Here is a 72,089-nt window from a genome sequence, read left to right as displayed (position 1 = left end):
CTTTAGGAAATTCTACTAATTCCCACACATCATTTTTAATTATAGAATCTAATTTTTCCTTAATAGCTTCTTTCCCTTTCAATGAATCTGAGGAAGACAAAGTGCTTGCTCACTCCCAAGTGCAGGAGATCGTATCAATATAATTCTCGGAGTACCAAGGTAGAACCATAAGGAGTAGGGTAAATTCAAAGACAATATAATTAAACAACAATTCAAGGTGCAGCAAAATTCAAGTATAAAGGGAAGAAGTTATTCAAATTTTTTTTTGAAATTTCATTCACACCTGCAAATGTTAGCTAAAAAAAAAAACAAAAAAACAAAACAAAACAAAAAAACAAAAACAAAAACAAAAGGCAAAAGGCAAAAAGAAAAAGGAAACAAAAAAGAAAAGAAAACTAAAACAAAGATGGCACTACTTCAAAAGGCTCAATGAGAGTTTACTTTGCATCCCAATAGGCGGGGATCTCAAGTGACATAGTCTCCTCCTCTGATATAACTCCCCCTAAGTATGGTTTTAACCATTGTTCATTTACTTTCGAAATCTTACAATCCCTAGGGTCCTCAACTACTACAGCTCCATGTCTAAACACTTCCCTTATAATGAAAGGGCCATCCCACCTAGGTTTTAACTTACCTAGGCCCAAATTTGCATATTTAAGACCATCGGGCGGCGGCTTAAGCTCCAGCTGTGGTGCCTCTTCACTTGAATGCACAAGCTTTTTTTCATTCTTTAGTAGCTCCTCAAAGCAAGGCTTCCATCCTTCATTAATTGCCATCATCTGTTATTCTTCCAAAACTTGTGAGGAATCCAACAAAGAAAAAGTTTAGATACATGAATATCACATTGTAAATCATAAGAACCAACAGAATTATTAAGAAGAGTTTCAAGAGGATTAGAAAAACAATTTTTATTAAACTCTTCTTAAACCACTGCCCCAATGAGGTTAACAAAAGCACAGTCATCATCCTCATGTGGTTGTTTAGCCACATGAAATATGTTTAGCTCCAAAGTCATGGAACCAAAAGTGAGTTGCATCCTTGCATTCCTACAATTAATTAAAGCATTAGTTGTGGCAAGAAAAGGTCTACCCAAAATAATAGGGGTATAAACACTAGGATGTAAAACAAGTTAGTAATCTAGAACAATAAAATCAACTGGATAATAAAATTGTTCAATTTTCACCAACACATCCTCAACAATCCCTCTAGGCTCTCTTACAGAGCGGTCAACCAACTGTAAAGTTACTGAAGTAGGTTTTAACTCACCAAGTCCAAGTTTTTGATATACATTGAAAGGGATCAAATTACCACTTGCCCCAAGATCTTGCAATGCATGCTCCATAATGTAATCTCCAATAGTACAAGAGATCGTAGGACAACCTAGATCCTTATACTTTGTGGGGTCATATGTTGGATAATTGCACTTACTTGTTCTATTAGGAATGCGGTCCTCTTTACATGATGCTTTCTCTTGATGGTGCATAGGTGCTCAATTACCTTGGCATATGCAGGCACTTGCTTGATAACATGCAATAATGGCAAATTTATCTTGACTTGATGCAAATGCTCTAATATCTCAGATGCGGTGTCCTTCCTAAGTAATTTTAAGGCTTGTGGAAATGGTGGAGGGATTGGGCATTGTTCAATATCATTAAGCCCAAGTGACTCAATTTCATCCCTCTCTTTTTCAACTACGGTCTCCTTAGATTTCTTAGTTACTAAAGGAGAACTTTTGTCAGTTTCTTTACCACTCCTCAAAATGGTCACAGCTTTTACTTCCTCATATTTATCCTTAGAGCCAATTTTTTAGATTTTGATTAATGGGATTGGATTGAGTTTGGGAAGGAAGCTCCCCTCTCTTTGTCCCACTCAATGAATTTGTAAGCCTAGTTATATGACTCTTGATCTCTCTTAGCTCTTCATCTAGCCTAGTGAGCATGGATTCAAACTTTTGATTTTGCTCACTTTGCCTTTGAATGAAAGTACTAAGTGCATCCTCCAAGGAAGGTCTAGATGATGATGATGCATGTGGTGGATGAAAATTCCTTGGAGCAGGAGGATTCAACACATTGTCACTCTTATAGCTCAAATATGGATGGTTTAACATATTTGGGTTATAATTGTTAGAATATGAAGAATTATTTGGCCTGTATGAATTAAATGCATGTACTTGTTCTTTTGGCACAATTAAGAATGATGAAAGTGATGCACTAACACTCTTACATACCTCCATTGGGTCCTCTCTAAAGGTAGCACTAACACTCTTACTTCCTTTCATTTTGAGTGCCTCTATTTCTTTAGTTAACATGCTGATATTTGCACTAATGTTATCATCTTCCCTCAACTTGAAAACACTTCCACTAGAAGTGGTAGTGTTAGTTCTAGTCCTATCAGTGGAGTCCATTGGGCTATGTCCAATCCATGTGCTAGACTTCTCAGCTATCTCCCCCTAATTACCTATAGACCTAGGTTTCAAGGTGTGAAGCCAACTTCTTGCCTTATCCCTAAGAGAAAAAGGAAAGAAACGTAACTTAGTAGTCTTAATAACTTTTTGTGCATAGAAACTACTAATTACCTCTTCAAAAGCTCTAACATGGACATAAGGATTTTCATTTTCTTGTCCCCTAAAGTCAGGAAGTATTGCTAATAAACCTTGTTTCACTTCTACATATGGTGCATTAGGTGGAAACATGATGCATGAAGGAACAAAATTTTGTGTGGGATGCAACAATTCATACATAGTTCTTCTATTCTCCTCATAATTATTACATGTTTCATCACCCATGATTGATGAAGAAGGTGAAGGTGATGGTGTGTTAAAAAGATTACCAAAATAAGCTTCAAAAATTTCTAATTTGCCTTTCTTGTTTCTAACCTAAGTGCTCATGCAACAATCAATGCACAATCAAATAAAATAAATTAAAAACAAACAAAAAAAAGTAAAAAATAAAAAATAAAAAAAAATGAGGGAAAAAAATGGAATGAAGTTATCAGTAGAAGAATTTCCACCAGTTGTACTTTGCTCCCAAAAATTGCCTCTGAACACACAGCAGCTCCCCGACAATGGCGCCAAAATTGCTTGCTCACTCCCAAGTGTAGGAGATCGTAGCAATATAATTCTCGGAGTACCGAGGTTGAACCACAAGAAGCAGGGTAAATTCAAAGACAATATAATTAAACAACAATTTGGGTGAAGAAGAAAAGTATTTTTTTTTCTTGGTGATTTTTAACAAGAATAATAATAACTGATTTAAATCAATAATGTAAATACCAGGGCATCAGGGTGTTTCTCTATATTGATATGAAATTCTTTGTGATCTAAGAAAATATATATTTCATAATTGATTGTTCTTATTCAATTAAAAACTTATAATTTGGTTGAACTGAGACAATTCAAGAATGCATGATAACCTAGATTAATAATTCAGTTAGAATAGTTTTCAGAAAAACTCATTCACTTTAAAATGTGATTTCTATTTGAAACTATTAGAAATTCATCTAAACAATAAGAAAAACATGATTGAACTTATTGAAAGCATGGAAGAACTAATACATCAAAAGAAATCTAATTAAACAATCAAATATGTTATTGTCTAAAATCTTAGAAAGAATCACATTGAATATTCATACTGTATAGAAGAAATATAACCCCTACCCCTAAAAAAGAGTTTAGGATGCCATTAGAGAAAGGAAAATACAAGGTTATTCTCCCCAAAATTCGTTCTCCACAGCATTCATTCCCAACCCTAACATCAAAGTGTGTAAAGAAAATAAAACTTTTACTATTTTAATTTTCGTCCAGATTTACAGTAGTAACTTGTGAGTTAATTTCGGCCTTCAAAAATTGTGAATTTCGAAAAGCTTAAAACTGAAAAGTTGTAGATATTTAAGTCTCGGTTCCAACCCATCTAGCCTTGTGTCAATTGGATTTTTGAGAAGAGAGATAAATCCAAAATACTGATCTGTACTCAAATCTGATTTTTCCTTTTCAGATTCTGCCACTTTAATTTCTTTCCTTATTTGAAGCTTCCAAACATGGTAGATGACCCAAGCACTCCAGTTGCACCTCCTTAGACATTTAAGCATGGTCCTTTAGCTTCTCTTCAATTCTAGTTTGGCCTCCATTCTCTCACAAACTCCTGTAAACTCATCTTTTTCACATGATTTCCTGAAAGTAGAAAATTACAGGCAATGAATGACATCTTATTCAAGAAATTATATAAAAATAAATAATAGAGACTAATGCAAATCATGGTTTAATTATACAAATTAAGCATAGTAATAAAGAGATAACGCCCACATAAATATATAACAAGTATACATTTTAAGGCATTATCACAAAATTTCTTCATTTGTTAATGGGTCTTTAACATCCCATTCACTTTAAAAAGTGAAATAATCTTTTAATTTAGTAGGGGGATTTCTTTCTCTTTGAATCTTACTAAGTGTATCATGAGAATTTTCACTACTAGGAACAATAACATACTCATTATTAACCACTTCCTTCTCCTTAGAAATTTCAAATAATTCTACTAATTTATTGGGATCTCTCGTATCAATTTCTTCTTCTAAAAATATTGCATCTCTACTTTTAGTTACACTAATAGTTCCATCACTATGGTGAATAACAAATCTATACCCCTTAGAATTTTCAGGATATCCAAAAAATGTACCATTGATAGTTTTACTATCTAACTTACTTCTTAAATGTGATGGGATTAATCTATGAGTTGAAGAACCCCAAACCTTTAAATTTTGTAGATTGAGTTTTCTTCCAGTCCATAATTCATGTGGTATTCTATTATGAATTTTTGTAGGAACTAGATTAAGCAAGTACAGAGCGATTACAATAGTTTCTCCCCAAAAAATAGATCCTAATGAAGAATGGCTTAACATAGATCTTACTATGTCCAACAAGGTTCTATTACGTCTTTCAGCAATACCATTTTGTTGTAGTGTATAGCTCATAGTAAGTTGATGTATTATTCCATTTTCTTTTTAAAAAAATAACTAAATGGATCTGACATATACTTTCCCCCACGATCTTATTGTAGTATCTTAATATTCCTTCCTAATTGATTTTCAACTTCCTTTTTGTACTCTTGAAATTTTTCAAAAATTTCAGATTTTTGATGCATTAAGTATATGTGTCCATATCGAGAAAAATCATCTATGAATGTGAAAAATATACCATACCCCTATAAGTTTTAATATTTAATGGACCACATACATCATAATGTACAATAGCTAATAATTCATTGGATCTTTGTTCCTTAGGAAAAGGAAGTCTTGCTATTTGACTAGATATGCAAGGTTCACAAGTAGTAAAAACAATATTCATGTTTGGAATTAATCCCATACTAATCATCCTTTTCATTTTAATTTTATTATTGTGTCCTAATCTCATATGCGATATGTAAGCATCATCCATACATAAACAAGCATCATCATAAGCATAAGAATGATTAATAAACATATCAAAGTAAGTAAAAGAACCAACTATTGCATTATTATTAGCAAAGGAAATGTCATTAAGACGATACAAACCATCCATCTTAATTCCCCACATTAAGATTCTACCATGTTTTCCAATTGACACTTTTCCAAAATGAAAACGAATCTCAAAGCCTTTTTCATCCAAGCAAGGGATAGAAATGAGATTACGTCTCATGGTGGGTGCAAAAAGTACATCTGACAAATAGAGGTTTCTTTCTCTAGGTATCATGATTTTCACAGTTCCAATGTCTAACACATCACAATATGTGTTATTGCCCACGTATACATGATGATCACTGGCTTTAACCTTTTTCATGTCAACAAAGAAATCTCTTGTCTTTGCCACATGGTGTGACGATGCAGAGTCTACTTGTAGGCGCAAGCGCTCGCTACTAGTCGTCCTCGCATTTTGTAGGGGGTACACCTTGGCCTAGGGTGGACCATGGCGGAGGGTGTAAATGGAGTCTCCACCAAGTTTAGGTCCAGGAACCATAAATATAGTACCCTTGTGGAAAGACTGATCTTTTACCAAAGCACATGTCTGAAGTTTAGGTATGGGGATTGGAAGGTGTTAGACACCTAACCTATGGGTCGGCTTCCACTCATTGTGTTCTAGGTCTTAATCTCATTAAAGGCATATTTAACACATTATTTATTCCCACACACACACTAGCTTGCATCTAAAGCAAATAATATTGCATAATCATCCCAAGCCTAAACATTCATCTATCATAGCATTAAAAGAGCATATGCAAGGGTAGAAAAATCGTAAGGTAGAACCAAATGAACATATTATAACATCTAAATGTCAAAGATATGACATTCAACCAAGCATATTCATGTCCATCCATCACATCATGCTTATCATTCAAGTTTCATGCATGTTCATGTGAATGCATAACTTACCTCACTAACCTCACTGCTTCACAACACCTATATATCAATGTGTGTTCATGGTATCCATACAATCTAGAACCCTAATGTAACAATCAAAAGGATAGAGCAAAACAAAACTAGATAGAACGAGAAACAGAGACTAAAAGAAAGGCTAAACAAGTTAAACATTTGGTAAAACAAGTGGATAAAACAAAAGGGAAACAAATAGAAATGAAATTAGGGTTTTTGGGCAAGCATATGTGTGTGCATACATAGGACATGCGTACGCATCCCAGTTGTAAGTGTACACAACCCAGTTGTAAGTGTACACAACCCAGTTGTAAGCAAACGCATACTACAAGTATGCATACGCATGCAAGCTGCATGCGCATGCATACACACTTGAAACCCAAAAAATTAGAACAGAAAGCAAAGAAAATACAACAAAAAGAAGAAAACTAACAACCTACAATGCCTTAAACAAAAACACAAAGTAAACCTAAGCTAAACAGACATATTAGAGCCAAAAAAAAAAAAAAAAAAAAAAAAAAACACATATATAAACTCAAAAGAAAAGTAAAGAGAAGCAAAGAGTCAAAGTTAGAAACTTTACCTCAACACTAGAACTCTCTAAAGCTTGATTTTGACCGTTCCCTTTAGTCAATCTATTCACAACCAAATTAAAGACAGATTAGTAAATTTAGAACTCAAAGATCAAGACAAGAAAAAGGTCCTAATCAAACAAAATTTATTTGAGGATGTTTTGTGAAAAAACTCCCTCTTTAGTTCACTATTTTCTAATGAATCTTGTGTGTTTCACCACTAGAATCCGTTCTCTTGAAAAAGTACCTTTTATGGCTTTATATAGTCAAAAAATATGGGTTTGGGGCGACTTTCAGACGATGTGGGATTCGTTCCAAACCTAGTTTAAATGTAGAAAACTTGTCTTACATAGTTTTTGGAACCCTAGCATGCGCACACATGCATGTGTATGCGTACGCTTGCGTGAAGCATGCGTATACATGCCTTAGGGTTTTTGAGGCATTTCTTTTCCAAAAATAGTTTATTTGGTCCAAATATAAGTTATATTTTTCATAAACACTTTCCTCAAGCCAAATTTCATCTGATTGGGCCCTAAACCAACCTTGGGTTTTAGAATTCTAACATCATTGGGGAACAGAAGCCAAAGTCGTAAGGGGTACAAAATGTAGTGTCTACATTATCTACCATACTCCATAGTCAACATCAGTTAATAGAGATTCAGATACCACACAAATTATATCCTTGGAACCTCCATAATTTGGTTTGTTATTGTTTTTATTTTCATGGCAATCAACTTGATAATTGCCATTTTTTCCACACTTAAAACACTTTCCCTTACCTCTTTATTCTTATCATTGTTCTTGAAATTCTTTCCTTTGCCTTTGAAATTTTTAGAATAGTTTTTCTTGTCATTTTTAGGGGTTTCATTCTTTAGGGGTTGACTAGTAGAAGCAATTGGTAGAAGAGATTTAGATGTGTTCTTTTTATTTCTTCTTTCTGCTTCTATCCCCAAAAGAGTTGGTAAGTTTTTCATGTTCACAGGGGTTGCAAAATAGTTTAGAGCTACCACTACAGAATCCCGTAAGTTAGGTAAACTATGCAAAATAGTAGACGCATTTTATCGGGAATTGGATTTCCTAAAATAGCTAACTCTTTTGCAATTATTGACATGTTCAATGACATTATCACTTTCATTCATCATGGTTCCATTAAATCTCTCAATTAAAAGTTGAATGTATGTTTTAGAAGATGCACAATATGTTTAAGTAATAGAATCAAACATGGTCTTAGCATATGTATATTCTTCAAATAGGATTTTAATGTCATGTTCCATGAATGTAAGCAAAATATTTCTAGCAGTTTTATCATCTTCTAAATGTTTTTCATACATTCTTTTTGCAACAACATTAGCATTTTCAGGTGGTGGAGTTGGAATGCCGATATCAGTAGCATACTCAACCTTGTCTTGAAAGAGCATGTGACAGATCCGACGTTTCCAAACAGAATGATTAGCCCCATTTAATTTGTCAATTTTGCTTAATTCTTGACTTACTGCTTTACTAGCCATGAACAATCAGTAAGAATTAAAAGGATTTTAGTTTAGAAAGCTGATCGTGATGGAGAAACCCAAAAAATAAATTTGTGTGTACCAATTCTGCACAAATGTCTTCTCCAACATTGCTTCTTTAGCCCAGCTAAGCTCTCACATTAAATTAAAAAATCCTCTGTATGATGGAGTAAATGGAATGGCCTTCCACCACACAGCAAGAGCCCCTCCCAATCACAAAAGCCACTCTTCCAAAGCAATGCAACCTTTCTCTAACAAACATCTTCTCCACAAGCATTTAATGTAAAGTCAACGACTCCAAAAGTAGTAGCAATACTCCAGCAAAACAGAAAACGTTGATGAAATTTTCTTTTTTTTTGTAGGCCTGTGGAGTGGAGTAGATCAAATGTCCAATGGAAAAGAGGTTGTTGGATTCCCAAAAAAAAAAAAGTTACTTACACGGATTTACTAGGAAAATAAACTTGCTTCAAAGCTCTTATACCAATAAAGCAAAATTGAAATAAAACTCTTTTTTTACTAAAACAATGAATATTGAAAACGTATATTTAAATGAAGAGATAAGAGTGAAATAGTGATTGGGTTGCAATGAGTTTTTTACTCTACAAGAATTTTGTATGGTTATCTTATCTAGAGAGCTTAAGTGAGATATTTAAGAACCCACAAAAGTTGTCAATGTTCATTTTAGTTCCTACAAATTAGAACATTAACATTAAAGTCTCTAACGTTTATTTAAACGTTAAAATCAAATTTCTTATCTATTTCACTATCCCCACTCACAACTCATTATCCTAAGAAATCTCAACTGCATGTATGACCATATCAAACCCCACACAGCCAATCATGGCCAAAACATGCAATTCCATTATTCAAATAATTTATTAATAATAATTATTTCATGTACAATATTATGTAAGATAATTTCTTTTGAGAATTACACTTATACACATTGTGGGTTATTTGTCAACATCCATATTATGGGCTATTTGGCCACACAATCCAATAACTCTCTGCCCCTTTCTCTCTCCTCCCCACCCTCCAATTTTTCTCTTCTCTATTATCATTTTAGACTTTCTCTTATTTTATTATTTTCATCTCAATATTATTAGTTCTTACTTTATCTCTTATTAGTCTATTTTTCTTTTTGTTAGTAGAAGGAAATTTTAAAACTTCATGTATTACATTTTTTTTTTTTTTTTGGTAATGTCAATATATTCAAAATTTTTTAATTTAATCTTTATATAATTTAAGTTTCTTAACAACTAGCTTAAAAGAAATACCTTAAAAGAAATTCATAAAGTGGCCATTGGATACATAGTTTCATCATTGTTTGGCCAATGTCAAAGTTCTTGTTGCGGTTTGGTCTCTTCTTTTGCACCCACCTATATATATATAAAATTTTAACCCTAATGGTTGTTCAATGATACCTTTTCACCTGCTTGGTATTGCTAATCTGGGTAAAGAAATGCTTAATTTCTATTTCAAGCATTGGTTATTTGGTTTGATCAGCCTCATCCACGTGGTCATATGCCAAGAATTATACGTTTGGGGGGCGTATCTCTCAAATAAAAGCTGCAAATCAATGTTGGTGACTTCTGACTTGGTGTAGGCCTATGCAATGAGAAAATTATGAACGTGCTTGCCACGCTGTTATACATTTTTCCGACTCTGCTTGTAAAGAAAATTTTGACAAATATGTAATATTATTATTTACCCAAATTTTAACAAATAGTTCTTTTCCATCGTAAGGCCCATTTTGATATAATTTCCAAATAATAGTATTACACTCATAATTTCAATAACTTAATAAGGGTACCCTTATATATATAATTTCTTTAAACTGTTTTAAATTTTTAATAGAAAACCTTAACCCATGTGTGTGGGTGTTTTTTTAGTAGATAATAAAATATTAAACCACAATCTAACTCTTAAAAATCAAATTTTATTTCACCTATCATTTTCAATTTCAAACACCAAGTTAAACGCCGCCCTTACTCTAAAAAAAAAAAGTTAAACGCCGCCCAGTGCCCATGTGACACCTTTGCGTATTTCTCCATATTACCCGATGGACTAATTTCATAAAATGGAATGGGCACGCAAATCACAAAATTCCACCTTCTCCAACATAGATTAAAAAGAAAAAAGTAGTAGTAGAAGAAGCAAGAAAAGAAAAAGAAAGAATGGGTAATTCAGTCATTTCACATCCGCCACAATATCATACCCTGTCCGAATAAAAGAAAGCCAAATTCATCCTAAAGAAATGAAGCCCCGGATTTCTCCTTCCGGAGAGATAACATAAAAAAGAGTGAGAAAACAAAAGGGAAACAGAAACCGAGGTAAAAACTCTATCAAAACCCACCTCTCCTATCCTCTCTTCATAGAGCAGAAATGAAGAGCCGCCTTTGATTTAACATTAACATATCTTCTTCAATCTCCGTTCGTAGTGGTGTTTTAATTTGGTGGTATTCTTTGCCATCATTTCATTTCTTCCACTCAACACCAACCCCTTTTTTTTTTTTTTTTTCTTTTTTTTTATATTATCTTTTTCTCCATGCGGCGAAGAGCACCAACAACCGCAGATCCAACCAAACCAACAACATTCAACCAATTCATTAGAACATCGACCGATAACAACAACAACAACAACAACGTTAAATACAGAGGTGTAAGGAAACGACCGTGGGGTCGTTTCGCGGCCGAGATCCGAGATCCATGGAAGAAGACACGTGTGTGGCTCGGCACCTTCGATTCCGCGGAGGATGCTGCTCGTGCCTACGACACCGCAGCGTTGTCGTTGCGTGGTCCAAAAGCGAAGATTAATTTCCCTCTCACCGCTCCTCAGCTAGCAACTCTTCCAGCAATCAGAGACGAACAACCCAGATTTTCCTCTTCTGCCAGTACTAAGTTCAATCCGATTCAACCCAACAGGCCAACGACAAGTAGTATGAGCAGTACGGTGGAGTCGTTTAGTGGCCCCAGGGTCGTTTCGAATCCGGTCTCAAGGGTCAAGATCGTGAACCCTGTTGCACCCGATGATTGCCGTAGCGACTGCGACTCGTCGTCTTCGGTGGTTGATGATGACAACGACGACTACTGTGTTCTCACCTCCTCGTTTCGTAAGATCCAGCCGTTCGATCTGAATCTACCTCCTCCGATGGATGAAGATTTCGGCATCGCTGATGATCTTCAAGCCACCGCTTTGTGTCTCTGATTGTGGATCTAATGGTCAACTTTTTTCTTTTTGTCTTTTTTTACTTTCTGTTTTTTCTATCTTATTTTCTCGGGAAAATGATTAAAAAAAAAAAAATCGTTCCAATGGTTGAACGTTGAAGAGAAATTGGTTTTTTGGTTTTTTTTTTTTTTTTCTTAAATCCTTCTCTGTGTTAGATTATAACTCCTATGGTGTAGAATAGTAGGGTATTTGAGTTGTTATGCGATCTTGTAGTTTCTTCAACTTTCATGGGCTATGAATTATTTTGTCTCTGTATTGTTGAAGATAATTAGATCGTATTACAAAGCAGTGTATGAGATCTGACTTTTGAGAGTCTCTCATTGTCTGAATTTTTTTTTTTCTTTTTGTCTGTACAAAATTATCCTATTAAAAATAAGTTAATTTATTATTATTATTTTTTTGCGTGAAACTGGTGTTTGATTTTAGAAATTATTGGAAGAATTGGAATTAGGGGTTGGTGCCTTGGTGGGTTTTCATGTGGACGGTGTTAATTTATTTTTTATTTTTCCTTCTTTTTTGGATAAGAATAAAGGTGACTTGGAGGATGGGTATAATGAGAAAAAAAAACATATTTATGGTAATGGAGGAAGTGGAGAGGTGGAGGATGATGTTTTGTTAAGTACTAGTAGGGCATGGAATGGGAATGGCATTTGAGATAGATAGGTTTTTTTTTTTTTTTTTTTTTTTTTTTTGGGCAAGAACCAGTTATTACACATGTGATGTGATGCAGTTCTTGTATTGTACACTAGTGGTTTTGAGTATAATATGCCCCAGAGGCCAAGGCCTGCACTGCACATCACTACACCTTTCTCTACCTTCTCAATCCAACAGAGAGGGCTGGCTAACCAATGTTTCCATGTGCACTTCCCATTGAGAATGGGAAATTCCGTGTACCTATTTACCTGGCATATGCAATGTATGTTTTCAATTTTATCACATTCACTACTTTCCCGTCCAAAACAAAAGAAGAATTACTAACCTTTTGCTCAACAAAAGACAAAAGAAGAATTAGGAATATGTTTTTCCATTATGACTTGATTTGATCTTGCATTAACCTCATTCCTTGGATTCTCCTAAGCATATTCATTATGTGTACTTGCCTCCTCTTTCCTGGGTTATTGTAATTTTTGTGGTAGACAAGAAGCAATTTTGTTAGATTTGCTTTATGACAAAGTAATTACGGTTGTATTCAATTCGTGACCATTTCTGCCATGTTCTCTTCCATTGTACTAAAATCCTTAAATCACGAATGGCTTTGTTTGCCCAACTCATCCTCTTGGATAATTTCCCTCATCTAGAGGACAACGTTAGCTGCTTTTGTTATCTCACTCAAAGTTTAAGCTGTCGTCCTCAAACTTGATACAGATTCCGAGGTTTAAATTTTTGCTTTGTAGAGATAATCCGGGCATGTGAAGAGTGAAGAGTTGCTGGGGCATCCCCAATTGGAATTTCTATCCTATCCTATCCTATCCTATTTTATAATCTAAAAAATTTAATTTATCAATTATACCATACTATTTTACAATACTCCTAACATCTCAATTTAATATAAATTATACAATAAAAAAATAATATAAAATTATCTCTCTCTTTCCTTTATCCCTAATTTTTGTCACTTTTCCTCATTGCCTCTCTCTCTCTCTCTCTCTCTCTCTCTCTCTCTCTTAGCCACACCGCCACCAACAATAGGTACCACCACACCAAAACCCATTATTTAACCACCAACAACCCAGCCAAAATTTTTCTCAAAGAAAAAAAAAAAGCAGCAAATCCACCAAATCACCCAAAAATAATCACTGCCACTGTCACTGCCACTGCCATCAATCCAAACATAAACACTACTTAATGGGTCTGGCCATGGGTGGCTCTGGTGATGGTGTTCATGTGCATAGGTTTTGGGTTTGAAGAGAAGAGAGAGCAACACGAGAGAGAAGGAAGAGAAATGCTTGGTCTGAGATGAGCTATGGAGAGAGAGAGAAAGGCTTGCATGCGGCGGCGGCCTATGTTGGTGGTGGCCACCGTTACCCATCATCAGAACACAACACCACCACCTCAGTTACCTAGCCACGATCTCCACAGTTCCACCACAGTTCTACCACGGCTTACGACCTCCATACCTCCACAACAGAAGCTGATCGAGCCTCCAACACCGTTGCCTCCATGTCGATCTGAGAGAGAGGAAGGCAAAGTGTTAGGTTCTAAATGTTTAGAACAATTGGCAAACCGTGAACACAAACTTGTCTAGATATAAATCTTAGAGTTTATAGGTATTATTAGACAATACTCAAGGTGATTCAAGTTAAGATTCAAGAACATATAAGCTGTAGGAAGAAGATTTTATAATTTGCCTGGTTTGATCGATCGAAAGACAGGCTCGACTGATTGAAAGTCATATCTGCCAAATTTTAATTAAGCCCAAATAGTAGTTCAAGCCTATTAAGGATTAGGGTTTTTAATCTACTTCTCCCAGTATATAAAGGAAACCCTAAGCACGTTTTTATAGGCTTTTTTAGAGAGAGAAGAGTGTGCCTCTTTTGTATTTAGGGTTTTGTTCCTAAAAAGCTCTCTCATATCTTCTACCAGTGTTATTACTTGAAGAAATCTCAAGATCCGGTGTTGTAGAAATTGCTGCCTTCTCTAGTCATCAAAGGTGCTAATGATCTAAACTTTCAAGGATGGTCTTGGAGTCACAAATAGGAGAGTTTGTGTTGCTAAACCATTGAGTGGGATCTCAAAGTTCCAAATGTGGGTGTTTGTGTTTTGTAAAGGCCAAAGAAAGAAGTAGTCCGTGGACTCGAAGCTATCATGGGGTCATGGTAGTAAGTTTTCTACTCGAGGTAGCAATAGGATGTTAGTGGTCTAAGTCGCTATTGTATAAACTTCAATTCTTTCTAGTGGATTTGCTTTTTACCTTGAGGATAACTAGGTTAAATCCTCCCTAGGTTTTTTACCGGTTTGGTTTTCCTGGATTATCATATCGTGTGTTCTTTATATTTCCGTTACTTTACATGATATGATTGTTATTGTTTTAACCTAGATCTGAATAATGAACCTAAGTATTCACTTGGTTAATTAATTAGGTTAAACAATCTAGTTTTAAAGGGGTCTAAAAACAAACACAAAGTTTTCGAGTTTGAAGAAGAGAGAGCAGGAAGAAGAGAGAGCAAAAAGAAAGAGAGAAAAGGAAGAGAGAGAAAGATAATGAAATAATGAGAGAGGAAAGAGAAGAACCAAACATTAAAAAACAATATTTTGTTATACCATTGTGCTACAGTGTCGTCCTACCTTTAGGACGGTATTGTAGCACTATGGCAAAAAAATTTGCATTTTTACATGTTTCCATGTTCAACTGTTGAGCTACTTTGGGCCTCACGTGCTAAATTTTCCTTACATTTGCCATATCCCAAGCCTATTGTGAATGCTCTTAGAAGATATTATGACTAACATTTTGAGCCCAGGTGTTGCTCGTTCTTTACTTAAAAACTAAGAGCACTAGCATCTGGGAACATATGTCAGTTTATATTTTACACCTTAAAAACCCACTTTATCTATTTTACCATATTATTTTACAACTCAACCAACATCCCAGTTTCTATTTTTACATATAACACAATAAAATAATATAAACCAACACAATAAAATAATATAACTATACTAAAAAATATTATAAATCTTTCCTCTCTCTCTAAACACCATAAGATATTTGCTAATAAAATAATAATATATTTTTGCATCCTGAGCTACAGTTAGTTCTCATATATGAGAATTAACTATTCATGGATGGTAAAAGAAAATAGGGATAATTATAGTAAACCCACCTGTGGTTAGACCCGTTTTCACTTTGCCTATTCGTGGTTTAAAACTTTACACTTTGCCCACTTGAACTTCAATCCGTTACCCATCTGTTACCCACCTCTCCCTTTACCGTTAGAAAAACATATTTTTAAGGAAAAACAAACATAACAAAAATAAAAAAGTTAGGTTTTTTATTGCTTAAAAACTGAGTTCACAGTAACAACCTCGGCTGGATGCCAATAGTTTCGGCCAATTGCGTCAACTTCAAACCCACTTGTTGTAAAGCATCGGTGTTATTTGATTGAGATGGGCCAATTCCGGTTAATCGAAAAACCGGTGGCCCATCAGGCCTTAATGCAAGCGCTTGTATCAGTGCTGGCCATTGCATCCCTTGCTTCAACCTAAAATCGATAACATGTACGCTGCTAGCAGTAGTGAATGCCTGGAGTATCGCTTGGTTAGCTGTGAAATGAGGGAATTTGAGGTGAGGACAGGTGTCGTAAAAGTGCATCTGCAACATATCAAGCATGGAAGCATCGAGGCAATCTTGTGGGTAAAGTCTGTAAATTCGAAAAGCTAGAGCTTCGGCAAAATAAGTAGCGACTTTTCTCATAGCACTAGCTTGAGACGCCGCGAGTAAATTGATGATCTTGACGAGAGCACCCGCGAGCTCCAAGTTTTCATTTTGGATTGCTTTGGCACAAGCCATGAGTGTGTGCACGAGTCGAACACCGGTCTCTTGCGAATCCACAAGAACCACTGGCATGGTCTTCTCACACACATTCGACGAGGACAAAAATGAAGAAGACGGTAACAGCGAACAAGACCCAGTTGAGGATTTGAATCGCTTTCGACTTCCTTCACTGATATCCGCTTATGGGTACACAGCAGAACCGGGAACAACTAAGAGTACCCCACTCTGTTCTCATAGAAGTTCTTAAGCAATAAGAAACCCTAATTTTTTGATCTTTGTTATGTTTGTTTTTCCCTAAAAATATGTTTTTCTAACGGCAAAGGGAAAGGTGGGTAACAGATGGGTAACAGATTGAAATTTAGGTGGGCAAAGTGTAAAGTTTTAAACCACGGGTAGGCAAAGTGAAAACGGGCCTAACCACAGATGGATTTACTGTAATTATCCCAAGAAAATAAAAACCCACCCTGGAATGTAGCTTCTTTTTACCTTGTTACTTGCTAAAAATAGTAATTGGTGGGTTTTTACTCCCTAATGCTAGTGCTCCAAGAACTTCCCCAGTAAGGTTGAGCTTTGCAAATTTAAGAAATAAAACTAATCATTACCAATTTCGAAGATAGATTGAGCTTTTGTAAAATTTAAGTAATCAAACTAGTTATCATCCTACATATCTTTTTATATCAGGTGATGCTTCTTTCGAAACTGACAATTTTGGTTCTTATTTTGTATAGGTGTAAGGATTGGGAGGGTTAAGATTCTTCTGTCAATTTTTATTTTTTTGGAGAATCGATTCTTCTGTCATTTATTAATAATAGGAACCGCAATGAACCCAAAGCCAGAACAGAGTAATTTTTTAATTTTCCTACTTCAAAGTCCAGAACCGGAATAATATAGCTTCAAGTTATCAATATATTGTTGTCAAAAGTACCAATGTTAGCTAAAACTTCGTATTGCGTATAAAAATGAACTTAATTATTATTGATGGATGCTTTCAAGTTTCAATCACATGTAAAAAAAATTTGCTTAAAGCAGAAGGAAAGTGTGGGTGGTGATTCGTTCATAAATAATATTTCACCAAATTTGCTTTCTTATATTTCTTTTGTTATAGCCAAAAGAGCCCATTTCATTAACGCATAGGAATATCCTTTCACATCTATGGATTCCCACCATTTAATTTTTAAGAATGTGAATACATGGTTGTGAAGCCATTTGCCATAATGCCACGTCTTTAAAAAAAAAAAAAAAAAAACACTAGAAGATGGCATCACTATTAAATAACATTTTTTTCCTCTTACCATACAACTAAAATGCTTATATTAAATTTGATAAACTCTAGTACGGTCTTGATGCAACCTTGAGTAGATTCCAATTTGCAACTGCCCCGAAGATAATTTGAGTGGGTTTTTTAATTTATGACTGGTTAGATCAGAGTCACACGGATTTTCTACTCTTTGAAGGGGGTAAACAGGATAGGGATGAATTTTACTTACACCATCCCGCCTTATCTCACCTTCACTATATATATTTAACTTGTAACTCTATGCTATACACATAAAAGTTAGAAAAAAAATTATATTTCTTATATATCTCATTGCTAAGAGTTAATGAATAAATAATAGTTACTCTGGATTAAGCACGCTTCCTTCGTATTCGTATTGAAATCCCACTGGATAAATCCCTTCGTAGAGGTGGCCCAGTTGTGAACCCTGAAGGAGAGAGAGCCTTTGTGGATTTCAAATATGAACAATTGGATGGTCTGTGTTTTTGTTGTAAAATAGATGAAGCTCAAATTACCAAAATTGATTATGAAAATATTTTAGGCTTGAGAAAGATCTCCAAACAAACAATAGGAACGAAGAAAATTAATCCAAAAGAAAATAGATACAAAACACCAAGAATTACGCGGTTCGACAATAACTTACATCCACGGGTGATGATGAACAAATTTCATTATATCAAATTTGGGATAATACAAATTGGTGTAGAGGTACTCTCATAAACCCAAATCTCAAATACACCCAAATAACTCTCTCTCACAAATACAAAACCAAAGAACCAAATACGAATCAAAGAACCATATGTTCACAAATAACAAATATGAATACTAAATACTAACTACCAATTGCGCACAAACCAAAGAGAGAGCTATAAAGCAAATCTAAAAGTTGCAACGCACCAAGAGAGAGCAAATCACCAAACCGCATAACCAAAAACCAAGCGGCAACAAACCTCTCTCACTATTCCAAATTGCAACCCACAAATATCAAAGAACCAAACAAGAGGGAGCCGATTTTTCTCACACCACTCTCATCTCTTTTTCTTTTATTTTCTGTAGCAATACTATGCTTATATAGGAGACTTGAGTCGGCTAGAATATCCAAAAACAAGAAGAACTAGACTTCTTTTCCACACACAAAAGGAGAATCACTCCTATTCCAAATAGAACTCAAAATCAAGTGGTAGATAAGACTTCCAATAAAGCTTGATAACTTCAAACAACAGTAATCCAAAAGGAATAAAATTCCTTCCTTATCCAAATCCAACAAGGAGTTGAACTCCTAATTCAAGCCATATTCTACAGTTTTAACTGAGGACACTTTGGTCACAAGGCACCGGACTGCATGCTCCCTTGGAACAACGTGGATGGTGAGAACCCTTATGGTGAGTGGATGAGAGCAAATACCAAACGGAAGAGTGAGCCCGTGAGGAAGAAGTCCCAAGCCACTCCATAGTCACGTCAAGAGGATGAGGATGCCGGCGTTAGTATGGACCCGACGTGAACAAAAAATAATCCGACTAGGAATGGCAATAACGTAGAAGGCAACCTTGTGAATCCAGAGATGCCTACTAGTTTCGCTTTGGTAGTGTTCGACCAAGACTTTTCAGAAGTTGAATTCAATGTTAGGGAATTAGCCTTGAATGCCCGTGAAACAGATATTGAGCACTTGTTAGTCTGTGTGTCCCATTTCTTATGACTTAGGCAATTCCCTTGTTTCTGAGGACGGACCCACATACTAACCTTTGGTTTTAGGATTATCACAAGATTAGGAGAAAACTCTGTTTCAGAGCAACCAGAATAGGGGAGTTGGTAAAACCGCGAATTGGAAAAGGGTAGAACGGGGAATGGTGATGGATATGCATAGGGATCCAGCTATTAGATAGATTCGGGTTGGGCAGAAAATGGGACCTTCTGCTCATAGAATGGAGGATGGGGTAGTAGATACAAAGTGTAAACAGATTAAGACTTTGGTCGTTCAAGCAAAGTCATCTCTCTCAATGGTGAGGTTGTGGATCAGCCCAGCCAATCACAATGATTGCCATAAGTTGAAACTGTCGGGGGCTTAGGAACCTCCGTGTAGAAAATGCAATCTCTCACCTTGTGAGGGAAAAAGATCTTGGGGCTTTGTTTCTTGTGGAAACAAAGCAATTTGTAGATGAGATGAAAAAATTACAAGATGACCTTAGGTATCAATCCATGCTAGCTGTTCCTAGCATACAAAGAAGTGGGGGTTTGGCAATGTTGTGGAAAGAAGAGGTGAATTTACACATCCAAACTTATGATCAGAGGGGGAGATGCTTTTGCATTGTTGGTTAATTGATCTTGGCTTCCATGAGAACATATTCACATGGAATAATGGTAGAGGAGGAGATGCTTTTGTCCAAGCTAGGCTAGATTGTGCTTGCGCCAATGTGAGATGGAGAGAAATATTCCCACATAGTAGGGTAATGCATGTCCAATCTTCTTATTTAAACCATGTACCCTTGGTGATTACCACTCATAACCCAAATCAACCTAGCCGAAGGAAGAAAATACCAAGAAGGTTTGAAGAGAAGTGTTTATCCCACCCTGAATGTGGGGACATTATGCGGAATTCATGGGCTAACTGCTTAGTGGTGGGCAATCCAATGTTCAGCCTCTTTGAGAAAATTAAGGTGTGTAGGATGGCTTTGCTGGGATGGGGTCATACCATATTTGGTAATGCAAAAACTAGGTTGTAGGAAAAACATAAAACCTTGGAGAATCTGGTTAGCCAAAATGACCGTAAAAATCTTGAGGATATTCGAAAGCTGAAAAATGAGATTAATCAATTAATTTTCCAAGATGAGCTCTTTTAGAGGCAATGATTTAGATCTATCTGGTTACCAGCAAGAAACAAGAATTCAAGGTTTTTCCATTAGAGAGCAAATCAGAGATGCTGCAAGAACCACATAGTTGGGATTTTTTATGAGCATGAAGTTTGGTGAAACTCGAAAGATGAGATATCACATGTGACAGAAAACTATTTCCAAAAGTTGTTCTTAGCCACTAATGGTATTGATATGGAAACAGTGCTTGATAAGGTAGATAGATTGGTGACCTCAAACATGAATTAAACCCTTATCTAGGACTGCACAGCAAATGAGGTCAAGCATGCTCTATTCCAAATGCATCCCTCCAAATCCCATGGCCTCGATGGTATGTCCCCCTTTTTCTTTCAAAAGTATTGGCATATAGTAAGGCCGAATGTCACTAATATTGTTCTATCTGTCTTACGTCATGGCCACTTGCTACGTAAAATAAACTTTACACATTGTTTTAGTGCCCAAAGTGAATGAACCAAAGCATGTCTCTAGTTTTCGGCCTATAAGTTTGGGCAATGTAGTTTCTTAGATTTTCTCCAAGGTTATTGCAAATAGGCTTAAACTTATTCTGCCTAGGGTTATTTCAGATGCCCAAAGTGCTTTTGTTCCTAAACGTTTAATCACTGACAATACTACTGTAGCTTTTGAAATTTTACACAAGATGCATAATCAATGTAAGGGCAAAGTGGGGCAGATGGCAATGAAAATTGATATCAGTAAGCCTTATAATAGAGTGGAATGGGGTTTTTTGAGAGGTATTATGCTTAAGCTTGGTTTTGATCAGAACTAGGTACAGCTGGCTATGGAAACTATTTGCACAGCCTTCTATTTAGTGCTTGTTAATGGGGAACCAAGGGGTTTCATCTCTCCTTCTAGGGGGGTTAAACAAAGGGACTCATTGTCGCTATACTTATTCTTGTTATGTGTAGAAGGTCTATTGGCTATACTTCGTAAGGCAGAAGAAAACCATTCTCTACATGGTATTTTGTCTAGCTTAGGAGGGGTAAGAATTTCTCGTTTACTTTTTGCTGATGACAGCCTTCTTTTTTGTCAAGCCTCTATGGCGGAATGCATTAATTTAATGAACCTATTGCAGCAATATAAAGAGGCATCGGGCTAGAGAAGTTTGGGAGCCCGAATCATGTCAAACTGTGAGAAGTATCTTGGTCTACCAACAGTGAGGGGTAAATTGAAGATGAATACTTTTAGGGATTTACAGGAAATGATAAACAAAGCTAGTAATGGGATGGAAGGAAAAATATATCTCCAAGGCATGTACAGCAGTTTTAATCAAAACAGTGGCACAAGCTATTCGCACTTATTCTAGAAGCCTCTTCAAACTTCCGATGATCCTTTGCAATACCATCAACTTTACTTTGGCTAAATACCAGTGGGGGCAAGCAAATGATGAGAGAAAAAAAAATCCATTGGATTAACTGGAGAAAACTTTGCACTCCAAAAGCCTAAGGTGGTGTGGGTTTTCGAGATATCCATGCTTTTAACTTAGCAATGCTTGCAAAACAGGCATGAAGACTTATTCATCACACCCACTCATTGTTTTATAATGTTTATAAAGTTAGATACTTCCCTTCATGTTACTTCCTGGATGCTGAATTGGGTTCCAACTCGTATTATGTATGGCATAGTCTCTTAGCTGCTAGGGAGCTCATTCGGAAGAGTACTAAGTGGCGTATTGGAGACAGTTGTAAAGATCTAGTCACTGACCCGTGTTGGCTACCCAACCCACCTAGATTTCTTGTTGATACCCCACCATCAATGATGCATGTGAGTGAACATTAATGGAGTCACCAGACAGTGGGATAGAACAATAATCTCGAAAGTTTTTACTCTTCGCACCTGTCAATAAATTTTTTCTTTACCTCTTAATCCTAGTAATCGGGATTAGCTGAGATGGAGGAGGACCAAAAATCATCAATTTTCTGTTAAATCAGCTGATTAGGAAGCTCTTCACATAAACCAACAAGGCGATGTGGAACACTCTTCAGCCCGCTCGGATGGGTCGACATGGAGGAGAATTTGGTCCCTTAACATTCCCCTTAAGGTTCAAACCTTTCTCTAGTGTGCATGCTCTAATATCTTGCCTACTAGAGACAATTTATGTCAAAGGAAAGTGATGACTGAGCCAAGATACGAGGTATGCTACCATGAGTTAGAATCAGTGGACCACCTTCTGTGGAGTTGCCTACTTGCACATAATGTTTGGGCTTTGTCTCGGGGTAGATTGCAGAAATGTTCCAATGAACAACATAATTTTTTCTTATTATTTCAGCAGCTAGAAGCTAAGTTGGAAACTCAAGAACTTGAGAGGTGGGCTGTAATAAGTTGGGCTATTTGGAATGCAAGGAACAAATTCTATTTTGAGAAAACCCAACCTCATCCTCGACAAATTTTGGAAAGAACTGTTTGTTTTCTAGAGGAGTACAAGAGGCTCATGCGGACTCAGAATCGACCATAGGCTGGGCATGCAATTGAGTTTTATTGTCCTTTACAGTATTGTTTTTCTTTTTCCTCCTTATTCTGGTGGGACTTTCCTCTAGCCTTTTAGGGTTTTTTTTTTTTAATATGTTTTTTCTTTTTTGGTTTCGTCTTAATAAAGTTTCTATCTTTTATCTCAAAAAAATAAATAAAATTCAAATTAGATATTTTATAGAAGAAAAACTTGTTGAATTAAATTAGAAAAATAATACTAGGAATACTATAAATTTTACTTCTAAATCTTACAAACTGATATATTATCGACTAAAAAGGTAAGAAAAATACTAAAACTACTACAAATTTTATAGAAAAAAGGCTTTTAAATTGATATGAGACATTGAATGTGATATGTGTCACTTTTCTACTTAGATTTTGTTTTGAGAAGATAAAAACTAATTTAATCAGATTCTTTTCACTATTGGGTTGTTTAAAAAAAAAGAAAAAAGTTCTAATCAATTTAAAATAACATAGTGTGCATTTAGGATTTACTTAAAAACATTTTATTTTTTGCCTTTTTTTTCTCAACTTTTTTTTTCCTGGTAAATAATTGAACTTTAAGCCTTTTTTGAAATAAACTAATGTTTTGTTTTTTTTAACATATTTAACATAAAAGTTATCAAAAACTAGATATTTTGATAATTCTATGCAAATAAGCTACTTGTAAAAATCATACACACTCATAGTTTAGCATTATTGTAACTTTATTAACAAAATAAAAATTTTATATAATAATGAAAATGTTAAATAAATATAAGCTTTCAAACACTTATGTGGTAGCATTAGAAGAAGTCCTTTAAAAACTAAATGACTTTCATTTTATCATAGATTTACGTATATTTGAATTATTCAGATATGTTTATTTTTTATACATACCCTAACACCATCCTTAAAGTGCTTACTCTCATATCGTTCTTCTCCCTCGCTTCTAATTTCAATCTCATTATTGATAAATGTTTTTAACAAAGGGCCCAATGACAGAAAAAGCCTAATAATGAAGAAAGATGAAAGAAGAAGGGAGTGAAAGAAGCATGATGAAAGCAAATGGGCCATGGAAGCCCAAGAAAAGATGTAAAAGGCCCAATGGGCCAACATGGCAAGGATAACAGCCAGCAAACCCATAAACACAATAAGAGGTAAAAACAAAGTTAATGGGGTATAAGAGCCCAAGAAAAGAAGTAAAAAGCCCAATGGGCCAGTATGGCAAGAGTAACAGCTAGCAAGCCCATGGGCACAACAAGAGGTAAAAGTAAAGTAAATGCACCATGGGAGCCCAAGAAAGGAGGTAAAAATTCCAATGGGCCAGTATGGCAAGAGTAACAGCCAGAAAACCTATGGGCACAACAAGATGTAAAGGTAAAGTAAATGGACCATGGAAGCTCAATAATAGAGGTAAAAAGCCCAATGGGCTAGTATGGCAAGAATAATAGCCAGCAAGCCCATAGGCGTAACAAGAGGTAAAAGTAAAATAACAGGTTGTGAAAGCCCAAGAAAAGAGGTAAAAGAACCTTATAGACCTACATGGCAGAAATGACAGCCAACAGGCCCATGGGCATAGCAATAAGAGAAGCAATAAGAGCAAAAGCCTAACAGATTGGATGGACAGGAACTTCTGCCAAGCCAATGTCCAAGCCCATGAAGAATAATGTAAGCCCAAAAACTCACGCCCTTCACGCCGTGGAGGATAAGCACTAGCACAAGAGACACAAAGCAGAATGAGACCTGGCAGAAATGATGTGGGAGCAAAAGGAGACAAACGCAAAGGGTGGTGGAATGAACACACAAGGGCCGGAGCACCACCCATTTGTACCCAGTCAATACAGGAGAGGTGGGCCTACGGTCAAAGGAATCAGAGGGTGTGGTTTGGTGGTGAGGGGAAAAGGAGTCTATTTTGGGATTCTTGCCAAGGCTTCTTTTGGGAAAAATGCCTTGCTAGGATGACATTTCGTCCAAAAAAGGTAAGCAAAGGGTTGTGACCACTTGATGCATGCCATAGAGGTAGATAGAGAGAGGGACTCAAACCCTTATCCATTCGGGTAAGGTGGGAAAGATGAAGGGAGAAACAAAACAAAGAGGAGTTTTGTCCTAGAATGGGGAGTGGTACAGCAAGCACACTTTGAGTAGAGGTAGTGGCCGGGCAACCAAAAGGTTGGTGGGTTGTCCTTAAGGAATGCCCACAAGAAACCAAAAGCAGTTGATGAAGCCTTAGGAGCAAAAGGGAGAAATCACATTGAATTAGTTCACTATAAAAGGAAGAGGTAGTCATAGATGAAGGGAGGAGAAACCCACGACAAGATAGTAGTAAGAAACTTAAAAGTAAGAATTAAATAAAAATGGAAGAAAGAAAGAAGAGAGGAGAAGGGAGAAAACATGGCAGAAATAGGAGAATGTATCAATAGACTATCTTTTCTCTCCCTCTTGACAAGCCCACTCTTTGAAACTCTATAAGTAACAACGCACAACCATTTAGGTCTTTTTTCCAGAATGCACAACTTTGATGGTAGAAGCTTGTGACAAGATTGCCCGTGTTGGGGTTCGGATTCCTTCTTAGACCATTTCCTATTGAAAGATTTGACCTAGGATTGAGGTGGTGAACTCATGCAATCCTATTTGCCTAGAGTTGCTATCACCGTCCTGCTATAGCTCCTTTTAACTTGTTTATCATCTGTATTGATATTTGTTTTGCCGTAGCACCTTTTATAGTTAGCTATTCTGCTATGGTACCTTTTATTATATTTGCTGCAATACCTTCTGTTATATATGCCGTGGTACCTTTATTATATTTGTTGTATTATTTGTTTCGCCGTGACATCTTTTATTATATTTGTTTCGCCTTGGTACCTTGTATTAGTTGTTCTACCGTGGTATCTTTTATTATATTTGCTATATCAGTTGTTTTGCCGTGGCACTACTTGCTATATTTGTTAAGATACCTAGTTTGCCACTGCACTCCTTGCCTTGTTTGCATATTGGGAACGTCTAGTTTGCACACAAATTGGCCTGCGTCATAATCCCATTGGGATAATAGGCTAGTCCCAACTCCTTAACCCACTACTCCACGGGCCTGAGCATAGCAGAACGGGCCCTGACCCATTAATGCAAAAAGGGCCCCCACACTCATCAAGGTTGGCACCTTGCCATTAGGAATGACAAAATACCTTTTCTTATTTACCCTTACTCGATTTGTCTCCTTACACAACTTTTTTCACTTCATGAAAAGATGGAAAAGGATCGTGATACACATGATTCGATTACATCTCTTCCTAATACTACGTTTTGAAGTAACTTAGGTAGAAGGAGGAATGTTTGACAAATGATCTGATCTCATTCTTATCTCATTCCAATTAGGGCTACTCACGAGTCGGATTGAATTGGGTATAACATCACTCATCACTCAACCCAATCAAATTAGTGAATGGGTCACAGACCCGTTGTTGATTGAATGGGATTTCCAATAGGCCAATGCCATCATTATGTTTTAGAGCCTTGTGAAACTTGAAATCTTTAAACCCTTTTCTACGTCATTGAAAAGTTTGAGCTCAATCTTACTGGCAGGGCCGACTCTATATTGAGGGAAAAAAAGCCTAAACCATTTCTTTATTATTTACCATTATTATTAATTTTTTTTTAGAAATACTATGTTTATAGTATTTTTACAATAAATCTTAAATGATAAATTGTTATTAGTTGTTACTGGTGAAAAAAAAAAAAAAATTTCAATAGCAAGTTTTAATTTGAAATAATAACAACTTACCGCTTATAATTTGTTGTGAGAGTGTCTTCTAATTTTTTTTTTCCCAAGTTGAACCATTTCAAACTCTGGAAAATTGAGATGGACGACCCAAAACTGTTCACAATTTTTGCCTATTTAACAAGACGTAAAGTAAAACCTTAATAATCGCATGCATGTTTGGCCTAAGATTTGTTTGTTCAGCTTTTAGTTATTCTTTTTATATACAGTTTTTAAAATTTTATTTAATTTTTTTCTCATTTTTTTTTTTTCAAAATTCAAATATATTTTTAGCAAACCTTAAAAAAAAAAAAAAAGCTTTTTTTTTTAGAAATAAATAAATAAGCTGATGCTGAAGGTACATCACGAGTGACAGTGTGGGACACAGGGGAAAAAGGAAAGAAAGCACAAAGAAGCGTTTATTTTGGGTTTGGGCCTCCCAGAAACTTCGTGTTTGGTTGGTTACCTGGAATATTTTGCTTGTACCCGGAAACTCCCAAGTATGTCTTGATTAGAATCCACCATGCAGCGATTGAGGAGCTCAGGGAGCTCAATATGGGGCAATCTAGTTTCAACGCCCCGGTTGAAAAGGAAGGCTTCGAATACATGGGCTGCTGTGCAAGACGCCTTTTTTTCAACAAAGGTGTGTGTGTTTGTGTTTTTTTTTTTTCCTTTCTGGGTTCTACTTTGAGTCTGAGTTAATAGGTGTCAATTATTTTTTATGGGTTTTGTTTGATTGTGATTTTTTGGTTTTCGTCAGTGTCTTCTAGGGGTTTTTTGTGGGTTTTTAATTTTTTTTTTTAAATTATATATATATTTTAATTTTTAAATCTCATTTTTGTTGTTGGATTTTGGTGTTTTAGGATACATTTGAGAGGAACAAGGTGGTATTTACTGTTGGAACTTCCCTAGCATCAGTTGCTACAGCATGGATTGGTGAGTTATGCTTAAATTCATGTTTATTCCTCTTCAATTATTATTATTATTATTATTATTTCCTTTCAAGATCCATCTTGCTTTACGATCATGAAAATGATATAGGGTGTTTGTTAGTGGTTCGTTAAACTTTAGTAACAAATCAAATAAAGTGCCACTGATATGTATTTTGCAAACCATAATAGCGTGGCTGGCTTTTCTGTACATTGATCTAGTCATAATTGAAAAATTGGTATACTATTCTACTAATTATTGGAAAAGCCAATCCCTTGATTCAGTCAACTTAAGCAAATTCGAGCAAAATCAAATGCTTATGAAGTTACATATTCTTCAATGCATCCAGGTGCCATTGTGAGCCAAATCCAAGAGAATAGTTGAAGTTCAACACTTAATTGGTTGTTCTTGGGGAGGAATGATGACATAAATAAGATGCTTATATCTCACTTTTTGAACTCAGCATGTATATTTTTCCCAATTTGATAAATTTTGGATGTCTTATACTCATATCAATTCAGTGGGTGGCTGCTATAGCATGGGAAAGAGAGAATCATTAACTGAAAAAAGGAGGAAAAATTGATACATTCTAATTCTAGTATCATGAAAACATATAAAATTGTGAGTGCAATTGTCAGTGTTAGTTGCAAATGTTATCATTCAGCTTCATTAATTGTGTTTCCTTCCATAGTCTTTAGAAGGATGTCTAATCAATAGCACTATCTGATGGTGCAGGATATTCTTTACGTTACTATCATGAAACAAGAATTGATCAAAGGCTTGAAACAATTGAAAAAGCTGTGAGTAAATGTTGCATAATAGTAGATAGTTTTGACTCATTTTTGTTCTTTGCTTATGGATTGTACTTCATTCTATTAAATGAGAAAACATAGTTCCAGAGTAAAATTTCTTAAGCCGCAACACCCAACCACCACCACCCCCCCCCCCCTTTTTTTTCCCCGCAACAAGTATCTCATGCTCTCGGCATATGCATCATCTCTTTCACACCAGTTATGGGGCTCACATGTGAGAGAGATGATGCATATGTCCGGTGCAAAAAATACCTTCTCCTTTCTCTGCCCACCAAAAAAAAAAAAAAAAAGAAGAACTTTCTACTAGTTTAATCTGATCTAGCTATGCTTGCACAAGCAAACTGGCCATTGTATTACCATTATGTGTGTTTTTATTCTTATTCCTTTCCTTTATTAAGAAACTAAAATAATTTGATGGTGTCAATTGTCATATGCCTTAATGTGAACATATTCTTTTCCCCTCATCTGGACTGTCTTTATTGCATGTTGGAATTCTTTGATTTCAGGGGTTAGGAAAACTGTTCATACTAGTATCTCTGCCCCTCCCCTCCTTTTTATTTGTGTTTTATGTTACATCTGAATTTATTTTTTTGTTGTTTTATGGCAGATGAGAAACAGTAATAATCTCGAACATTCAGAACTTAGAGAGATTGCTGGCTCGGGAAGTATCAGTGCTCCTACTTGTTTTGCCACTGCTGGAACCACTTTAATTATTGGGTTTGTTCCCAAATGTTAACTCCAAAAATAAAGGCTATCACTTGATTTTCTCGAAATTTAAAATTTATCTCTATAGTTATTCATGGTTCTATTTATTATTAGTTTTTACTTTAGTAGTATTGTTATGCTAGAACAAAGGGATAAATGATTTTTTATGGTCAAAATAAAATTCGGAAGTTACATAAATCTATAAAGGGGTCAAGGGGGTAATGTAGGATTTTTCAGGATGCAAGACTACAATAGATTTCGTGATGAGTTCTTGAAGGGTTCTTGAATAAGGATTGATGTTTAAAAGTTTTAAGTTAGAAAAGATTGAATCTTGATGGCTGTTTGGGGCTGAAACAGGGATAAAACTGAAAACAATATAAATAAAATACTAGGCAATCACACCTAGGTCTTCCTAAGCAATCACACTCAGGTAAGAGAAGCTAATCACACCCTCAAAGCTTGAAATAAGCTGCTGGAATTTTATTAGAACCACTCTCACTATGAATATTATTGAGTACAATAAAGCCTTTATATAGGCTATTGTTAAATAATTTCCTATAAGGACTAGGACTCCCAATAACCTATTCCTAGAATGACTAGGATTACTAATAACAAAAAAAAAGGACTTAGTAACTTCTAAACCAAATAGGAAAAGGACTCAAATCATAAAATAAGACTCATGGGGCTTTGGTACAGCCAAGGACCCATTTTAGATTTCTGGAAATTACCAGATTTCCGTTATTCTAGTAGAATTTAATTAAAACTGATCCAGCCGAAAATAAACAATAAAATAAGACTCGATTCAACTTTAGAATGACTAAGCAAGGTCCCAATAGTGCTCTCCATCATCCGAAACATCCCAAATTATGCTTGAGCCCTAGAACCAGATTTCCCTAGAATCTTACAGGCCTTTAAATGGGCTGTTACTTACGTGGTATCAGGGGTTGTACAGTTCTCATTTCAGATGGTACTTTATGTTTTTAAAAAGTTTTGACACCAAGGGGAGGGGGGAATGGGAGTTTTGAACTACTGACCTGCACTATTTTGGCACCTAGTGCAATTTGTAGGTGCTTTTTAGATGCATCGGTATGGTGAATCACAAAAATCACCAATAGGGATTGATTACAGTATATAATGAGAGCATAAAACTGGTTTCTTCGTTGTTTGGTGGTCTAGTTTGTTGGACTGATATGTTCTTTTTTCAAGGCGAGATTTATACGCAGGGATATGAATGTGAGCTAAAATGGTTCTTTAATCAAATTAATTGTTATGTGTAGTAGAAGTCCCTTATAGATGACTTATAAAAAAGGAAAAGAAAAAGAAGTCACTTATTGGATGTGTTTGCTTGACTTAATGCACAGTTTGAAGATTGAGCATGTTAAAGAGACTTTGAGTTTGCCATATGGATTTTGTTGGTACAGACTATACAGTCCTAAAGACTGCAGCCACAAACTACTATCCTTTATTTGTTGTTGGAAAGGTTCCTTGGTTTTGCTTAACAGTAGGATGAAGTTGAAATGACATACCTCTGTGGAGGAGTTGATAATGAGAATCAACTTGTAAGACCAGCAAAAGCAGGTACAGGACATGCAAGGGGCGATGTTGGTTCAAGAGGAACTCCTTTTCTGAACACAACTGATAGAATGTTGTTGTTTGGATAACATGTTGACATAATGAGCATGTAATAAAGATATAAGATGAGCAAGTGACAAATGCAAAGAAGGAATTGAAATTATTTGTCAGTTTTGAGTCAATTGCATCATTAGTTGCAGACAGGATGAGAGAAAGTCATGTGACAGATTTTCTATTTGGAATGACTATAAATGTACTTAGTACAAGCAGAAAACAGTTATCTGATGGGAGGAAACACGCAAGTAGAAGGGATGAGGTGAAGAGAATGGACATGTTAGGAAAGCTTCAGTTAAGGATGTGATTTTAGATAGAGATTACTGGCCCAAAAGGATAATATCTAGTTGACACCAACTAGTAACAATTATTTGTTTTTTTAAGTCAACTTTAAAAAAATAAGCATGTATTTCATCATGCTTCTTTGCCTCACCCCTTAATGGGAGATTGCCAAGTAGGATTATTGGATTCATGTTCTATTTCTGGAAATTCAGTCTGTGAGATTCTAATTGAGTTGATTGTACTTTGCATTTAGAAAAGCACTAGTTTAAGAGAAAAGAATGGAAAAGCTCAGGGGTTGTTAAAACAGATCATGAGAACAGCACTATGCTTGTGACATTCTTTTTAAGTTACAGGTAATTTGTTGTTTTCATGATTTTTATTTTTGTTATTTTCTTCTTCACTCTTAAACTGAAATAGAACTCTACTTTAACAGTTTGAAGGACTCTATTAGTTTATCACATGTCCACCTTTTTTCTAAACTGCAGGTATGGCTTGGGCTGGAGAGGTGGAAAGTGGTATGCAAATAGGAATTTCAGAAAGGAGCAGATGAAGTTGCTAGGACAGAAAAATCCTAGAGGTTGGCAGATAAATCCTAGAGGTTGGCAATTGCTTGGGCCGATAAAACCTAGAGGGTGGAAATTCCAATTCCTTAGAAGACGAATAACAAGATCCAAAGTGCCAGAAAATGCTGCCAGAACTTCTGAAAAGATGCTTAAGGATGCTCCTAACCCTTAATTTTGGAGTAACTATCATTTGTAGTTGTTTTCAATATAAAAGGAGTGACTTTAGTTTTTTCTGGTGACTCCCATCAGGAAAAAGATTTTACTGATATGCTTTGATACCCATTAAAGGTTATTTTTTGTACTGGAATATATTTGTGGGAATATAATTTATTAGTTTCTTCGACTTCTTTTCCTCTCATATGCTAACAATACAAGGTTATGTTATCGTTTTTTTTGGTCTGCTTGTGAGTTGGGATCTTTTGTTGGTTTTCTGGAAACCTTTGTTCTCTGAAAGTGGTTGAAATACACTTCCATTTCTATGGCTTTTTGGGTTGATTTATTCAACCTTTTCAGTCTGCAACGAGAGAGATGAGGAATATATGGTCTTAAAATCTCTTAATTTAATTAATGAAAGTCAACGCAATACTGGGATCCCTTGTTCCTTTTATAGCATATGTTGCTTGGACACAAAAGGCTGGTCCGGTATAAACACTAGAAACTAAGAAGTTCTGTGAGCTGTGAAGAACAATTGATACAGCTAATGATAATATTGCATGCAGCATATTGTCGACTTAGGGTCTATTTGAGATCTGTTTATTTTGTTGAAACTGAAATTTTTTTACTGAAAGTACTGTAAATAAAGGTAAAAGTTAGCTGAAATAGTACAGTGAGACTTATGAATAGTACTAAAAAGTATAGTGGGACTCATAAATAATAACAAAAATAAGCTGAATAGTAAAATAAGCTGGCAAAATTAATCATGCCAAACAGACAATTAGTTGCAAGAAGAAAATTTGAGACCTTTTTTAACATAGATGTTGATTATTCCTTCATGATAAATGAAGATGGATCAGGGCTTGTGGTTAAAAATTTCATATGAACTTTATTTATTTATTTTTCTCAATGACGAAGTCCGTTGGAAACAAAGCATTTGTAAGGTCTGCCATATATGCTACTCTAAATCATTTCATTACTATGGCGTATTTCAAAGACTCTTCTCTTTGTCACGTATGAAAAGAAGTTGAAGTATGTAATTTCATGTCTCACTCATGAGACGAAAGGCAACTGTAAAAAAGAATACTATTATCTGAAATGCACATGTTTTTGCCTAGTCTGATCGCTACAAGAAAAAGCTAGCTGTAGGTACTTCATGTTAGAATATAGAATCGTGGCAGCGACGAAATCTAAAGTTTGTTTATAGTTTAATGGGTTGATAATAGGAACAGGGTAGGCCCCATGCAGATGCCTTGTTGAAACCACTTGTGCAATCTGTTGACAAAAGAGGTATACTCCTCATGTGAATACTGAATTTTGTTTTTTTCTGGTTCTATGCAACTATAAAAATTGCCAGGACCATGAAGGTGGTTGTACTAGGAAACATTCGAACATTACATATGAAGATGGCCAATACTATAACTTCAATAATTTTAGTTATTCTGTTTTGTGGGTCGGCAGTTGGTAGTAGAACAAAGTTGATTTCAGTCAAAGGTCAGGATGGCATGTCTGCATTGGCACCAGTGCCTAATGATGGTATTTGTACATCAATGGTGGAGACAAAAGGCTATGTTTGCGAAGAACATAAGGTGATATGGCTGCATACATTACTGTTTGCTCTTCCAAGTGTTGAAATTTATAGCCGCCATTTATTGACAGTGTAAGTTGAATTTTAAATTGTTTCAGGTAACAACACAAGATGGTTATATACTTAGTATGCAGAGAATTCCAGCGGGGAGGTCAGGAAAGACTGCGGGAAAGAGGCCGCCCGTTTTGTTACAGCATGGCCTCTTGATGGTTGGTTATTTGTTCCATGAATGATTGGCTTTCTCATGATTCATAGAATATATTCTTGTCTATTATAACAAGTTGTGTTATGGTGGCAGGATGGGATAACATGGCTGCTATTACCTCCAGACCAATCTTTGGCTTTCCTCTTGGTTGATAATGGATTCGATGTGTGGCTTGCTAACACACGTGGAAGCAAATATAGCCGTGGGCACACGTCACTCAGTCCCAATGAGCAAGTTAGTTCTCTTTTTCCTACATGTTATTCTTTATTGCCATTTTATTTTCACATTCACTATATTAGCATTGAAGAATGCTAATGCCATATCTAAGGTCTTTTAGGCATTTCATAGCTAAAAAACATTTGCATCAAAAAATGCTATATCTCACATTTGCAAAATTTTTTGCAATAGTGCTACAGTACAATTCTAAGTTATATATTTTATTCCACCCCTTAGTTGAAAAAAAGTGATGATGTAAAAGAAATAATAAAAGAATGATTAAAAAAATAATATTTTAATGAAAAAGTAAAATAATAGATTTTTTGGATGTAGGGTGTATTGTAAAATGGTATGGTATAATTGATAAAGTAGCTTTTTGGGATGATAAAATAGGATAGAGTAGCATTCTTCAATATTGATGCTCAAGAATTGATATGTTATTCAGGCTTATTGGGATTGGTCATGGGATGAATTGGTTGCTTATGATCTTCCAGCCACATTCCAGTATGTGCATAATAAAGCAGGACAGAAACTGCACTATGTTGGGCATTCACTGGTGAGTTGCATACATCCTATGACTCCATTTTGTTCTGGGAATCCACCGACCTACAGGAAAAATTTTGAAATTATACTTTGCAGGGAACTTTGATTGCTCTGGCTGCATTTTCGAAACACCAGCTGTTGAACGTGCTGAGATCAACAGCCTTACTTTGCCCAATTGCTTATATGGGTCAGATTGCCTCACCACTTGCAAAAAATGCTGCTGACAATTTTCTTGCGGAGGTAATGCTAATGCTACCTTATTTACACTATCCCATTGACTGGAACTCTATGAAAATATATTTGTTTCTTATAACAGGCATTATACTGGTTGGGTATCGATGAATTTAATCCAAGAGGGTAAGCAGGCAACCCTTGTTTCGTCCTTTTCTTCACCACTAATACAACAAGGATAGGAATTTTATTTTTATTGCTGCTATTACATATGTACTTTTGAAGCTTTTTATTATGTTTTAGCATATCTTTCCCTCATTGAACAGTGCGGCTGTGATTAAACTTCTTAAGGATATTTGCAACAAGCCAGGAGTTGACTGCACCAACTTGTTAACTGCTTTCACTGGTAGTATATGTGCACATAAGTTGTTAATTAGCACTTACACCTTGAAAGGTTATCTTCTATTAGTGACTTAAAAGAAGTTATTACTTGTTACTATATATAGGCCAAAACTGCTGCTTGAAGTCTTCCATAGTAGATGTTTTTCTTGACCACGAGCCTCAGTCAACATCTACAAAGAACATGATCCATCTGGCTCAGAGTAAGCGCTTCTATATATAGCATGGGTGTCTTGACAGGCCAAGTTATACTGCTCTAAAATTAGAATTCTCATAAATGATTAAGTATAGACTGGCCGCATCTATATTAAGTATATGTAATATTCCTTCCAACAATGGAACTTAGTAGTCCAATATGTAGCTGCATATTTATAGGCAATACTTTTCTTATCATATTGTTTCTGAATCAAGTCGGGCTTTTTTGGGCAGTGATTAGGGAAGGAAGTATAGCAATGTATGATTATAATGATGAGGTTGAGAACATAAAACACTATGGGCAGCCCACTCCTCCTGTGTACAACATGACAAGCATTCCAAATGACCTTCCTTTCTTCCTAAGCTACGGAGGGGCTGATGCTCTAGCTGATGTCAAAGATGTGAAGCTCTTGTTGGACAACCTTAAAGATCATGATGGAGATAAGCTTGTTATTCAGTACAGAGATGATTATGCTCATGCAGACTATGTTATGGGACAAAATGCTATACAAGTTGTCTATGATCCTCTCATGGCTTTCTTTAGGCTTCAATGAGGATATTACTTTGGGGAAAAAATTGGTGTCGATATGCTTGTTTCATATAGTTAGTGGCAAGCAATAGTGTATATATCCACAGTATAGCCTAATCAAAATTTGTTTGTTCACTGCAAAGTCCTATTCTAGTTGTCTGGGCCGCTTTAATGTTAATGTTTATACAATTGACTTTTGTACTCCTATACATTGTTAATCTGGCATTTTCTGAAGATCTTTGACTGTTAACATTGCCCGTGATTATAAAAGGGCGGAGCTACCCTGGCCCTAAAAATTAAAAGGGTAAATTTGAAGTTCTACCTCTCTAATGTACCCCTAAAATATGAAACTGCCTAGTGGTTTATTTTGTAACACATACCTTCTTTGTGGTTTGCTTTATGAGACATTTTCACCAACTTTAATGGAAGTTGATGATGTGGCAAGTGCCAACAACACAATACAGCGAAAGAAATAGAGAAAAAGATCCTTTTACCCTCACATTTCTAGATCTCTCTCTAACTTTCTCCTTCAATCCTAATTTGGGTTTGTATATGTTTACAAGGGGTAAACTTTAAGGTAGAACAATATTTTTCTTTAATTCTTTCCCAGTAAGTGTTGTTGGCACTTGCCACATCATCAAATTTAGTTAAAGTTAGCAAAAAATATCTCATAAACCAAATTACAAGAGAGCCAAGTGTCACAAAATAAAATATAAGACAACTCCATGTTTTAAAGGTATACCATAGGGCAGAATATGTAATTTGCACAAATTAAGAGCTTAGTAGTTAGCTTATAACTTTCCCTCTCTCAAATTATAACTTGATATTTTTCTTATTTTTTGAAGTTAATTTATTTATTTTTGTTGATATATTAATTTTTTTTATTATCACACTTATAAAAATTCAAGATTATCTCTTTTATATTTCAAAATGCTTTTGAAAAAAAGAAAATATTTCCTATTTTATGAACTCTTTTTAGGGTTTAAAACCTATAAAAAGAAAATAAATGTGGGTAAAAAGAAAAAAAAAGATGAGAAATAACTAAGGAAGAGTTTTAACAGGATGAAAAAGAAAAGAAAAGAAAATTTTTGTTATCTTCCAAATGAAAGGAGAGGATGATAAGTGGCGAAACATACTTGATAGAACTTTGTGTTGTGGGCTGCTTCGGCATTTGGCCCAAGCTAGTTTGATGGTATAAAATGTGGACTCGAGTAGTGATATGTCTTGTTGTGCGTTGGTGGTACCCTTGGACTTATCCAAATTGTATCTTGAGACGTGGGGCAATAATTATACATGCGAGCCCCTTTTTTTTTTTTTTTTGTTCCTAATTAAAAAAAAAAAAACCTTGATAGAATGGCCCGGCCTACGCAAAAGCGCTTCCCATATAGAAATTCATGGTTGTAAACAATCCTTAAGGTTTTTTGTTCTTTTTTTGTTTTTTTGTTTTTTTTTGTTTTTAACAATCCTTAAGGTTTTGAAAGGCTACTAAGACCTTAAATTCTTTATATAATATTTTTTGCCCTTTTTAAAAAATTGTGTATTAAACAATAAATTTTTTGAATAATTACATAATAACATAAATTTATGTATGTTGTACTTGGTGTCTAACTTTTAAAAATCTTTTAATTCATATTTAGAATTTTGACTTTGAAAAAAAAACTTGAAAAACAACTTATTCATGAAAAAAGAAGAAGAAGAATATCCTTAACAGATAAACAAAATATAATGATATTGCTATCATTTTGTGAGTTTTTTTTTTTTTTAATTTTTTTTAAACATTAAAACATCACTTAATAAAAATGAATACATTTTTATATTTTATATTGGTATAAGTACTACATATATGTATATACGTTTGAGTGCACAAGTGAACTAACTTTTTACATTTCATATTGGTATTAAAGTTTTATTTTTTATTTATTTATTTTTATAACCATATATATGTATATGTATATGTACATGTTCGGGTGCATGCACAAATTTGTGTATATAAATTTTATCTCTTTTGAAGTCAAATCTTGCCTCCGTACTCATGCATAATCATAAATAATCCATTCCATATATTATTAATTGTGTTTTATCGTTTATATTTTATATTGTGTTTGGTTGGGATGAAAAGGTGGATGGAAAATTTGGGAAGTACGGTTTGTTTCACAAGAGAAAAATAAGGGGAAAAATGGAGAGGTCAAGATGTTTTTTACCCGATCCACCAAATCCAATCCTCTCAAATTGGAGAGAAAAGTGGGATGAAAATAGGGACACCAAAAAACAATGATGATTTTGTCATCTACCCATTTCAAACGTATCTCTCTATCTCAACATCAATGGCTCAATAGCCTCACAAAACCAATCTAGAAAGCCTCAATAGCCTCACAAAACCAATCCAGAAAGCCTCAATAGCCTCACAAATCCAATCCAATAAAAAATAGTGTGAAACAAAATTCTTGACCAACATGGTTCAAGACATCAAGTAGTGGAAAACTGACTTGAATTGTCTTCATGGGTTAGGTAGATATATCCGTTAAAATATGTATCAACTCAATACTTATCCTTATGGGATCAATTATCATCTAATTAATTTACTTTTAGCTAGCCAGCCTTTAATTTGAACGTTTGTTAGTCCGCCTTCAATCGTTGCCATTTACATTTGCTTTTTTCCTATTCTCCAATATATTAATGTTTTCTATTAAAAAAAAAAAAAAACCATTGTAGGTGGGGACTTGGATAACCCATCTTTTTACTGCTAAATGGTTATCAAAAATTGTTTGCTACACCTACAAGAAGGAAAAGCAGATATAGTAAATTAATTTCATTACATAAAAGAAATGGGAATAAAAGAAATCAACTATTGAATAAACCTCAATTACTAAATATTTAATACGTTTACCTGAAAAAGGAAAAAAAAAAAAAAAAACCGCGATCTTTTACTCTGTACAAGTGTGGTAAGTAATTGATCTAGTGTGTTTAAGCATTAATCAATGTTCCCCACCTTAAAAAAGGTCTAAATTAAATGCTTAATGGTCCATAGGGACTTTTTATTTGTGCAATACAAACATATTAACAAACAATATCAGCTGCATTCGAGGCTCAAACACTAGCCCATTCAAGGATTTTCTCATTTCTATTATATTATCAATGTGAAACCAAACTATAGAAGGAAGTTGCACGTTCTACTCATATTAATGGGTTCGAGTTAGTTCAACTGGTAAAATCTCTTATTTTGAAATAAGAGATTTAGAGTTTGATACCCGTCTACACCAAAATACCAATTGATATCTTGGTTTGATGATAAAGAGTAATTATCAAGAGCGAACGCCATGGGTTGAAATTATCTTTTAAAAAAAAAAACACTGTACTCACATAACTTTTATACTTATTTTGATATTAAAATACACTATATGGACAAAGAATGGAATAGTTTGGCTAAAGGATATAATACCACTTCCTTATATGAGGGAAATAAAAAAGCACCATCATGAAAACATATGCAATTCCAAGTCACCAAAGAACATACTCTTCCGTAAGCATTTGGATACTTTCAAGCATAAATAGCTGGAGGTGTGAAAATTGTAACAGTTATGGTTGATGAAAATTGGAGAGAAAAGTGGGATGAAAATAGGGACACCAAAAAACATTGATGATTTTGCCATCTACCCCTTTCAAACGTATCTCTCAATCTCAACATCAATGGCACAATAGCCTCACAAAACCAATCCAGAAAGCCTCAATAGCCTCTCAAATCCAAACCAAAAAAAGAAAAGAAAAAATAGCGTGAAACAAAATTCTTGACCAAGATTGTTCAAGACATCAAGTGGTGGAAAACTGACTTGAATTGTCTTCATGGGTTAGGCAAATATATCCGTTAAAATATGTATCAACTCAATACTTAAAGTCCTTATGGGATCAATTATCATCTAAATAATTTACTTTTAGCCAGCCTTAAATTTGAACGTTTGTTAGTCCCCCTTCAATCTTTGCCATTTACATTTGCTTTTTTCCTATTCTAATATATTAATGTTTTCTAGAAAAAAAAAATTGTAGGTGGGGATTTGGATAACCCATGTTTTTACTACAAAATGGTTATCAAAAACTGTTTGCTACACCTACAAGAAGGAAAAGCAGATATAGTAAATTAATTTCATTACATAAAAGAAATGGGAATAAAAGAAATCAACTATTGTATAAACCTCAATTACTAATAAAAAAAATGGGCATATATGGTAGACTGTAATAGTAGACGTTGTAATGTAATGGTTATTCTTATTGTTTAGTTATTCTTGAATTTAGTTATGTTTTTATTATAAGGAATAATTATTTTTTATGAATAGCTATTCTTCAAAATGAGGAATAACTATTTCTCTTTAAAATGTTGTATTAGTTATTCCTTAGTAAATGCAATAATTACAAAATTTAATATATTTCTAAATAAAAAAACTTTCCATATACATCTAACAATTATAAAAATAAAAAATTGTAAAAAATAACACATATCTCTCTTAAATTTAAAAATAACTATTTTTAAGGAGATATAATTGTATGAGTAAGAAATTTCCTAAAATAAATGTTAGGTTTCATTCTATTGTTATAACTCACAACCAAACTAATGAATAAGTTTAGTTATTACATTACAACACATTTTATTCCTAATAATAAAGATTACAATTCCTGTTGTAATCTCCATTCAGTGTACCAAACATACCCTAAATATTTAATACGTTTACCTATTAAAAAAAAAAAAAAAAAAAAAAACCGTGACCTTTTACTCTCTGTACAAGTGTGGTAAGTAATTGATCTAGTGTGTTTAAGTATTAATCAATGTTCACCACCTAAAAAAACGTCTAAATTAAATGCTTAATGGTCCATAAGGACTTTTTATTTGTACAATACAAATATATTAACAAACAATATCAACTACATTCGAGGCTTAAACACTAAGTGGATTCGAGTTAGCTCGACTGGTAAAATCTCTTATTGTGAAATAAGAAATTTAGAGTTTGATACCTGTTTATACCAAAATACCAATTAATATATTTTGGTATGATGATAAAGAGTAATATCAAGAGCGGACGCCATGGGTTGAAATTATCTCTTAAAAAAAAAAACACTGTACTCACATAACTTTTTATACTTATTTTGATATTAAAATACACTATATGGACAAAGAATGGAATAGTTTGGCTAAAGGATATAATACCACTTCCTTATATGAGGGAAATAAAAAAGCACCATCATGAAAACACATGCAATTCCAAGTCACCAAAGAACATACTCTTCTGTACGCATTTGGATACTTTCAAGCATAAATAGCTGGAGGTGTGAAAATTGTAACAGTTAGCTAAACAACTGAAATGAGAATGGAATACACTTCAAACTCTCTACTTCTACTTCTAGCGTTTCTGCTATTTGCATCAGCAGGTGCTGACAATAGTCCTGATAGTCTATGTAAATCTTTGGTGGAGACAAAAGGCTATGTTTGTGAAGAACATAAAGTATCTACCAAGATTGCGTGGTTTTTAGTTTATAACGCTTTCTCACCATGTGACTTGTACTAATATCTAATGTGATTAAAATTTTATGCTGCAGGTGACAACAAAAGATGGTTATATTCTTGGCGTGCAGAGGATTCCGGTGGGGAGGACTAATAAGACGACAGCAAATAGGCCACCAATTTTGTTACAACATGGGCTTTGGGTGGTTAGGACCCTTTACACCATATATTTGAACTATGTTTATGTGTAGTTCTGAGGTATTTCTATACACTGATAACACCAACGAATTTACACAAGTAATGGTTGGTGACAGGATGCTGCAACATGGCTGCTCAATTCTCCAAATAAATCTTTGGCATTCATCTTAGCAGATAATGGGTTTGATGTGTGGCTTGGCAACAATCGAGGGACAATATCTAGCCGTGGACATACTTCACTTAGTGCTAATGATCCGGTTCTCTTTGTTTTACCAAAATGCCAACTGAATTTTATAAAACATTAAATATATATATATATATATATTTTTTTTTTTAACTTTCTTACTCTATAGGCTTATTGGGATTGGACGTGGGAGCAATTAGCCAGTGATGATCTTCCTGCTATGTATGACTATATACATACTCAGACAAGACAGAAACTGTACTATGTTGGGCATTCCTTGGTATATATCTGTAATTGTTGTTTCCATTCTAGTAATGGACATTATTTTCCTTTTAGGATTTTGCTGGGCATATAGGTGGAACTAAGACCATTTTTTTTCTAAATTTTAGGGAACTTTGCTTGCTTTTACTGCCTTTTCCCAAGAGAAGCTGGTGAACATGACAAAATCAGCTGCTTTGCTTGGCCCAATTGCTTATTTAGGTCAGTTGTCCTCGGTGTTTGGAAGGACTATTACCACTACAGCTGAAGTAAGACAAATTAAGATAATTTACTGTTCAATTGCGAAATCCATATTTTTTTTAATATCAAATTCAATGTCATAACTTTGTTTCTTATATTTAACAGCAAGCGTACCGGTTGGGTGTCCGTGAATTCCTTCCAGAAGGGTGAGGAAGCAATTAACCATCTTAGTTTAGTAACATCTTGCACAGGCTTGAAACACAAAAAATCTCAATGACTTAAGTTTGTTTGTTTTTAATCTGGTAAAAATCTCAATGAGACGCGTGATTTCTGTGTATCAATGATATTTTTGAAATTTGGTTAAATATTTTCTTTCCAGGTGAAGAAGTTACCAAAATTGTGAATCAAACTAAGACTTTGGTTTCATATATTAGTGTCTCAAAATTCTTTTGAACCCAAATTGAGAAGAACTACACTTCTAACAATTTTAATTTTCTAGCAAACAGTCTGGTTGTTGGCAAACTTCTGGAAGGTGTCTGCGCCTTACGACTCATTGATTGCAACAACGTGTTAACCGCTATCGGAGGTTAATTTTCGCTTCCTTAACTTGATACTATAATCTCCTTTTTCTCCTCTCTCTCCGTTTTATCTTCCAATTCTTTTACATGTGTGTGTCATGTCTATTTATAGGCCCGAATTGCTGCATAAAGCCTTCAACAATTGATGTACTTTTTGATCATACATTTCAGTCATCGTCGACAAAGAACATTGTCCATTTGTCTCAGAGTAAGCCTCTGACATATTGGGTACACTCTGCTAAGCTCATTTGCATTCTATGACTAAGAACATAAAAACAAACCTTTTTATGTGCGAATCTCATAGTCATTTAGAAGTTCAAGTCCAAGGCTTTCAAAGTTACAATACCAATAGTCAAAATTGCTTTATCTAATTGAGTTCCATTTCAATAGATCACAGGGATTTTATGAATATGTTAACTCTTGGGTTTTTAAAACTTTGGATAGTGATCAGAGCTGGAAACATAGCAAAGTATGACTACGGTGACGAAAGTGAGAATAAGGCGCACTACGGGCAGCCCACTCCTCCTCTGTACTATATGACACGCATTCCGAAAGACATTCCTCTTTTCCTTAGTTATGGAGGGAAGGACACGCTTTCTGACGTAAATGACGTGCAACTTTTGCTGGAAAACCTTAAAGATCATGAGAAGGACAAGCTTGTGGCACAATACATTGATTACTATGCTCATTTTGATTTCATTATGGCTGAGAATGCGAACAGAGTAGTATATGATCCTCTGCTGGCTTTCTTTATGACCCCTTAATTGTCAGAACTCTTTAGAGATCCACCGCAGATAATTTATTTTGGTATGGCCAAAAGTTCTCATTTTAGTTGTAGTGGATCTAACATTTGATTTCAGAAGTCTGTGCTTGTTTTTTTGGCCAAAGGTTGAAGATGAGCTGACTAAACGACATTAGTCCAGCCCCCGTATATTTGCTACCACATGCCATTCTTACTATTCAGACTTATTGATTTGTCTCACGTACTAAGCTTGTGTATTAGCAATACAAGTGTCCTTCGTTGATAGTAGCCAATGGAGGTTTCATGTTGAGTAGTGTTTACTTCACACACACTATTGCATGTAAAGTATGCACACTCACTTTTTTGAATTGAACTTGCAACTTGAAGTCACAATTTCAATTATGGATGTTCGATTACGTGTGAAGAAAGTGTTAGGTATTCTACAACGCCTGTGTAGTCGATACCTAATTTTGATTATCCTTTAAAAATGCATGTAATGAAAAATAAACAAGATACTTGCTTAGTCTTTGGGGCACATGTCTCAAGATCTTATCATTCTGTGTTAAATGATGTGTTCTATTAGTTAATGGTGTTTGAATTAAGCAATTACATAAAAGGAGACCTCCTTCATGATTTCATTAGCCAATGGGGTTTTTTTTGAAAAAGGGGAAACCTTAAAACTAGATTGAAAACAACATTTTAAAGGAAGTATTTTGGGCTAACTCTCTTGTCACTCCAATGTATGATTTTGGGGAACGCATGCTAGTATCTTGCCTTTAAAGAGGAATTTTTAGGAATAAAGATTTTTGGTGGAAAGCAGGGTTTTAAAGGAAGTAGGCTAACCTCCTGTTAGTTCCATGTGTGATCTAGGGGAACGTCTGCTAGTATCTGGCCTTTCAAAAGAAATTTTTGGTGGAAAACGGAGTTCTAAAGGATGTATTTCCAGTTAACCTCATGTCACTTCCATGTGTGCTATAGGGGAATGCCTAGTATTTCTCGCCTTTAAAAAAGAAATTTTGAAAATCAAATTTTCTGTGCAACATAGAGTTTTAAAGGAAGTATTTTGGGTTAACCTTATGTCACTGCCATGTGTGCTACAGGGGAATGCTTGCTAGTTGCTAGTATCTCTTGCCTTTAAAAAAGAAATTTTGAAAATCAAAATTTTTGGTGCAAAATAGAGTTTTAAAGGAAGTATTTTGGGTTAACCTTATGTCACTTCCATGTGTAATCTAGGGGAAAACCTACAAGTATCTTGCCTTTGGAAATGAATTTTTGAAAATCAGTATATTTGAAAAAAAAAAAGGGATTTAAAACATAATTTTGGTAGCACAAATGCATAGTTTCATTATTGGCTAAAGAAATCATGAGGTTGGGAGGAGGGATGCATGCATGTATGGAGGGGGGGTATAAGAAAACGTACCTGGCTAGCATCTACCAAGGAACATGACAGTATGTATGTATATGTATAGCATGACAATATGTATGTATATGTACATATGCATGATCATGTTATAGAGTGGGGACATTTGAGTAGTGGCAAGCAACAGTGTGTGTGTGTATATATATATATATATGTATATCTTGATCAAAATCAGCGTCTTCACCGCAAAGTCCTATTCTTGTTGTCATGGCAGAATTAATGTTCATCCAATTGACTTTTATACGCCTATATATTGTCAACAAGGCATTTTTTAAGATCTTTGGTTGTTAACATTGGCCAGTTGAATTTTTAAAACGATATATAATTTTGAAACATAATTGATATTCAACAGTGAATTTCCATTGATAAGTTTGATATTGACAGAAGCTTAGAAAGCTAGCCTTCAGTATGAGGTTTGCAGATACTGTACATGATGTATATACAAAATATATCTCTAAGAAACTAAACCTTCACGCACTTTTCTTCATCAACTCTTGAAAAGGAGCATTTAGATATATATGGACACAGTAACACTGACTTTTTTGCTCAAAAATAAGGGTAAGAAAGAAAAAATGAGTAATCATGTACCGAATGCTTTTCAGTTGTCTAATTGTTCACATATAAACCTTTAATTTGGGAGTAGAAATTCCAAAAAGTCTTAAAATCAAAATAAAACGTCACATTTTCCTCAAAAAATAAAAATAAAACACCACATAATTAATTGGAATTAAAGACCAAAAAATTACTTCTGAGTCTGAAAGATGAAGAAATGCGCAGGACCGCTTGATGGATTTTTAATTATATGGAGATGAAAACGGAAGGGGTTTGAGGAAGTGAACAGTTTGCAACTTGAAAAGGATGAGTAGATCATATGAAACGTTGATAGAGAAACCAATAATTCAAGAGAGAGAGAGAGAGAGAATAGTAAGCAGGTAAATGAAATCCCAAGTAAATTAATGCATTGTATCACAACTTACCAAACGAATCTATAATGAAATAAAAAAATTATTATTTTACATAAATAGTACTACCTCCGACCAATTTGTTTACCCTCTATTCTATTTTATGATGTCTCAAAATATTGTTCTGTTTCTAAAAATAAAAATTAATAGTTTATTAATGTTCCTATTATACCCTTGTAGGGCCCGATAATCTGTGGCCCTGGCCCATTTATTCATTAGAGCCCAAGGCCTGAGCCGAGGAAGGTTATAGCCAAGATTAGATAATACAAGTACAAAACAGTCTTGGGACACAGCCGAGGACGATTCAGGCCTCGGCATGTCCGAGGTCCCCCTAGAAGGAAGGACAAAAACGGTATAGGAGCAGCTTGGAAAAAATCTAAAATATCTAGGTCAATAGAGAAGGATACGCTGGAAAGTATAACGACTAGGGAAAGCTGTCCTTACTGCCATTCAATACTCTGCACCTGACAGAGCCATACTCTTCAGCTTTTGCAACCATCCCCAACCACTCTGGGTATGGGCTGATGGGACAAGTATCAGTCTGGGAAAAGTCGATCCTACACGTGGACGAAGGATAAAGAACACATGCGAGTATAAAAGGAAAAAGGAGGAATCCAGAAGGGGGGCTGGGAAAAATGGCCAAAAACCAGAGCCTCCCAGCCCGCCTCCAGGAGAAAGACTCCTAGGGCAAAAACGAATTAATCATGTATGAACACCACGAAAAACCCACCGTTTGGTGACCAAGGCCTAGCCTTTCAAACCCGCGCTCTATAAATGATATTGTTTGGGCCTTTTTACGTACGAACCCAACACTGTTACGGATCGTTACCAATCGTGTCCTTACAATTGGCACCGTCTGTGGGAAGGCTTGTGTGTTGGCTTGGGCAGTAGGTCGAGACAGTTCCCTTGTCATTTCTAACAGCCGGTTATAATGTTCTAGCGTAAAGTTCCACTAGGGGCTATGATTCTTGACTAGGGGCTACGCTTTGTAGCGTCAATCGCATGGATGGTTCTAGGGGCTTAGCCGAGGAGCCAATTCCCCTAAAGCCAAGGCCCCATGCCAAAAACTGAGTTTTGGACAAAACCAAGGTATTGCATAGTCTTCGGACTCAAACCTATAGGGAAACCAACTACTTAGATGAGAAAACTGAGTTTTGGACAGAACCAAGGTATTGCATGGTCCTCGGACTCAAACCTATAGGGAAACCAACTACTTAGATGAGAAAACTGAGTTTTGGATAGAACCAAGGTATTGCATGTTCCTCGGACTCAAACATATGGGGAAACCAACTACTTAGATAAGAAAACTGAGTTTTGGACAGAACCAAGGTATTGCATGGTCCTCGGACTCAAACCTATGGAAAGGTCGGCTATTTAATAAAAATGCTAAGTTGCTCAATCCTCGGGTCAAATACCAGAAAAGGGTAAAGCTATGAAAGTTGTTAGGAAGATGGTGAAACACCCTATTACTCAGCAACCTGGAGGGGCTATTCATTTCTGGGTTATATGTCTTCGGATGATTACTTCCTACACCGCACTGAGCATTCAATTGTCATCTCGGCTATTTTGGGGTAAGTGTTGTTGTTTCAGGTCGGCATTATTGTGCTAAACAACTCTATTAAATTCATGATAATATCTTTTCCTCAGCAAGAGTTTTGACCCTAAGTGTCATTTGTTCAAGTCGGTATTATTGTGCCGAACAGCACTCGTAAGTTCATAATAGCGTTTTTTTTCCTTGATAAGGGATTTTGTCCCTAAGTATTGTGCTCTCAGATCGGCGGTGTTGTGCCAGACCGCCCCAATGAGCTCATCATAATATCCTTTCTTTTTCTTCTTAATATGGGTTTCAGCCCTAAGTATCATTTGTTCGATTCAGTATTATCAAGTCGGATAGTTTCCATAAACACAGAGTAAGATCTTTTTATTAACTAGGATTTCGGTCCTAGGCATCGGTCAAAGTGTAAAAATAAAAAGAATTCACAAGATAGTATGTCTATTCACGGCGTAACCATTTCAAAAATAAAGAGATAGAACATGTGAAATAAAGCAATAACGACTTTTATTAATATAAAGAGGTATTACAACGTACAAAGAAGGGCTTAAACAAGCCTATACAGAAGGTGGATTACAAAAACAATAATAAATAAAAAAAACAACAACAATAAGACAAATAAACAGTCAGGTGTCTTTTTAAACTCGTGTACGAAGTCCCTCCAAACACTGCCCCAGTAGCGCGCATATTGAGAGGAGGGCCTTCTTTAGAGAAAGAAGGAGGAGGAGAAGAAGAGAAAGAAGGAAAAGCACCAGGATGGATCTGGTGGTGGAAAGAAGAAGAAAGAGAGGCAAAAGGAGGAACTAGTGAAGGAAGAAAGGAAGAAGCAGGGATACTTTGTCCCTGCGTCAATCCTGACTCCTAACACGCTGGGTCTAGGTTAGATATGCTCATAAGGGAGTAGCTGGTACTGATAATGGGTGATCCCAGCTCAGCCGCACCAAAATTTTGACGCGACGAGCCCCTACTTCGGATTTTGACTGAAAGGAGGGTGAGAAGTATCTTGAGTCTCTCCCATCCCTGCCTTGACCGAGCCATTTTTAGCTTTGCGAGAGCGTAGCATTTCTGGGAAGGGCATGGTCTCTTCATTCCCACTCTTATCTTGGACTTATTACGATTTGAGATGTAAACAAGCGGATAAGGGAAACTCTGGGGGAGGCTAAGGATTCTCAGACTTCAAAAGGATTAAAAGGGTCTCTATACAAGAGAAATAACCTCTTGCTTTTCTTCTTATACGAAGGGCAAGACGGAAAGTATTTAATCTGTCCAGATTTCCAAGAAAATCGATAAACGAGAAAATACCCGTTCCACTTCCCCACACCGTCAATAACCGTCGAATTTAAATGGTCTCGTAAGGGGAAATCATTAAAGGCGCGTTTTGGATAACGAAACGGCAGGAACGCATTGTGAATGATTCCTGGGTAAATGAAGAGATACCAATATTAATGAAGGGCAAAGTTAAACGAGCTGCAATAAAGGCTTGACATTACCAAAACCCTCCTCTCCGACCAAGAGGTCGGACAGCAGGATTTTGAGGGGCTATTGTAGGGCCCGATAATCTGTGGCCCTGACCCATTTATTCATTAGGGCCCAAGGCCCGAGCCGAGGAAGGTTATAGCCAAGATTAAGTAATACAAGTACAAAATAGTCCTGGGACATAGCCGATGACGATTCAGTCCTCGGCATGTCCGAGGTCCCCCTGGAAGGAAGGATTAAAACGGTATAGGAGCAGCTTGGAAAAAATCTAAAATATCTAGGTCAATAGAGAAGGATATGCTGGAAAGTATAACGACCAGGGAAAGCTGCCCTTATTGCCATTCAATACTCTGCACCTGACAGAGCCATACTCTTTAGTTTTTGCAACCATCCCCAACCACTCTGGGTATGGGCTGATGGGACAAGTATCAGTCTGGGAAAAGTCGATCCTACACGTGGACGAAGGATAAAGAACACATGCGAGTATAAAAGGAAAAAAGGAGGAATCCAGAAGGGGGGCTGGGAAAAATGGCCAAAAACCAGAGCCTCCCAGCCTGCCTCCAGGAGAAAGACTCCTAGGGCGAAAACGAATTAATCATGTATGAACACCACGAAAAACCCACCGTTTGGTGACCAAGGCCTAGCCTTTTAAACCCACGCTCTATAAATGATATTGTTTGGGCATTTTTATGTACGAACCCAACACTATTACGGGTCGTTACGAATCGTGTCCTTACAACCCCTACTTTATTTTCAAAACTATTTGAAAAGTAAACTAACTAATATTAAAAAAAATGGTCATATTAATGAGTGCCCTTAGGGCACTCGTTAACAATCCATTTTAAGGGAAATGCTAACGAGTGCCCTTAGGACACTAGTTAAGAATCAAGTTAAAGAAAATTTTTATGGGAAAAGAAAAAAAACAATTAATGTTTTGACAACTTTTTTCATTTCCCATAAGAGTGATATCAAAACTTTGCTAAAATGAATTCCTAACCAGTGCCATAAGGGCACTCGTTAGCATGACCCATTTATTTAAGGGTAGTTTTGTAAACTTATATATTTTTATAAGACAGATAAGACAAGAAATGATGTTTCCTTAAAAAGTTTGATTTTTCAAACAAATTAGGACGAAGGGAGTACAATATAAACTAACATTTTTCCTAAAATATAAAGTAGTTTATTTATTTTTAAAATTAAAAGCGACAACGTTTTGAAGATAGGCAACCACACCCACAACCACGTTCTACTTTTCTTCTCTATAAAACTTCAAAAAATGAACGTGACCGTAGGCTGTAGCAGTAAAAATGCGAGTAATTTAAAGATCATCTAATTAATCCCTACCTTTGTTTTCTTTTTATAGGTTTTCCCTTTTATCACTTCAAATAAGTATCAACTCACTTCTTAAAATCTTTACTGGACCATCCGGTAAAGATTAATTAGATGATAATTGGTCCGGATCAATTATCCTCTAATTATTATTATTATTTTTTCACTGAACTAATTAACTTACTTTTAGTACCAGAATTTCAAGCTATAAGAGGCTGGAGAGAGAGAGAGAGAGAGAGAGAGAGAGAAAACCCTCCAAAGAGGCATTTATATAGTATTTGAAAGTTCGAATTTGTGTGAAAACAAAAGAGCTGTTTAGACCCCCAAATTAATAATTACGGCTTGGTTGATTTTACTATAACTTAAACTAAGTGCGGAATAGAGTAAATGCGAGTGAACAAACAATATAACTACTCTAACCCATATTCATCAAATATCAACAATAAAATGAACGCTAAAAGAGTAGGGAAGAAGAATGCAAACACAAGATAACACCCTGATGTGTTATCGAAGAGGAAACCGAAGAACTCGGCGAAAAACTTTTCCGCCGCCCTCCAAGCAGTAAATCGATCCACTAGAGAATGAGTTGGAGTACATGAATAACAAAAGATCCTCCAAACTTAGTCTACCCCATGTACTTGAGCCCTCCAAGCTCTTGCTACCAACTGACTTGACAAAGCCTTATCTTCTCTAACTTTCCGGATCATGCAATTCAGTCTGATTGTATCTATCAAACAAATGGCTTCTTCCAATGTTTTCTAGCAGCACCAAAACCTCACTTTACACTCAGGATGGGTGTGGTAAGTGTTTGGGCTATCCACCTCTCAAGGATTTGGATATGGAGAGGTAGAAGCTGAGAAAAGCACAATAGAATGTGTATAGAATTATGGGTATGACAATCTCTAACTCTCAAGGGTTATTGTTAGGGTTTTCTCACTAAAAAGTACTCTTCTCAATATATGGGTAATGTGAGAATATATAGTGTGGGTAAAGACATGGTGTATCAGATATGACAAAATAGCAAAACAGAATGTTTCGCGAGTATCTTACGGGAAGACCTTACCTGCGAAATACTCACAAAAACCAGCTGTCACCATTTGCCATGACTTTTTGCATTCCAGTCATGTGCTGAGCACATGGCTTCACTTTGCAGGAAGTCTTCTTGAGAGCCACCTGCGAAAACTCCTTTGATCTTCAATGTTGACTTGAGTCTTCACACTCCCTCTCACACAAAACTCATACAATGAAATCTCACATAAAATACAAGGTACATAAAATTGAACAAAATTATAATCAAATTTGGCATGGAATTAAAGTTAACACAAAATAGTTGTAAATCACAACTTTACAGTATTAACAAATTATAAATACATCAAATTGTCGTTTCTTAATATATTAAATGCAATCATCTATCAACAAAGACAAAAACAAAATTAAAATAATTTATTTTTTTAATACTAGGCTGGTTAGATTTGTTTTGGTTGAAGTTAGAGCATTCACAGTAGTAGTGTTAAAAAATTTAGCTTTTAGCACTTCAAAAAGCTATTTTATTTGTTTTACCACCATACTTTACAATACATCCAAAACCAAATGTTCTATTTTTTATTACTTCATTTAAAATAATATAAACAACTCATTAAAATAATAAAGGAAGAGAGAGAATTTGATCTTTTTAATTAAAGGAAGGGAGATAATCTTAATAAAATATAGTATTTTATTTTTAATAACTTGCTACAGTTAATTGGTATTTATATCAATTTATTGTAGTTGCAAAAAATTTAGCTTTAACTTTTCCAATAACACATAATTTTTTGGTGGTAAAATAATTTTTTTGCTAAAATAAAATCACCATTGTGAATGTTTTTATTGTTTTTGCTTAAGTTTTTGGATTGGATAATTGCTAGTTGGGTTAGGCAAGCAAGGCTGATTGGGGAGGAAGGGGGTTCAACTACAAAAATGAAATATATATTAAGTAATAATAATTGAGCCGGGGGGCCCTCACCTGGGTTTTCTAGAACAAAACCCACAAAAAAAAAAAAAAAAAAAAAATCTTTGCATATGCATTAGGTTTTCTAGAACAAAAAAACCTTAAAATACTCTAAGTTTTCTAGAATAAAAAAACCTTAAAATTTTATATATATAAAAAAAAAATGTAAATTACAAAAACAAGTAAAATGACACCCCACTTTTTTAGGTTTGAAAGAAATCAAAGCATTAGTCATTTCATTAATAACAATATAGAAAAATTTAAAATTTTAAAGGTTTTGCTTGACCAAGTCCAATCAGGGGCGGCTTAATGCATTGAGGGGCCTAAGACGAAAAATGAATTGAGGCCTTTTATATATTTAAAAATGACTATAAAAAAAAAATCTAAATATTGCTTAACTCTATTCTCTTGTTAGATGCAAAATTACTAATTAATATGAACCACCCAGATTTTTTTTTTTTTTTTTTTTTTTTTGAGAATGTCTGTAGAAGCAAAAAATTTGACAAAACATTTCACACTTGTTGATGTGGCAAATTAATAATGGTAAGTAAGAAAGTGACGTTGGTGGTGGACCTAGATGAGAATTAGTAAAAATTTGCCAACTCAATTGTTGTGAAAAATCTTGTAAAATTTTTTATGTATTTCTTTTTTCTTTTTTTTTTGTTAGAAGTGCTAAATTCATAACATTTTCACAACAAATTCTAGGTATTAAGTTGTTATTAGTTCTAATTTAAATCCACCATTGAAATTATTTTTTTAACCACTAATAATAGCCAGTAACATCCTGCTACTTAGAATTTATTGTGAAAGTATTGTGAAAAATATTGTGAATGTAAAATTTCTTTTTCGTAAAAAAATACTATTTTTTCATTAGCTAATATTTGAGCTTAATTAATAATATTAAAATGAAATAAATAACTCTATTGGTTAAAATTAGGGGGCCTTTTTTTTTTACCCGGGGCCTTAGGCGACTGCCTCTCTTGCTTATATGCTAGAGCCGGCTGTGAGTCCAATCCATGGTAAGTGAATGATATTTTTGTTAAATATTGTTTCTTGTCGACAAACTTCCAAAATAAAAATTCCCAACAGCAAATTTTCTAGAAAACTAGAGTGGCAAGCAAGCAGCTTCTACACACACACACACACATATATAAAAGTTGAAGTATAGCATTTATTGTTACTACACTTTTATTGAGTCACATCATCCACCTATTTTCAACCCTCTCTCTCTCTCTCTCTCCCTCTCTCTTATTTTTAACTCTTTTTCTTCTTATTAATTCCGAACTTATTGTTACACTTTCTCTAACCTTTTAATCTCCCACTACTATATACTTTAATATTAACCTTTTTCTATCCCTTTATCTTCCTTTATTTTTAACTCTTTATATTCTCATCTTCTAACTATAAATTTGCAATTCTCTCTCATTCTATGCATAATTTTCCCACACAAAAAAATTTCTCTCTCTCTCTCTCTCTCTCTCTCTCTCTCTCTCTCTCTCTCTCTCTCAATTTATTTATTTATTCTTTCATTTTTTGGTGGATTTTTTTTCTTGCATCTCTACTTTAGGTTGATTAATTTTTGTATTCTTTAGAACTCTACTTTAAGTTGTGGTTTAGTTTTGTGTTTTTAAGTTGTTATCTTTTCATTTTCTTTAATTTCATAGATATCATTCTATTACAATATAAATATAGTATATAAGAATATAATGTTAATTTATTACATAGCATGACTTAGATAATTTGGTATTTATTATTATATTTTTTTTTCTATTTTTCTTCTTATCTTATTTTCTATAAATTTGTTATTCTTTCTCACATTACTCTCTCTCTCTCTCTCTCTCTCTCTCTCTCTCCACCTTAAGGTTGATGAATCATTGTGTTTTTTGTAATTGAATTTTTAGTTAATACATTTTGGTGTTGAATTTTTTAGTTCCTTATTACGAGTAGTCTTTCTCCCTCTCACAACTTTGGTTTGATTTTTGTTTGAGATAGTATTTAGTTATTTTGAAAAAGAATTTGAATTTATAGCAAAACACAATCTTGGCTATGCATTTGAATGTGTTTATCAATTATTTGAGTAATATTAAAAAAAAAATTTGTTATGAGTGATAATCACCTTTAAGAGAATGAGAAATTTGAGTAATTTATTTGAAACTTTAAAATTCTAATTGTACAGGAAAAAAATAGCACAGTATAACATAATTTCAAAGAATATGAACTACCTTATAAATGAATATTATCAATCAAACACACCCAAAATAATAGAATGATATATAGGTAGAGATAGTGTAAGGGTCATAGTTTTATGTAATTGGCATATTCTATGACAAACATTGTGTAAGAGTATTAAATGTATAAATCTGTCAATAGCTCAACAAAATGAAGTGATTCCATGGTATACAAAAACAAATATGGACATGTATAAACAATTCTATAATGAATACGTTTGCTTTCCCCTACCATTTTTATGTTATTTATTGATTGACTAAGATCTACTACACATTTAGCTTCCTCGTTTTTTCACATTTATTAAATTGTGTAGAAAGGAAAAAAATAAATCAGTAAATGTTTTGGGGAGAAAAAAAATAATATAATACTATTGCAGCAGTATATTATTGAATCAACATAAGCACTTAGTATAGGCATCAGTCGCAACAACTTCATAAGAGTGTTTATCACATTATATGTCTTTGTGTCTATCTCTCTATATGATGATGACTATAAAATAAGTCTTTTATATCTCTAAAACCCTTAGGCATGAAACCCTAGAAGGATTTGGTCATCATGGGCTGAAAATAGATCTGAACAGTTGAAATCTTCATATCTCAATAGATCAAGAGGTATGAAGGCAGGTATCGCGATTAATTAAATCTCAGTAGATCAAGAGTTGTCGAGCTAGGTATCGATACTTTATGTTTTGTCTTTTCTGCATTGAAACTTGAGTAATATTCATGTCTTCAATCATACCACTTGATATATAAGTCTTGTCCTCTCCTCATTTTATTGAATCACTCCTTCATACCTAATCAATTGCCACTACCCTTAAATATATATATATATATATATATATATTTATATATCAGAAGACAGTATATTTGAACTACCAAAACTATTAATATTGAAACAAATTAAATAGTCATAAATATCTACTTAAATTATTTTACCTTCACATATACATAGAACTATTTGATTGCTTTTGAGAATCTGATTTTTAATCACACATGTTTTAAATATTAATATTGAAACAACTCAAGCAATAAACTAGTGATTAATTTTATACAGGCATCTATACTGTTATATACGCTACTGACATCTAAATGACATCCAAGTCAACTAGTCATGTATCAATTTGGACATTATAATTGAATCAAGAACAAACTTACAAGAGATCCAACTCGAGCATTCTGGAAAGCTTTCAGAACACAATTGTGGTATTGCATGCCAGCAAATTATCCACAGCTCTGAATTCTAAATACAAGGAGTCCACTACATTCACAACCTGCATTGCAAATAAGCATCAAGTTTTCAGCACGTGAAAACAAACAGTAGGCTTCATATTCACTGCAACCAAAAGTAAAATATATGATTAGTACTTAAAAGTGTTTACGAATGCTTAAATGGCCTGATCAAAATTAGAAGACATGTTTAAAGAATCATAACAAGAAATCACACGCGCTACACCTGGTTTCCAAGATCATACGTCTTAAAGAATGAAAAGAAAACTTAAATGCAAAGGTGTTAAGTTTGTTTTGAATCCTAAACAATTAAAAAGCCCCAGAACCAAAAGAAACCTTCATAATTGATCTCATTTAGAAGAAACAATATGTTTATCCAGTCCAATATATTAATACAAGATAGATAAAATCAAGAAATGGGGTCTGTCTCTATTGAATTTAGAATTTAGCAAGACTGATGAAATGCTTGACTGATTCTTATTAATGGTGATAAGCATGCTTATATAGTAGCTTGAAACAGTATTAACAGAATAACATAAAATTAACTAACATAACAAACTAATCCACTAACTACAGCACATGTGCAATGCACGTGTCACTTATTACATGTTATGCTAAACTACTTGTAGGCCATCTGCAGAATAGTGAAAACGACTTGTAGTTTTAGCTTGTACTGTAGATTCTCTTCTAAACAATCCCCCTCAAGATGAGCATAAATATTGTTTATGCCCATCTTGCTGAGAAGATTGTGAAAATGCTGATGTCCCAAAGGCTTGGTGAGTAGATCTGCCAATTGATGCTTGGTTGACACATGAAAAATCTTGATCACCTTCTCTTGTATGTTCCTCCTCACAAAATGACAATCCAGTAATGACAATCCAGCTCTATGTGTTTTGCTCTTTCATGGTACACAGGATTAGCTGCAATATGTAATGCAGCTTGGCTATCACAATAAAGGAGAGCTAGCTGTGAGTGATCAATAGTAAGGTCTTTGAGTAAACCAATCAACCAAACAAACTCACTGACAAGGGCTGCCATGGATCTATATTCTGACTCTACAAATGATCTAGACAATGTGTGTTGTTTATTAGACTTTCAAGAGATGAGAGACTCACCCAAAAATACACAAAAGCCTGTTATTGATCTCCTAGTGTTTGGACAACTAGCCCAATCCAAGTCACAATAACCCTTCAGATGTAAATTTGATGCAGCAAAGTAGAAAATGCCTTGTCCTGGTGTTCCTTTTAGGTACTTAAGCACCTTATGAGCTGCTTGGAGGTGTGGTTGCCTTGGTTAAGAGAGGAACTGACTAAGTAGATGCACACTTAAAGCTATATCTGGCCTTGTCAACGCCAAATACAGCAATTTCCCAATTGTGAAGAATCTGACACTAGTTCCCTATGGTAATTAGACAACTTAGCATGTTGTTCCATAGGTGATTTTACTAGTTTAGCTACTAGTTCACCAGCTTGCAAGCAACTCTAAGACATACTTCCTCTGACATAGGCTAATACCCTTAGAAGATCTTGCCACTTCCAAACCTAGAAAGTATTTCAAGCATCCAAGGTCTTTCAATTTAAACTTGTCATCCAGAAAGCTCTTGAATCTGTCACAGCTTGTACATCATTACTGGCCACTAGTATATCATCCACATAAACCAAAATGATGATAATTATGCCATTATGAACTCTAGTAAACATAGAATAGTCAGACTCGGACTGAGCAAAACCATAAGCAACAATGGTAGTTGACAGTTTTGAGAACAACTGTATACTAGAAAGAGAAAACTGAAATAGAATTACACTATAAAAGGATGACACTATAAAAGGGGAAGCATCCAACAGTGAAGGGGTATTCAACAATAGTGAATCAGAATAGAATTATTGAGAAAACTCTGTCAAAAAACTCAAAGAAAGTAATAAAAGAAAGAGAAATATCGCCCGATATTCTAAAAATAGTCACTATAGAACATACTTGGATTCAAAGGGATTCAAACTTTGCAAGTCTTAGAGGCTTAGAGAGTCATCTATGTCTGTAATTTTTGAGTTTATTTGGACCTTGTAACACGTCTTAGTGAGCACATTATAATTCACAATTAAGAAAATTAATGAAATATCTCACATTATTCTAAGGATCCTTAGTGTTTATTTTGTGTATATCTTTATTATGTTGCTCCTTGACTGTTTCTTGCTATTCCATTCATATATATTTCTTGTTTGCTAGTATGTATGTATTGTAGGATTTTTGCTCTGTGCACTACTTGGTTTTGTAATCAGCTCATTTAGTTGCGGTGAACCAAGCCCAGTCCCTTAAAACAACAACTAAAAGGCTCAGGGTCTTTACTTCTACTTGGGCCTGGACACTGTCCGGAAAAGGACCCTCACATTTTGGCGATTCTACTGGGGACTGGGTAAAAGAGAGGGAAGAAGCAATCCCTTTGCAGAGCATGGCTCCAAGACCAAGGAATAGCAAAGGTACCAATGCACCACCTGTGGCCTCTAAGCCTGTAGGAGAAAATGAAGTGGCTTCCAGACAGAGGAACGAGGTACCTCTGGTAGAACAGGAGGTCGTATCAGGACATAGGCACGCAGGATAGGAGCCAGACCCTGTGGCTCGAATGGCAGAAATGCTGAAAAATTTGCAACAAGAGATTCGCCTCCTCAAAGAGGGTAAGACCTAAGAAATCAGGGATAACGTCCCCCCTGTAGTCAACCAGGATAGAGCCCAACCAAAGGGAGGGTTAGCAGTAGGAGGTGGAGACAACCCCTAGTATCTAATGCTAGCAGATGTCAATGCCCTTTTGGAACAGAAAAGGGAAAAACTCTCGAGGATCCCCAAGCAATTTTCTCGCGATCCCCCATTTCCACCAGAGCTCTTTGGCAAGCCATATCCCAAAGGATATGAACCCCCGAAATTCCATCATTTTGATGGAAGAAATGGAAGTGCTATGGAACACTTGAGCAGGTTTATTCACATTATAAGCCCTTTCGTAGGAGACAGGGAGATATGTCTAAGGGAGTTTGCTAAGTCCTTAGTGGACAGAGCATATATATGGTACACCACTCTGAGGCCTAGGTCCATTAAGATTTGGGACGAAATGATAGAGAAGTTTTGTGCAAAATATTACTTGGGAGAGGACAAGGTCACCTTCCAAAGCCTTTAGATGGTGAGACAAAGGCCTGGAGAGGATCCTGTCTAGTTCATTAAAAGGTTTGAAGACGTTTCTCTAGACTGTTATGGAGACCATGAAGAAAAAGAGCTCGTGAAGACCAGCATATCCAACATGCTCTTTGATTACAGGCTTAACCTTGAAAATTTATGCATAACCCAGTTTGTTGACCTGCTACAAAGAACTAGAAGGACAGTGTAGACTATGAGAACAAAGAGGGTGTCAGTACCCTAAGCCATGACAGCGTCAGTTGGAGAGAAAAGGAAGAGGCCTGAAGGAAAAATGGCCAAGGAGCCACCCGTGATCCCATGTACTGTAGAGGAATTGAATCATGTCTTGCACAAATGGATTGGAGATGGAATTTTCAGGCTGCTTACTGTGTCCAGGCTATCAACTGAGGAAGAAAGGAAGAATCTCTTGTTTTGCAGGATTCATAACTATGTCAAGCACTCTACTAAGGACTGTTGGACCCTCCGTAGGATTTTTCACAAGAATTTTAGGGAGGGAACCTTGGAGCTCACTCAAAAGGAACCAAAAGTGCAAAGGAACCTTCTACCCAACCACAAGGGAAATGGAGTAGTGGCTGTAGTGATCCATGGGAACCCGGGGGAAGCAGAAGAATTTAAAGGATCCTTCTATCCAAGTACAGTTAGGACCCTTCAGAAGAATCTTATGTTCAGATCGCTATTCAACCAGTTGAGATTTGGGTCAAAAACAAGAAGGGTGGCCATGGAGTCCCTCATGAGTATAGCAGCAGATTTGGGGATGGAATGTTTCACAGTAGAATCCCATGCTAGTCGAGCTTACTTGGAGACAACCAATGCAATAACCTTCACTGATGAAGACATGGAGGTTGATCATCCAGACCATCACAAACCCCTTTATCTGATGGCCACCATAAACGGTGTCCAAGTTAAAAGAGCATTAGTAGATACAAGGGCATCACTTAACCTCATAGCCCTGAGTACCCTAGAAGCCATGGGCCTGATTGGTAGAAGGATCCTAAGGGCTCCCATGGAGATAACAGGATTTGGAGGATTAGCAGAATCAACTGAGGGATATGTGCAGATGGCCTTAAAGGTAAGCCCAATAGTAGCCCTAACTAGATTTCATGTGATCAACTTAGAAGTTTCTTACCATGTGCTATTGGGACGCTCATGGCTCCATAAACACCACATTATCCCTTCCATGTACCATCAATGTGTTAAAAGGAGATTGAATGGGAGGCCTGTAAGGATCCCTGCCAACCATAACCCTTTCAGCCAAGGAGAAGTGAATTTTGTGGAAACAATGTTTTACAATTAGTTGGAACCAAATGATGAGAGCCCCACGCCAGGGACCCTAGAAGCACCTATCCTGGAAGAAGAAGAAGGAGAAGGTACCCGTGACCTGAGAAACCTTTTGGAAAGACAAAGGCAAAAGAGGTAGCCCAGCTCCTCAAGAACCAGGGAATGCATGGTAGTACGAGAACCTAGAGGAAGGTTAATTTATTGATTATGAAGGTGTGCAGGGCCTGAATGCATCATGCAAGATGGTCTCGGACTACCGGATTGTATGATGGCTCAAGAAGAAATATTAGAGGACCTAGTTAAGAAAGTGCAAATTTAGCCCGAGGAAGAATTGGGAGAGATAAACTTGGGGGCTAAGCTGGGATCCTAGAAGCCTGTTTTCATTAGTAGTCAGTTGATAGCACAAGAGAATGAGCAATTAGTGGCCTTACTCAAGAAATATGTGGATGTGTTCGCATGGACCTATGATGAGATGCCTAGTTTGGATCCAAGACTGGTGGTCCATTCTCTCAACATAGACCCAGGAGTCAAACTAGTTCAGCCAGCTAGTCTTTCACATTAATGTGGAAGCTCAAATAACTCAAGAAGTCAAGAAGCTGTTGGCAACTACTTTTATCAAGCCCATTTAGCACCTCAAGTGGCTTTCCAACATAGAACCCGTGAAGAAAAAGAATGGGCAAATCTGGTGTTGTGTGGACTTTCGTAATCTGAACAAGGCATGTCCAAAAGATGAGTTTTCCCTGCCTAATGTTGACCTCCTCGTAGATTTAGTTGTAGGAAACTCTATGTTTTCATTTATAGATGGGTATAGTGGGTACAACCAAATCCACATGGCTGCTAAAGATGCAGAGAAGACAGCATTTAGGACTCCAACCAGAAACTTTTATTACACTGTGGTGCCCTTTGGCCTTAAAAATGCAGGGGCCATGTACCAGCAAACCATGACAGCTATCTTCCATGATATGATGCACAAGGAAATGAAAGATTATGTGGATGATATTGTGGTAAAATCAAAGACCAGAGCAGGACACTTCCAGATACTTGAACAAGTTTTTGAAAGGTGCAAGAAGTACAAACTACGCATGAATCCCATGAAGCGTGCCTTCGGAGTATCTGCTGGAAAGTTTCTTGGGTTCCTAGTACATCACAGAGGCATAAGTGTGGATCCAGCTAAAGCCACAGCCATCGCAACAATGAAAAGGCCCACAACGGTAAGAGAGCTCAAAAGTTTCTTGGGGAGGGTCTTCTATATCAGGAGGTTTGTGCCAGGATTGGCCTCGGTTATAAGTAGTTTATCTAAACTGTTGAAAAAGGGGGCTAAATTCACTTGGGGAACTGAGCAGCAGGAAGCCTTTCAGAGGATCCAGCAGATCATGAATCATCTTCCCACCCTATAAGCATCAGTACGTAGGCGACCCCTGTTACTATATTTAGCCTCAAACTCCTAGGCTATAGGAGCCTTACTAGCATAGGAAGACAATGATGGGAATGAGCAACCCATTTATTACGTAAGCAAGACACTTAAGGATACCGAGACTAGGTACCTCAGGATAGAAAGAGCATGTTTGGTGGTTATCTATGCATCCCAAAGGCTAAAACGATACTCCTCAACCCACCAGATCCTCTTGGTGACTAAGTGCTCATTTGTTTCCACTTTCCCAGCCCAAAAAGCTCGTTTTGAAAAAAGCCAATGTCCAAAGCTCGTTTGGCTGAGACCAAAATGTAACTTTTTGGAAAAAGTTGCATTTTGGGTTTGTGAAGAGAACGCGCAGGATGGAAAAGGAGCTTTGAGTTGCATTTTGGAAAAATTCCATGCGCATTGATCAACTATCCGTTGGACTCTGTGGGCAATTACCAAATTACTCTTCAATAAATAAGAAGATATCCTCATCTTCTTCCTTTGATACACACAAACATAAACACACCCACACAGACGCACAGAACCTGCAAGAGCACCACCACCAAAACGTAGATCCCACCATCCACTCAACACCACCCAACCACCACCACCATCACTTGTTAAAACCACCCCCACCAAAACCCCTTAAAACAACGAAAACCCAAAATACAACGAAAATCAAACATGATCTACCCAAAATCCACAAAAAATAACTTAAAATTAAACCATCAACTAAAAACCCAAAACCCAAACCCAAAATCAAAATCAAAATACAAACTCAATGGTAGCAGAACACTTGAAATCAGATGAGAGAGATTCAACCATGCAAGCTTTGATAGAGAGGGATTTCTTTGAGGTGCATTTTGGTCTGTAGCTAGAAAGTCACAGCTTCCTCTTGACCGATCCGGACCGATCTTCTTCATCTTCTTCTTCTTTCTTCTTCGTCTTCTTCCCAAATTGTTTGTTGTGTTTCAAAAGGCAGAGTTAAAGTGTGGGTACTGGGTACTACTAGTAATATGTGAAGGAAGTGGTAGGGAGGCTTTGTGTGGCAAGAGAAAAGGGAGAAAGGAGGAAAGAAAAAAGAGGCTCTGTGTGGAATGTTCTGGAGCGTGGAGGAAGTGGTAGGGAAAAAAAGAAAAAAAAGAAAAAAAAGAGTAAGGGTACATGTGTGGAGGAGAAAAAAAGAGGGCAAAAAAATAAATAAATAAATAAGAAGGAAAAAAAATAAAAAGGAACTACAGATGAAAAGAAAAAGAAAAAGAAAAAAAATAAAATAAAGAATAAGAAATTAAAATTGAGAAATGCTATCACAATATTTTTACAATAGTTTCACAATAAATCTTAAGTGGTAGGTTATTATTAGCTAATATTGGTGAGAAAAAAATAATTTTTTTAGAAAGCGAAAAAAATAATTGTAATAGTACGTTCAAATTAAAATCAGTATAAATTATCACAATACTTTCACAATAAATCTTAAGTGGTAGGTTATTATTAGCTAATATTGGTGAGAAAAAAAATAATTTCACAATATTTATTTAAGTATGAAATAAACTCCCTTATATATAAATTGTCTTTTTTGGTAATTTATCCCTCAAACTGTCATTTTTATAAGTGCTAGCCAAACATTCAACTTTTTCAAAAAGCACTTTTTAACAGTTTTTATCAAACACTCAGTTTTTTGAAAAAACACTTTTTCATTATGCTCTTTTTGAAAACTCCACTTTTTATAAAAAAAAAAAAAACATTTTCAAAAAGCCCAACCAAACACACCCTAAGTCACATCCCATAAAAACACTCCTTCACCAGCCTCTCCTGACAGGAAGGATATCATAGTGGCTGGTCTTGTTCTTTCAATATAACATTGGCCTTAGGACTCCCAAGGCTGTCAAAAGTCAAGCCATAGCAGATCTGCTAACCCAGTTCCCAGGGAAAGAGGAATGTTCACTAAGCGAGGAGATCCCCGGGGAAGTGGCAGTGGCAGAACTCTCGGGAAAGAAGTGGACAATGAGATTTGATGGGTCAATAACAACAACCTCAAATTGACTGGGAATTGTACTAAGTTGTGAAGAAGGGGACACCATGCCCTTATCTTTCAAGCTTGGATTTTCCTATTCAATAATATTACTGAGTATGAGGCATACTTGACTAGACTGACCATAGCACTTAGCATGGGAGTAAAACATATAAGGGTGTTAGGAGACTCCAACCTTGTGGACTCTTAGGTGAAGGGTGACTTTGCACTAAAAGAGCAGAGTTTGGTAGCCTACAGAACTTGGGCGCAAAGGCTGGAACAGGAGTTCTAGACCTTTAGCGTGGAGTACGCCCAAAGGAGCGAGAACAAGTTCGCTGATGTACTAGTCATCTTGGGATCCCAAGTACCATTTAAAGGAATTCTGATAAGAGTAAGTAAGCAGGAGCATTCCATCATAAGGATCCTTGAAAAGATGTTCCCTGAAGAACTTGAGTAGCAGGATTGGAGGAATGAAGTCAAAGAAAAAATAAAAGAGGTAGGACATGGAGGAAGTATCAAGGAGTTGAGGGATTACACGTTGATAGAAGGATAGCTGTACAAAGGCTGCTCAGGAGGATCCTATCTAGATGTATCAACGAGAAAGAAGGAAAGTTGAGATTGGAAGAACTACACAGACAGGTCTGTGGGGTTGTAGAAAAAATCGGCCTATACAGAAGGATGCAATGCATAGGGTACTACTGGCCAAATATGAACGAAGAGGCTGCAACTGTACAAGAGAAATGTCAAAGATGTCAACTTTCAGTAGACAAGGAAGAAAGCTATGCTGTATTTGTTACGAAAAATTGGAGGACTCCATTCATGGAATATTTGGCTCAAGGGATCCTACCAACTGACAGGACATTAGCTCACCAACTCAAGAAACTTGTAGTCATATATTTCTTATAGAACGGGATCCTATTCAAAAAGGGATATAGTGGGGATCCCCTAAGATGCCTGGGGCCAAGGGAAGCCAGAGAAGTAGTTAGGGACGTCCATTACAGTGACTGTGGAAGTCAACCAGGGAAAAGAAGAATCTACAAGCAGTTGTTACTGTTGGGGTACTATTGGCCAACAATGAAAAAGGACTTTGAGGAGCTGGTTAAAACATCTCATGCATGCCAAGTACTTGGAGATGCAATCCACACTCATCCAAATGTGCTGCAAGATATGACAACATCGTGGCTTTTCCACACTTGGGGGATTGATTTTATAAGGCCTATAAACCCTCCTTTCAATGGTTACATCTAGATCCTGGCAGTCACCGAGTACTTTACAAAATCGATAGAAGCTATCCCTTTGAAAAAAGCCACTAGAGCAGCCGTGGAAAATTTCATTTAAGAACACATCATTACAAGGTTCGGGATCCCTAGGAGGCTGATTAGTGACAGTGGGACCCCGTTCATAAATAAAGACATGAAGAACCTGACTGAGGCGTATTACATCAAGCATGGAAGGTCTACACCATACTACCCACAAGGAAACAGTCAGGCTGAAGCCACTAATAGGGTGATGCTGAAGATCCTTAAAAAAATGAAACATGAGTATGAGGAAAAATGGAGTGACCACTTGGCAGATGTACTCTGGGTATGCAGGAGCTCTGTGAAGACAACCATAGGATTTTCACCATTCTCCCTAGTTTATGGGATAGAAGCCATCAGCCCCGAGGACACAAATGATGAAAGAAGATTGGTAGATTTGGAGGGGTTGGAGGAAGAAAGAGAAGTGGCCAGAAGAAGAAGCCAGAGGTACCAACAGAGGATGGCTAAGGCATATGCACAGAGTGTACACCCAAGGGCCTTCACTGAGAGGTAGCTGGTGTTAAGAATAGCAGAGCATGGAAGGAAAAATCTCTCAGGACCCTTCAAATTTGCCCCAAAATGGGAAGAGCCCTACATCATCAGAAAAGCTCATGATAGTGGGTATTACTACCTAACAAAGGAGGATGGGACGGTCCTGACAGATCCCATAAATGGGAAGTGGCTGAAACAGTACTACGCATGAAAAAAGGAGAGACCTCAGTACGCCGAGGCCTTTTTGCTAGTTCTCCAACCTGCTAAGTGTTTCATCGTTCTTTACTTTTGTTATGAATTTTGTTTAAGTACCTTTTTGTGTAGGAACCCATGGTAGAAGGACATTCTGTGATCCTTACTATCTTTGACAACACTTTTGTGTTCCTTAGATGATAACTTTGCTTTGATTCAATGAAATCTCTTTTTCTTATTTTCCTTGAAGCTACAGATAAAATAAACAACTGCGAAACATTACATAACCCAAATATGGGCAAATTTGGGGGGGTACCTGGGCCAAAAAAAGAACCTTGGCACATGACTTAGGACTCACACCACAATTAGTTCGAAGTACATGACCTGGGACCATGGGCAGAAGTAAGTGGCCGAGATACCTAGTCCAGTACTTGACAAAAGGGGTTTGCCTGGTTCATGACCTGGGACATAGGAAAAAAAAGAGTAAAAGAAAGCATCCAATGTACCCAGTTTAGCACCTGCGCAACAACATAACAGGGTACCTAATCCAAGACCTACAGAAAAAACTTGTAGGGACCATAAAAAAAATCCATATTGATGAGAGGGAAAAGTCAGAAATATTGTTCAATAAGAAGAGATAGAACTTATACAGCCCAAATTGTCTTAAAAAAAGAAAAGAATATGCATCTGAATTAGCTAAAAAAAAAAGAGAAAGTAAGGAGCTAAAGAATAAGACTAGCTAACAAAGAGCTATCTGGAGAAATAGCAAGAACAACTGAAGAAGAGAGAACACACTGCCTTTTGACTTTCAAGTCCCACAAAACATTATGAGCACGAGCTAAAGCCTCTACAGCAGCAATTTTAGCATCTAGGCTCCTGGAAGCTTGTCTCTGGAATAGCATGTGGGCTAAGGAACGCAAATGCTCCAGCAAGAAGGATAGATTGAATTTTGCTTCAATAAGATCCTGCACCACTCCCTTCCATTCCAAAAGCTTTTCTTCAATTAAGGAGTCAAGATAGGAATCCCTTCAAGAGATCAGCACAACACGTAACTTGTAAGGTTGAATTTAATCAACCATCTTGTTGGCTTTATTCAGTGTCAATTTTCTTGTAATTCAGCACATAGAAACCCTGTATTTAGGTGGGAATCATGTAAGGGTCGTGTGTGAGAGAGTGTGAAGAAATGCTCAAGACTGTGCATTGAAGCAGGGACTCGCGATTGGATCTCGTGAGTGGCAAGCCGCTAGAGGATGCACACAAGTGAAGCATGCAGAGAAATGAACCATCATGCCAACTGTAGCACTACAGGACAAAAAGTCCAGATTGGCCATTCAGTTAACTTGCGGCTTGGACTCGCTACTCAGTCAAGTCGCGAGGCTAAGTCGCCAGTCCACTCTGTTTTGAAAAACTGACTCTTCGCATTTCTTTCTCACTCCAATATAAATACCCCTTATACCCACGAAATATAGAGAGTTTTGAAAGAGAATTTTGAGAGAGAAACCCTAGAGAAAAACAAGATTGACTTATCCATAATCTTTACATAGTGACTCTTCAAATTCCTCAACTCTCACCCTCTCTATTGTTACATCCTTGAGAGGTTCATTAGCCAAATCCTTTTCTCACCATACCCATATATGTAAGAAGGCTTTTTGGTGCTTGGGAAGCAATTAGGAAGGGACCAATTGATATTGGTTGATACTATGGGCTATAGCGGAATCTGGTAAGCTAGAGAAGACAAAGGTTCGGTGTAACCTCATTGGAGTAGGAGCTTGGAGGGCTTAGGTATATTGGGTAGATTAGGCTTGGAGGGTCTTCTACTATTCATGTATCCCAACTTGATTCTCTAGTGGATTATTGACTACTTGGAGGGCGGCGAAGAGGTTTTACGCCGAGAACTTCGGTTTCCTTTTCGATAACACATCGTTGTGTTACCTTCCCCATTGTTGTATCTCCATTCGCAGGAATTAGAGAGCTTTCAACCCTCTGGATGGTTTGGGGGGTCCTACCTAAGATTCAACAACCTAGACATTAGAAGCAGATTCCACAGCTACCTCAAGAACTACGAGCTCAGGACCCTTAACACTTGTGTTAGCACTTGCAAAAGCAGACAAAATTCAAAAAGGGGGGAAAGAACAAAGGAAGAAATGTAAAGTGGAAAAGTAAAAGAAGGCTAAAAAAAAACCAGTATCAACTTCCTGTGGCTGAACTTCCTCCTCTTGCCCCTCTAATTTCTTGGAAGACTCTGTGAAAGAACACGCAACACATTGGAGAAAGGGTGAAGAAACTTTGGCAAAATGGATAAAGGAAGGAAATGATACTGGGGGCTTCGCCATGGAAGGAATAGGAAAAGGGAGAAGTATAAAAAAAGAGGAGGGAGAAGTATAGTAAGGGTGAACAACACGCACCTTTAGAACCTTCTGACTCTAAGGAAGAGGCGACCTCAAGGGCAGATTGAACACTGATTTAACCTAAAAGGGAAAGAGAAAAATGAGAACTCTCAGAAAGAAAAGATAAAAGAAATAAGATTAAGCATATTTATAAGGGGTGGACTCACCTGCTTGGATGGATGAAGACACGCCCCCTAAGGACTTTTTGCTTAACACAAGCTTAGTCATGGGCTCAAGTGACACAGTTTTGGTGGGACTGAGAGTCTGCATAGGTTGGGTTTCTTGAGAAACAGGAGGCTGAGAAGCTTCAGGATCCTGAGCAGCCAGGGGAACAGAAGATAGAATGGGCTGGACAACCTGCATTAGGTGCCCAACCTCCTTAGTCGTACCACCACTAGGGGGCTCCTCTTCCACGCCTAGGGGAACAGCAGAGGGAGCTGTAATCACTTCTTTCACCAGAGTCCCACCAATCGTGGGAGGAGGTACCTCTACCTGCAAAAAGGAAAAGAAAAGTAAGTGGCTAAACATCACAAAACACATAAGCACACAGCACCGGAAAAGAGTGGAAGCAAAAAAAAAAAGGCACAAACAGAGGAGGGTTATACCACATCATTGCCAGACAACTAGTTCTTGCCTCTCTTAGGGTTTGACTTGCGTTTGGACTACAAGGAAGAAATAACCATCCATCTTTTGAAAGAGAAAAGGGAAAGACACAGTAACAATAATGAACTACTGCAAAATAAAAGAGAGAAGAAGGAAAGAGGCCTTGCCCTTCTCTCTTCTCAACAGATTCTCCAATGGTCTTTTGTCTACTACGGGTATGCCCAGAGGGTCCTAAAGGAGACTGGGGTATAAATTCAAAGGACCCTGAAGAACCTTGGGCTGAAGAACTCAAAGGAATCTGAGAGAGAGAAGACTCTACCTTAGTCTTCACTCGAGTCCTTGGAATTAAGGGATGACCAACTTCCTTTCCAACTATAGGGGGCTCACTCTCTCGGGTTCCTCAGAAATTACTAGTTGTTTCTAGGATCTTGCAGTCTTCCTCTTTTTAGTCTCAGTACCCTCAGCACTTTCTTCGAGCTCAACTTTTTTAACCTTTTCCTGTTTGATCTTCTTCTCTGTACCTTTGCCTATGGGAGTGGTAGCACCAATTGCCTCTACTGCCCCTCTCTTAATTGGCACACTAGAAGAGGTACCAACAATAAGGTCACACCCTAACCAAGTCTCCGAAAAATCTTGCGCACAACACACCCAACCATCCTTAGAAGCATACCACTCTATAAATCCTATCTTGCTACTTATGGCAGTAGATACAATGCTAGCAGTAGGAAGGGACAAACGTTTGTTAGAGGTAGGAGCAAAGAGAATATTGGGATCAAGAACCCTCCCAATCGTGCCAAAATCAACGTAGTCAGAGAAGGACTTCTGAACTCTTCTCCAGTAACCAGCAAAGCCACTGGAAGCAAAGACTCCCCTTTGGGAGTTGGGCACAACAAACTGAGAACTCCTTCGCGACCAATAAGAAAAGGCCTAAACTCGTAAGAATGGATCCAAAGAAGGAAGAGAAGGTACTATATCTTTTAACACTGATGGGACGTCCTGATGAAAGCCAAATTTCCGGAGTACTCGGTATGCTGAGTAGTAGGTGTACCTGGGACCAGTAAAAGTAGTACGCCCGCCAAAATGTCTGAATAGTTTGTATTCCACTTTGAGATCCTCGTCGGAAAGACTGATGTCGAAAGGATTCTCATCTCCAAACACCGAAAGGAGGAAGTTATTGACCACATCCTCCAAGGTGATAGTGAGCTCACCAACAGAAAAGAAGAAGGTATGAAGAGAAGGGCACCAACGGTGTACCAAGTGTCTGAAGCCCTTGGCATCTATAAAACCTTCAAGGTTCCTAGAAATTTCCACTGCTTTTAGGATCTTGGCGCGCTCCAAACAACCAACAAATTCCCCATCAGAAAGTTCCTTGTCCATCCAAATGGGCCAACCAGTGATCTTCCTAAGAATGAAGTCAAAGAAAATAGGAACCGCCTCTCGAGATCCTTGCCTAATTTGGAGATCTAAAATCTCTCTTGGATCTAGAACTTGGGTGGAACTGGCTAAACCAGACTGACCGGAGAACACCCAGGTGTGAGTGGAAGGAGGGGCCTCACCGTGAGACACTAAAGGAAAAAACAGGCTGGAGGTGTACCAGGGGTCCCGTAAAGGGAAAGCTGGGCGCTCCGTGACCCCCTGTGATTCACCTTGTACAGACCCAAAAGAACTCTCACCCTCGGAAGGACTGGAAGTACACTCCCTCCTTTTTCGTGAGGAAGAATAAGCCATAGAACAACAAATGTACTGAGAAATAGGGAAGTCAAAGGAATGAAGGTCGGAAGAAGAAAACAGAGAAGCAAACTAATCAGAAAGAAGAAGGTAAACTTGGGAATAGAGGACTCTAGAAAGTGAAAAGAAAATATGAGTTGATTGCAATAATGGCGCAAAGAGCAGTTGGAGAAGACGATGTATGGAAAGACGCGCCAGTTGCCAAAATTTAATTTTAAAGAGAAGAGTTATTGGCAGTTATTAATGGGAGTTACGGGGAACGTGAAAAGTGGGTAGGGGAAGTTTTCACTTTAACATCCAACTACCACATCTCATGTAAAGGGGGGAGTTACGAAAAGAGAGAAGTGTAACACGCAAAGAAAACTAAGATACCTGAAAGTAGCGGGAAAGACAGGATCCTGAAGAAAGAAGAGGGGGAACCCTGAGGTTAATTAAGATAGTGAAGAAGGAATTCCTACAAAAATTAAGGCTTTGGTCTACTCACGCGTGGGCTGCAGGCAACCCACGAGCTCGGGGGACTAAATGTTGAGGTCTAAAAAATTATAATGCTGAGCCAAGACCCAGAGTGGCACAGTAAGTTAAACTCCATGAAAAAAAAAAAATAAAAGGCTTGAGCTCACAACCAAAAAAAAAAGGGGGATGATAGGCCCAAATCCATTAAAAAAGATTTAAGCCCAAGACCCATGAAGGGATGGGTCTTAGAAATGAAGGGAAGAAAGGAAGAAGTCCAGCCTGCCAAAAATCAGAAAACCAAAAGGGAGTCTAGTTATAAGAACTGGGTCGAGATACCTAGGGACTACCATGACCTTGGGGTCCTTGGGACATGCAATAAAGCTAGGATGAGATTAAGACAGGTCAAAAGAAGTGCCCAAAAACACAAGGAACGAAGAACAAATATGTCCTTATCATCCACCTAATGATGCAAAAAGGAATCAGAGAGCTTCAAGACTAACAATTCACGAACAAAGGGCTGGTACCTCGGGGAACCCAAAAAGGAGAACCACGAAGGGAAGTAGTTGGGGAAACTTTCAACTTGGCAGAGATGGAATCCGCCCACTCGAGAAAAATGACAAAAGGAAAGGTAGCCAAAAAGCTGAATTTGAAAAAGTGAGGTGAAAAAGCCTTGAAGGAAGAGAGATTAGAGGTCAGCTCTCTAGGGATACCCTAGAACGGATAGTTAGCAAAAGGCTTTTGGGGAAAAAAGCACCAAAAGAATAAAATTATGAGAAACAAAGAAGGGATCAGCCACTAAAGTTGCTGGTACAACATGGGCTCTGGTACCCAGGAGAGCAAAGAAGGGGACTCAGTGGTACTCCGGAACCCTAAGATGACATTATAAAAAGGGGAAGCATCCAACAGTGAATCAAAATAGAATCATTGAGAAAACTCTGTCAAAAAACTCAAAGAAAGTAATAAAAGAAAGAAAAATATTACCCGGTATCCTAAAAACAGTCACTATAGAACATACTTGAATTCAAAGGGATTCAAACTTTGCAAGTCTTAGAGGCTTAGAGAGCCATCTAAGTCTGTAATTTTTGAGCTTATTTGGACCTTGTAACACGTCTTAGTGAGCACATTATAATTCATAATTAAGAAAAGTAATGAAATATCTCACATTATTCTAAGGATCCTTAGCGTTTATTTTGTGTATTTCTTTATTACGTTGTTCCTTTACTATTTCTTGCTATTCCATACATATATATTTCTTATTTGCTAGTATGTTTGTATTGTAGGATTCTTGCTCTGTACACCACTTGGTTTTGTAATTAGCTCATTTAGCTGTGGTGAACCAAGTTCAATCCCTTAAAACAACAACTAAAAGGCCCAGGGTTCTTACTTCTACTTGGGCCTAGACACTGTCCAAAAAAGGACCCTCACAACACCAAAATGTGTTTTCAAAGAGGAAATTGGAGACCCAAGTGAAAAACCTTTCCATCAACCCTCCAAGTTGAAACTCCACTATAGAATAGATACAATACAAACTTGAAGCAGAACTTCCAAACCTAAATCTCCCTAAGTACTTGAGCCCTCCAAGGTCTAGCTAGCATCCAACTTCGCTAAGCCTTTTCTTCTACAAAGTTATGCCAGTTGAGTGACCAACTGCTAGTCACCAAGTGAAGTTAGGATTTGTGGTTTGGATCTCCAAAGGTTCCCACAACCAACAACTCACTAACACGCGGAATATGTGTAGGTGGTGAAGGTAGCAATCTCCTCTTTAAGATAAAAGCATGG

The 72,089-nt window shown here is 36.4% G+C and overlaps 4 protein-coding genes across 5 annotated transcripts; 3 read left to right on the top strand and 1 right to left on the bottom strand.

Moving 5' to 3' along the window:
- The first annotated feature begins 10,656 nt into the window (after positions 1 to 10,656).
- Positions 10,657 to 12,027, top strand: LOC115954944 (ethylene-responsive transcription factor 3-like). The gene has a single exon (XM_031072951.1). The coding sequence runs from the start codon at positions 11,031 to 11,033 to the stop codon at positions 11,688 to 11,690; it is 660 nt and encodes a 219-aa protein (XP_030928811.1). The 5' UTR covers positions 10,657 to 11,030; the 3' UTR covers positions 11,691 to 12,027.
- A 3,690-nt stretch (positions 12,028 to 15,717) lies between these two features.
- Positions 15,718 to 16,272, bottom strand: LOC115956717 (DELLA protein GAI-like). The gene has a single exon (XM_031075018.1). It carries the CDS (start codon positions 16,270 to 16,272, stop codon positions 15,718 to 15,720), a length of 555 nt encoding a protein of 184 aa, XP_030930878.1.
- Positions 16,273 to 26,894: 10,622 nt separating this feature from the next.
- LOC115955771 (triacylglycerol lipase 2-like) lies at positions 26,895 to 35,601 on the top strand. 2 transcript variants are annotated; one of them, XM_031074094.1, is made up of 13 exons: positions 26,895 to 27,185; positions 27,406 to 27,478; positions 28,208 to 28,272; positions 28,892 to 29,001; positions 31,383 to 31,511; positions 33,296 to 33,410; positions 33,500 to 33,640; positions 34,068 to 34,179; positions 34,296 to 34,405; positions 34,482 to 34,522; positions 34,663 to 34,742; positions 34,843 to 34,938; positions 35,165 to 35,601. In XM_031074094.1, the coding sequence occupies exons 1-13, from the start codon at positions 27,066 to 27,068 to the stop codon at positions 35,482 to 35,484; spliced, it is 1,512 nt and encodes a 503-aa protein (XP_030929954.1). In that variant the 5' UTR covers positions 26,895 to 27,065; the 3' UTR covers positions 35,485 to 35,601. The 2 variants fall into 2 exon arrangements, with proteins under 2 accessions (XP_030929954.1, XP_030929953.1); XM_031074093.1 differs by lacking the exons at positions 26,895 to 27,185; positions 27,406 to 27,478; positions 28,208 to 28,272; positions 28,892 to 29,001; positions 31,383 to 31,511 and adding an exon at positions 33,014 to 33,202 and having other exon boundaries at positions 33,300 to 33,410; positions 34,068 to 34,178; positions 34,262 to 34,405.
- A 5,070-nt stretch (positions 35,602 to 40,671) lies between these two features.
- On the top strand, positions 40,672 to 43,507 carry LOC115954593 (triacylglycerol lipase 2-like). The gene is made up of 9 exons (XM_031072501.1): positions 40,672 to 40,948; positions 41,043 to 41,153; positions 41,262 to 41,402; positions 41,499 to 41,609; positions 41,719 to 41,856; positions 41,954 to 41,994; positions 42,295 to 42,374; positions 42,479 to 42,574; positions 42,811 to 43,507. The coding sequence occupies exons 1-9, from the start codon at positions 40,808 to 40,810 to the stop codon at positions 43,128 to 43,130; spliced, it is 1,179 nt and encodes a 392-aa protein (XP_030928361.1). The 5' UTR covers positions 40,672 to 40,807; the 3' UTR covers positions 43,131 to 43,507.
- Positions 43,508 to 72,089: the final 28,582 nt, after the last annotated feature.

Source organism: Quercus lobata, chromosome 8 (assembly GCF_001633185.2).
Source record: "Quercus lobata isolate SW786 chromosome 8, ValleyOak3.0 Primary Assembly, whole genome shotgun sequence".
NCBI lineage: Eukaryota > Viridiplantae > Streptophyta > Magnoliopsida > Fagales > Fagaceae > Quercus > Quercus lobata.
The sequence above is the reverse complement of the archived record's forward strand: the minus strand, read 5'-3'. Positions and strand labels throughout refer to the sequence as shown.

Excerpts from the sequence above, each read along its gene's own strand:
- LOC115954593 (XM_031072501.1), top strand. The coding sequence starts at position 40,808 with ATGAGAATGGAATACACTTCAAACTCTCTACTTCTACTTCTAGCGTTT. Across the intron at positions 41,857-41,953 it reads CTATTACCACTACAGCTGAA|CAAGCGTACCGGTTGGGTGT; the intron begins GTAAGACAAATT and ends TATATTTAACAG. Across the intron at positions 42,375-42,478 it reads CGTGTTAACCGCTATCGGAG|GCCCGAATTGCTGCATAAAG; the intron begins GTTAATTTTCGC and ends GTCTATTTATAG.
- LOC115956717 (XM_031075018.1), bottom strand. The coding sequence starts at position 16,272 with ATGCCAGTGGTTCTTGTGGATTCGCAAGAGACCGGTGTTCGACTCGTG.
- LOC115955771 (XM_031074094.1), top strand. The coding sequence starts at position 27,066 with ATGCAGCGATTGAGGAGCTCAGGGAGCTCAATATGGGGCAATCTAGTT. Across the intron at positions 33,411-33,499 it reads TACAGCATGGCCTCTTGATG|GATGGGATAACATGGCTGCT; the intron begins GTTGGTTATTTG and ends TTATGGTGGCAG. Across the intron at positions 34,180-34,295 it reads CTATGTTGGGCATTCACTGG|ACCAGCTGTTGAACGTGCTG; the intron begins TGAGTTGCATAC and ends CATTTTCGAAAC.
- LOC115954944 (XM_031072951.1), top strand. The coding sequence starts at position 11,031 with ATGCGGCGAAGAGCACCAACAACCGCAGATCCAACCAAACCAACAACA.